Source organism: Leuciscus leuciscus (assembly GCF_965113295.1).
Source record: "Leuciscus leuciscus genome assembly, chromosome: 18".
In the NCBI taxonomy this organism is placed as follows: domain Eukaryota; kingdom Metazoa; phylum Chordata; class Actinopteri; order Cypriniformes; family Leuciscidae; genus Leuciscus; species Leuciscus leuciscus.
The window spans coordinates 4,342,538-4,414,626 of record NC_138742.1 but is presented as its reverse complement, the minus strand read 5'-3'; the positions used below and the strand labels follow the sequence as shown (position 1 = coordinate 4,414,626).

At 37.0% G+C, this 72,089-nt stretch overlaps 3 protein-coding genes across 7 annotated transcripts in view; 1 reads left to right on the top strand and 2 right to left on the bottom strand.

Annotated features, from left to right (window-relative positions):
- Nucleotides 1-1,167, bottom strand: part of LOC309480950 (uncharacterized protein) — a gene marked incomplete at its 5' end in the record, with an annotated part of 5,086 nt that extends 3,919 nt beyond the window's left edge. Inside the window, one exon of the mRNA XM_082145714.1 lies at nucleotides 1,149-1,167. Coding sequence (XP_082001840.1) covers nucleotides 1,149-1,167 — 19 coding nt within the window. The remainder of the gene's footprint in view (nucleotides 1-1,148) is intronic.
- Nucleotides 1,168-11,486: 10,319 nt separating this feature from the next.
- rs1b (retinoschisin 1b) lies at nucleotides 11,487-18,801 on the bottom strand (the record flags this gene model as incomplete). The annotated part of the gene is made up of 6 exons (XM_082144418.1): nucleotides 18,751-18,801; nucleotides 17,673-17,698; nucleotides 17,296-17,488; nucleotides 13,951-14,092; nucleotides 11,953-12,148; nucleotides 11,487-11,639 (listed from the first exon to the last, which is right to left on the bottom strand). Exons 1-6 carry the CDS (start codon nucleotides 18,794-18,796, stop codon nucleotides 11,487-11,489), a joined length of 756 nt encoding a protein of 251 aa, XP_082000544.1. The 5' UTR covers nucleotides 18,797-18,801.
- A 3,134-nt stretch (nucleotides 18,802-21,935) lies between these two features.
- On the top strand, nucleotides 21,936-62,644 carry LOC309480993 (AP-1 complex subunit sigma-2). 5 transcript variants are annotated; one of them, XR_014199818.1, is made up of 7 exons: nucleotides 21,936-22,059; nucleotides 23,673-23,851; nucleotides 41,063-41,171; nucleotides 41,257-41,394; nucleotides 46,263-46,344; nucleotides 49,445-49,520; nucleotides 50,886-54,131. XR_014199818.1 is itself a non-coding variant. In XM_082145775.1 (6 exons), the coding sequence occupies exons 2-6, from the start codon at nucleotides 23,673-23,675 to the stop codon at nucleotides 59,791-59,793; spliced, it is 483 nt and encodes a 160-aa protein (XP_082001901.1). In that variant the 5' UTR covers nucleotides 21,936-22,059; the 3' UTR covers nucleotides 59,794-62,644. The 5 variants fall into 5 exon arrangements, 3 of the variants coding, with proteins under 3 accessions (XP_082001901.1, XP_082001902.1, XP_082001903.1); XR_014199817.1 differs by lacking the exon at nucleotides 46,263-46,344; XM_082145775.1 differs by lacking the exons at nucleotides 46,263-46,344; nucleotides 49,445-49,520; nucleotides 50,886-54,131 and adding exons at nucleotides 58,154-58,162; nucleotides 59,746-62,644.
- The last annotated feature ends 9,445 nt before the right edge of the window (nucleotides 62,645-72,089 follow it).

Here is a 72,089-nt window from a genome sequence, read left to right as displayed (position 1 = left end):
AATCATGGAAAAGATTCTTTACTGTTGATTCTCAGAGGAGCTTCACAATGGCTCGTCAATAAAACACCTCGAGGGTACATCTAAAGTTTTATTCTCTCCAGAACATCAATCACTCCATAGGAGCATCAGACTGGCTTTGGTGAGAACAGAACTTTAGATGTTTCCTCGAGGTGTTTCAACTGACGGCCCATTGTGAAGCTCCTCTGAGAATCAACAAAGAATATTTTATACTTCATATTTATGTCATTTTGTATCTCCAGTAAATGCATCTTGATTTAAGAATCTTTAGACATTTTTATTTTTGCAGTGTTGGCAAGTTTTTTTGTTTTCCAAAAATGAATAAAAAAGTTATGGAAGCTTGTTTTCGCCACAGAATAAAAAATTAAAAAATCTGACAATTTCTTAATCTCACAATTCTTATTTTTTTTTCTGAATTGCATGATATAAACACAATCCTGACAAAAAAATTAGTATTCCCCCCTCAGAACTGGACTAGGCTATATAACTCACACGGAGAGAGAAAAAGGTCACAATCGCGAGTTATAAAGTCATAATTTGCCAGTTATAGAGTCAGAATTGCGTGATATAAACTCAAACCTGCGAGAAACTGTTTATATCACGCAATTCTCACTCAATTAACTTGCTATTCTTACTCTATAACTTGCAATTCCGACTTTATAACTCGCTATTTGAGGGGGAAAAACTCAGAAATGTGAGATAAAAAGTCGCAACAATATTTTAAATTGTTTTATTCCGTGGCAGAGCTTCCACAAAAAGTAGGCTAATGTAAAAATAGTTGTTTAAAGCCACGTTGGGTCAAATATGGACAAATCCAACCGTTGGTTTAAAAATGTTTTATTACATTTAGGTTGGGTTTGTCCATATTTGACCCAAACATGGGTTGAAACAACTCAGCATTTTTTTTAGAGTGTTGTAAATCGTACTTTACAAGACCGAAGAGTTGCTAATAGCGTTTCTCATTGTGTTTCTCCATAGACATGTACATCAGAGAACGTGATGTATTGAGTTCCCTTTAATTTATTCCGTCGGTTTCCTTTACTTGGTCTTAAAAGGGTCTTAAATGCACTTTCATGAAACCTGCATAAGCCCTGTTATCTAAAGAGATAGTACTTTTAAATCGTACTTACCATTAGCATTGCCTTCCATCTTGAGAGAGAGAGAGAGAGAGAGAGAGAGAGAGAGAGAGAGAGAGAGAGAGAGAGAGAGAGAGACAGAGACAGAGACAGAGAGAGAGATGCAACAATGAAGACCTTTACACAAACTGTGATGCCTCAGGCTGTCCCCATTGATGTGTGCTTATCATGTCTTTCTGATCACCATCATATCTTCAGAGAAAGAAGTTCCTTGACAATCGTTAATGTTTCAGGATATAGAGTGACAGACAAGATTTGCCTCTATGCATTATGTCCTAAAATGATTGTGTCTCCCCTGAATTTGCTTTTGTTTCGCATCTGAACTGTCTACGGGTGCAAAGCCTTTCTCACCAGGGATCAGTCATCATGTGTAAAGATGAAAACACTGATGCGCTAATGAAATTACTCCTGAGAAATCTCAGCGGTTTATAAATACACAATAGGTCTCTGTGCAGAAATAAATAAATAAATAAATAAATAAACAAACAAACAAATCATGTAATATAATTTCTAAGCTGTTTTGAACACACGCACACACACACACACACGCACGCACGCACGCACACACACACACACACACACACACACACACACACACACACAGACACAGTTGGCTCCATAAAATTAACTAATCTCTAATTAGCTCAAAAACGGTGCTTAGTCGTATTAGATATACAAAAGATGAAATCAGCACTTTTGTCCATCCACATGAAACATGTCGACAACGTTTGTCACAATGTTGTTTAAAGAAATCTGTGTGTTTAAAAAAAAAAGAAACTGGAAATATTTCATTTATTTGATAAAGATTCCAATCGTGAAGGTGTGTGTGTGTTTGACGGCGCACAGATGCAGCTCTCGCAGGGATGGTCAGATGAGGACTCCACATTCCTCTTATTCAGATGAAGTTGTATCATTTAGAAAATCTGCACACATTTCCAGGGACGAGATGTGCCTCTGTGGTCCATGACGCCGCATTAGTAAAGTTCGTCTTGAGCGAATATTTCATTTTACTCGTATTAATTCAAAGCCTGATCTTACTTTCTCTACGGTAGCTATGATCTATTGCACATATAAGGTGTATATCATTTTTACTTCTCTTGTATCTCTCGAACTATCCTTAATCAGTGTGGAAACACACGGGGTGAAACCCTTTACTGAGGATATACTAACGGTTATCTACTCAAAATATATGTAGAAGTTTAAAATGTTAGCATTGTGTGTGTGTGAGTATGTGTGTGTGAGTGCATGCGTGTGTGTGCGTGTGCAAATATTAGTGTGTGAGTGTTTGAGTGTGCGAGTCTATAGGTGTGAGTATGAGTGTGATCGTCTGTGTCTGAGTGTGTGTGTGTGTATGAATGTGTGTGTGTATATGTGTGTTTGAGATTGTGTGCAGGGTTCCCACACCTTGGTTAACTTCAAATTCAAGGAATTTCCAGGTCCAATACCCTCAAATTCAAGGACTTAATGTGGGGACACATTTGTTGTGTCCAACAACAAACGTTGAGGAATCGTAGTTTCATGCGCGTGAACGTCATGGCAACGTACAAAGTACCTCACGCGGGAACGCATAAATGCGCGTAACTAAATCAAGCAAGCTAGCGTGCATAGGCCATGAAGTGTTGGTGAAATAACACATTAGCGGACCTGAGGGAATATGGAATTTTTTCCAGAAAACTTCTTGCACAAAATACATTCAAGCACTTTCAAGGACCTGTATCTATGTGTGTTTATTTTCAAAAACTTTCCAGGGCCTTGAAATTTTTTTTTTCAGATTCACAAACTTTCAAGGATTTCAAGGACCCGTGGGAACCCTGTGTGTGTGTGTGTGTGTGTGTGTGTGTGTGTGTGTGTGTGTGTGTGTGTGTGTGTGTGTGTGTGAACAGGAATTGAGGGTGAAACAGGAATCACTACAGTGTTGGGGGTAACGAGTTACAAAGTAACGGATTACAGGAACGATATTACTTTTTTGGGTAACGAAATAAAGTAACGCATTACACTAAAAATATCGGTAACTACACTACTTTACTAGACTATAGGAACGCGCTTTCCTGCGTTACCCAAGTCGTGTTTGCCTGCGTGTAAAGCTCTGATCTGTTTGTGCTGCGTGCATGTCTGTCTGTGTGTGTGTGTGTGTGTGTGTGCGCGTGCGCGCGCTTGCACCGTTGTCATAGAGATCGATTTGAGTGACGTAGCTGCTGGTGCGAAGGGGAGCGGGAAATGGAGACGGAGACGGAGACAGGGGGGTTTCGGCCAGTGGCGATATTCACATTACTTTAAGTTTATTGCTCGAAAGGACAAAAATATTCGCGTGAAATGCACTTTATATGCTCAGGCAGCAAGTACTGGCCATCGGGACTACCGGGAGATTCCCAGTGGGCTGACGTGCCTTTTGGGTCGACATCTCAATTTTTTTTTTTCTGTTTTTTTGTTTGTTTTTACGGACCATAAAACTCGTACATCGGCGGCACATTCGTTTTGCTTAATTGGCGGCGTGGGTTAAGTAAGTGCGTGCCGGTGTAATGCATTAGTTAAAAAAGTCTTCGTCAGTTTTTTTTTTCCTGATAGCTGACCGGCCCATGAAACACCTTGGCCCATTGGATCTTTTCTTGATTGACACTGGGCTGGTCCAATCACATCTTTAAACACCTCCCCCTTTGGGCTTTGAGCGAGCGTGCAAGTGCGTCAGTGTGTATCTGTCAAAATAGTCTGAGAGATGGAGAAGAAACACAAGGAATGTGCAGAGAAAATTAGCGTGAAAAATAGACACAGCACAAATGCACTGAAAAATAAAGGAAACTTTCATAATTAGTTTTGTACTAATTATGAAAGTTTCCTTTATTTTTCAGTGCATTTGTTTTACAATAATATATGCATATTAGTGTGCTATTATTATTATGGCCAAAATGCCAGGGCCGATTTTTTTTTTGTCCCAGTTCAGCCCTGATTATGTGTCTACCACCGCAGACATTTGTCCTTTATCCTGTTGTTTGTGGATTTTACAGTGAGGCATATTTCTTTGTGCAGAGTCTGCAGACATGGATATTGTTCTTTCATATGGTTTTACATGCCATTTTGTATAGGCTACATTTATAAACACTATGCGGATAGGCTAAGTGATGATAGGGCTATGATTTTTGTCCGTATCTACAGGGTAAATTAAGAAATGGGAAAGTAAAGTAATAAGTAGTGAAGTTACTTTTCAAATGCAGTAACTAGTAAAGTAATCTCATTACAATTTACAGAAGTAACTAGTAACTAGTAACTAATTACTTTTTTTGAGTAACTACCCCAACACTGAATCACTATCAGCCGATGGTTCCTTAAAAACATAAAAAGTTAAAATCAAAATGTGAACGATGTGATACCATAGATTCTTACAACTGTTCACCAATCAGCCATAACAATAACAGGGCAGAGCTAAAACTACACCCTGCAAAGTGGCCAAATGGTGATTAATGGCTCTATTCAGATGCACTTACGGCACACTGTGGAAGATAATGTGTGTGAAACTAAGTTAATGGCTTGTGTTAACTTGTTAAGCTACTTTAACTGTTCATAAATCACCCGTAACAATAACACGGCATAGGTAAAACAATACCATGAAAATTAGTGAAATGTCTCTATTCAGATGCACTTATGGCACACCGTGGAAGATAATATGACAAATTAATTTATGAGCTTGTGTTAATATGTCGAGTTACTTGTATAGACCCATCTGAACAATCAGTGGCCACTTTAAAAAAAGGCAAAATGTTTCTTTTAATTCTGAAATTTAAAAAACATTCATTTGTATATTTACCCTGATAGATTTGAAGAGCTCTCCTTCCTTTTTAAGCAAAGTAAAATTTTGTAAGCATTATGCCTAGTTATTGTCAATTTCATGGCTATTTTTATGCCAACTAATGTTACTTTTTGCTCTACTGTTAACAGGACATATTCTAGATGCACATCATATTAATAACTGCCAAATTATTTTGGTACACACACACACAAAACCCTAACACATGTCGTTTTTGTTTTACTATGGACTATTGAAAAATAACAAACACGTTTTCTAAAGACCTCGATTGCCAAAAAGGAAATCTCTTACCTGATATGACAAGTTTATTTTCCATCTCACGCCACAGTAGACAATGTCCTTCTTGTGTTGATGTTGTATTGTAAAACACTCTTGCTGCTGTTGAGGTGTGTTACGGGACAGGTTCGGGACCGGTGAGGGTTAAGGTGTAAGTGAAGGTCAACAGTAATTACAAATGTCATTACATAAATTAAATTACAGCTGTAATTACATGCAGGTATTTTCTAAATATTAGTACAATGTAAAAAAACATGTATGTACACAATAAGTCCTCTGTATCAAATAATTAATTTAAATGTACATACTTAAAGCCACTTCATATAAAGTGGGACCGCCACTTCTATTTAAAATAATCACGTATCGGACTGAGAAATGCAAATGAGAAGAGCGTTCTGTGTGTTCTTCTTCGTTCACTTGCTTCGTCACCTCCGGGGTTTTACTCATGCACTGGTTTGCTAGCGTAACACAAACCGCTGGTGTGTTCTGGTGTGATGAAGAGATGAGTCCCAGTTTAGGACCCAAGCAATCCGATCGGAATTACTTTCAGCTTTTTTATTACACTTTTTTTTTTTTTTTTTTTTTTTTTACTTTAAACTTAAAACTACTTTACTTTAAACTTCTTCAAACTTTCTGGTCTGGCTTTCTCAAGCCAACTGAAAGTCTGTCTCGACTAACTTTTTTTTTTTAGCCCGGTGTGGTGAAGTGATGAGTCCCAGCTTGCTCACTGTGATTTTGACAAGTAAAACATGTTCCTGGATCAACAGATTTGGCTGATTCTGGAACAACATTTCAGTATAAAATGTAATCCTAACCCCTAAACCTAACATAACTCATAACTTATCCCTCAAATCAGAGGGAAATAATGGGTGAATAACACTGATGTAGAAGCACCTAACACTGGTTGTAAGTCTAAACTTGACATAAACTGTAAACTTGTCTCTCAAATTTGATTGGTTGTTTGGAATGTTGTTCCAGGATCAACAAAGATGTTGTACTTGATGAAATCACATTCACCGTCCCGGCTTAGGACCCCGGTAATATGCCTGATCTAAAGCTGTTCTCGCGATTCTTAATGCGATTTAATTCATGTAATAATCTTTTATTTTTATTCTGATAATTTATATAGCCATAAAACACCCTGAGATGGACTAAGAGACAAACATGTAACGATTGTCTTTAAAGATTATGTATTCCCTTGCAAGGAAAGGTCATATAGTGCCTGAGAGTGTGACATCCTTCCGTCTTTATAGTTATTCTTCCCCCAAGGCTGTTTCTCGAGGCTAAATTAAGATAACTAACACATTGTTTAGATCTGTCTATCATATTTTACCTTTGACTGGAGATCCTCGGTCTCGGTCATACACTTTACATACATTCATAAGGGTATGTATCGACACATACATTCATAAGGGTTAATAACAGTTCTTTGTTATATCAATGTGGCGGAGAATCATGGGACATCCACATCCAATCCTCGTGTCATTTTACTACCTTAATCTAATTAGGCTACTAAATTTCTTTGAATATAAGAAAATGCAAACATATAGACCACATTAAATTTCTTCCACAAAGCTCACTATTAATCAGATTGGTGGATCATATTTAGGCTACTACTGTTAGCAAAACATTCTTAGAGCATATTATGCATGTTAGCTGGGATGTAGAGCTGCACGATTCTGGATGAACTGAGAATCACCATTTTATGTTTCAAATCGAGATCCTGAACAGAATAACTAAACAAAATAACATTGTTTACTAGAGGTTCTGATTAAATGTTAATTGCTGCAGTCTATTTAAAAATGTTTAATTGGATTGAACGATTGAATGATTCAATGACTCACTCATAACGACTTCACTTGTTTCATTACTGGATGAATCAGCGTTTTTGAACGAATCTCTTGAGAGAATGATTCAATGACAAATAAATTTTTAACAGTCACTCGTCGCCACCTACTGGTGTAACGCTGTAATTGATACAATCTATTATCCACTAAGATCTGTGGGTGTTTGAACTGAAATCACGATCTTTTATCGATTAATCGTGCAGCTCTACTGGGATGTAGGGAATTAGATTATGGAGAATATTGATCATAAATCTGACTAATATCAGTCATTATACTACAGGGCCGTTGAATGCTTGAATCTGATTGGTTGACGAACGTTCTAAGGTGTGCATTATTTTCAGGGAAACGCACGGCTAAAGTAGTTCCAGGCAGGTCTTGACCGCATTACAGTTCCATATCATTTCGCGTAGTCAACTGTAATAACAATAGGATACAATTCATAACAAGAAAAAGCATTTCGCCCCATGCGCTTGATCTGCAATTTTCAATGTCTAGCTTCACAATCAATAGAAACATGCAGTTTAATTTGAATAAATAAACTATAAAGTCCTATCTATAATCAATAGAAAATTAAACTGAATATAGGCTAAATAAATGGATAGTCCTGCAGCACGGATTTTTATTGCAGATAATTTAACAAATAAATAATTATTGATAGGCCTACTTGTTAAAAGGGCTTTGGGTTTCATTTATTTGGCTATAGTCTACTGTCATCTGTCAATAATAGGAAAAAAAAGAATTAACGAATTAATTAAAACGAATTGAATTAATTAATAAATAATAATATTGACGCACATGCTTTTCTGTCTCATTATTGCAACATCTCTCTCTAATAACTGCATTAATAACTGCATAATGAATGTAATTTGATACTTATGACTGATCATGCCCAAACGCGTGTTCAGCGCGTTCAGTCTGAGTTCAAAGTCGATGTTTAAAATCTGCTGCAGTCGATGAAACCAGTCAGAGAATGTGTCAGCTAGTCGTGTGTCCCCAGCATTAGTCTGCTATCAGCGGCTCAAACCTCCGTTACTAACTCTACCTAACCCTAACCCTAACCCTAACTCAGCATTAGTCTGCTATCAGCGGCTCAAACCTCCGTTACTAACTCTACCTAACCCTAACCCTAACTCAGCATTAGTCTGCTATCAGCGGCTCTAACCTCCGTTACTAACTCTGAAATGACGTTTTGGAATTAGCAACGGAGGCATGGGATTAGATGCGTAAGAAATTAGTCCTACATACAAGAGCGTTTTAATGACAAAAACTTTACAAACGTCTTGAAATACATAATCTGAACAATGTTTCGAGGTGTGGTAACTGTAGTATAGCGGAATAATTGACGACAGGCCGTTGAATTATTAGAAAAATAATGCACACCCGAGGTGGTAATGCGGTCACGACGCGAAGCTTACGTATCCGCTGGTCCATCACTGTTGATTCATCCGTCTCTTCTACTGTCACACGCTTCATGATGGAAGGTGTTTTACTCTATAATCATGTGTTTCTTCGACTACAGACGAGTTCAGATGATGATCTCATTTAAATAAAGTCATGAATAAATAAAAGAAAAAACTAAATCAAACATGAACTGTCCTTTAGCACTTCTTGTTCTTTGGAAAAACACGTTTGATTGGAGATACAGGAGTGGAGAAGGAAACCAGGAGCGTAAATGCTAATTTTAGCATTGCAATATTGTTTTAATACAATCATCTACATGATAAATGTCAATTTCAACTGAGTTACTTCAGTAACAATAGCATGTATTAGATCCAGCAAACACAGTACCTTCCCGTATGGTTCCTGATTGGTTTGTTTGGGAACCAAATAAGAACGTTTGTGTAACCAAAAATTAATCTTTCCAAACTGTTGCAATTTTTGTTGTTATAATAACCTAAAGGAAACCTGGAAAGACTGTTCTTTAATTGTTATTTTTAACTTTTAACTTTTGTAACTTAAAATTAACTTTTGTTGAATGTTGCACTGAATGTTTTTGTGAAAACCTAAAGAGAACCTATAAAGAACATTCTGGGAACCAACATTTTTCAGCTGGACAGTCAGTCATTTTAAGACTGGATTTAGTCTTCAGTTGTGTGTTAAACCTGCTAAACTCAACACTGTCCATGGGTTGACGTCTCTAACCTGGAGTGAACACTTTTCAAAAAGACATGAATTCAGTGTGTGAGTTCTCTGGTTATCTTCAGAGCTATCTGTTGTTGTGTTGTGTTGAGTGAGAAACAGCTGGTTACAGGCTTCGGCTGGTTGTTCGTTCACAGTTTTGAAGAAGCCCAGTAGTTGTGCAAATGTTTAATGTTCACGTCTGTGATAAACTGTGACTCAATTAAGGAATTCATTTGAAATTTATTCAGTTGTCATTACAGAAAGACAAATAAAAAGACTATTCGTTTCAGATCAGTAAGTCGTTGATAACAATATCCCAGTCTCGCTCGTTTTAAGTTAAAAGTGGTTATTTGTTTAATTTTGTACATACAGAAGGTACGGTTATAAGGTAATATTTACCTACTGATCTGAGACCAGTTTCCAGTGTGTTTGACTTTAGTACTGTGGAACATAAAGCTGTTGGACTCAGTGGCGGCTCGTCAAAATGATATGTCTCAGAATGTGTATTTCTTGTTTGTAACTTCACCTCTGTAAGTGTAACCAGACTGTGCCGAATCTGCGAAACGCGAGTCTGAAGGAATAGAGAAAGGGAAGGGGAAGCAAATCCATAGCCGGTGACTTGTGCCTCCATTGGTAAAAAATAATAATTAGCCAATCACCAGTGAGTATTTCACTTTCAGTGATTAGGAGTGTTGAGAAAAGTAACATGGCAGACGAGGCTAGCCTTCCTTGGTATATCAACCAATAATCGACGAGACAAAAATGATGTGATGTTAGTTTGAACCGCTACCGCTCATAGACATGTATAGAAAGGCTAGATGGCTCAAGGCGGAGTCAGCTGTGTCGTCACTTGGCGGCCATCTTAGGTCAGGAGACTGCGCTGCTGCTCCCTGCTGCTGTGGACGGAAGGTGAGTGACATACGCCAACTAAAATACTCGTAACTTGCTGAATTCTTGACGGATTTACAAACGGTTTGGTTTATTACAAACCTTATTAACGTGGCTATGATTTGTGCTGATGCCGTTTGTGGCTATAATTTTTCACAAGTATGCAGTTAAATAGCCGCATCCCTGGCGTTTATGACACACCAAGCCTTTTGAAAATCGGTTGAAAATTGAGCAAAATATAGTTATTTCAGCACTACATGCACAATAGACTTTAATGTTATAACTGGACGAGCGGTCCTGTCCTAAGATGGCCGCCGTGTGACGTCGTCGGGTCCCATTGGCTCTCAGCGCCGGTAAGCTATCTAGCCTTTCTATACATGTCTATGCTACCGCTGATGTGACTAGCCAGCAAAACCCCAGTAAGCATTTTTTGCGTTTAAAAGACGTCTAATAGCCGCCCAAACACAACCCAGACGTCTCAAACAAGGAAACCACTTGTCTATTCTTGGGATATGGTTTAGACGTCTAATAAAATTTAAATTACATTTTGCCTGGTTTTAGACGTCTGGGCTGTGTTTGGACGGCTATTAGACGTCTTTTAAATGCAAAATTGCTTACTGGGTATGGAGAGTAGATATGTTGAATATTTGATCGCAAATAAATTTACTAAACTACCATTCAAACAAAAGCTACAAATCAAAAATAAAGTAAGACCCCATGCCTAAGTTGGATATAGGCTACAGCAGTCAGCCTCACTAAACGACTGAACGTGCTCTTTTAACACGGACATTTAAAAGGACAGGAGGAGGGATTTTTTGCTGCAAGTGACAGGCCAGGACTTGATGAGTGAACTTATATTTATATTGTCTTCACTGCAAAAAATGCTTTTCTTACTTAGTATTTTTGTCTTGTTTCCAGTCCAAATATCAAACATTTCTTAAATCAAGATGCATTTACTAAAGTACTAAATGACATAAGATATTAAGTCTTGTTTTCTGGGGAAATTAATCAAAGTGAGTTGATGCGTAAAACAAGCAAAATTATCTGCCAATGGGGTGAGAAAATTAATCTTGTAACCTTCTGACCCCATTGGCAGATCATTTAGCTTTTTTTTAAGCATTAACTCACTTAATTTTGATTAATATCTTATGTCATTTTCCTCATCTAGTAAATGCATCTTGATTTAAGAATTTTTAAATATTTGGACTGGAAACAAGACAAAAACACTAAGTCAGAGGATAATTTTTTGCAGTGTTGATGTCTGTGTCGTTTTCTATAAATATTCAGGTATATAAGTGATCAAAAAAGCCATTTTAAGGTGCTTAAAAACTCAGAGTGCTAAAATGTAGTGTGCCTCCTCTATTGTGCAGGCCAGCGGCCGCCACTGGAGTGCCTCCTGAATCACACACACTTGTTCATGCACATCAGCAGCTCCAGGCGGATGGCGATGCGTGTGTGCCATCCCAGAGGAAGGATCCGCAGGAACCGGGTCACGATGGGCGGGCGCAGCAGGTTCTGGACCGTGGAGGACCGGTCCGTGTTCCCGTAGAACACCTGATGGAGGAACACAAGCAGAGAACAAGATTATCAAACCGTGGGGGTTCAAACCGACGCTACTGAACAACACAACCTGGCAGATGTTTGTCATACAAAGCATTGTCAGATGGATAGAGAGAAAGATAGATAGATAGATGGATGATAGAAGGATAGATGGATGTATAGATAGATGATGGATGGATGGATAGATAGATAGATAGATAGATAGATGATGGATAGACGGATAGATGGATGGATGGATGGAGAGATAGATAGATAGATAGATAGATAGAAGAATCTCTATGTTTGTACTGGTGTATTCAGGCTTTACCCTGTTGTTCCCGGTCTGGTCTTTGTAGTAGACCCAGTTGAGGTGCTGGTGGGTCCGGTACTGCAGGCTGTATTTGGTGGTCCACTCGTCCGCATCACAGCGACCCTGAGTCATGATGCCGGAGACCACCTGAGTGTCCTGCAGGTCGATCTGGAGCCACTGACTCGCGTCCTGGGCTTTAGACAGCCAGGCACAGCTGAGACCGAGATGACACACACTTTACATGTTAAAGTCAAGTCATCTTCATTTATACAGCGCTTTTAACAATGTAGACGGTTTCAAAGCAGCTTTACAATGATAATAGGAAATTACAGTAACAGAGATTGTTTAGGCTTTACAGCAGCTCAAGAATAAAGTTACTGTCCAGCTAAAGTTAGTTTTGCTAGAAATGTTTTATTTAGATTTATAGGCCAATATATCGGTTATCGGCTTTCAAATATAAAGAATTATCGGTTATCGTATCGGCCAACATTTTCAAATCGGTGCATCCCTAATTATTAGAGATGCACCGATGTATTGGCCAACTATTGGCCAGATATTATTTTCGCTATCGACCGATTGTTTAAAAACAGCCGATAATCAGTGCCGATTATATCCTGTCAATCAAAAGGGTGAAAACTGAGTTTTATACAAACATTTCAGCTTTTAATTGAGTGTAAATATTATATAGCAGTTGAAAATAATAGCTCTGTTGTCCATTTTAACCTCTTTTATTATAGTGTACCAAATGAGAAGGTTCCCTGTATAGTGTGCAGCATTACTGTATTTGGGAGAGATTGTTTTCCTTAAGAAAAACGAACTAACTATCGGTATCGGCATCAGCCAATATCATTCTGAATAATCGGTTATAGGTATCGTTGGAGAAATTTAGTATCGGTGCATCTCTACTAATTATAATCAGAGGTGTAAAGTCCAGGGGTCAGAAAGTAAAAGTCCTGCCATATGTTTATTCCACCCATGAACTCCAGCTGATTTCACTAATTAGTTCTCCTGGCTGAAAAACTGCCAATTAGCAAATCCAGGTGATTGGAACAAAATACTGAGGAGGACTTTTACTTTCTGAACCTGGACTTTACACCTCTGATTTTAATCAAGTACTTTACTAGTGCTTTAGTCAACACGTCAAAATAAGTGTACTTCTTCAAAGCACGACCAAATAATTATTAAAAAACAATGATTTAAAATGTACTTAAAAGCAAAACTTTTCATTTGACATTACTTTTCTTAACTCTCTTTAAATTTTATTTCCTTATTATATTATCTGCAAGTAGAGTTTTTAAAAATATAGACTTTTAAAGGGGATATATCATGAAAATCTTACTTTTTCCATGTTTAAGTGCTATAAAACGTGAAAAGTGAATCCCAGTAACTTTGTTTTGGTGAGCCTTTCTCTGCAAGCATGTCAAAAAATAAACCGCTCAGATTTCGCTCCCCTTTTAATGTAGGAAGGGGATCTTATTATAATATTACCGGCCCTTAATCTGCATGTTTACACCCACGCGCCGCCATTTGGTTTCCACAAGCGACACCAGTGTAACCAGTTCTGACGCAATGGCAAAAGTTCGAGTAAAGCATATAAACTGTTCTGTCGTTGTTGCACAGACGAGCAAAACATGTCACAGCTGTCTTATAGAAACCTCAGGGAACTGTGTTAGCTTGTGTAAAAGTTAAGCATGACGGTTCATGCTAGTCGATGAGATGAATTAATGTAACTCCACAATAACTACATAAATGTCTCCACTAACCATTCAGAAACGTCCATGTGCGTCTAAAAGTTAACCTCTTCCTGAGTCTCTCCGTAAGGCTGCACTCGCTACTGGTTATTTCTGAGATTTTGGATGAGTGAGATTGGCCTGTCTTGTTATTGCCGGAGTATCCTAACCTTAACCCATGTAGTTACCTTATATTAACAGTGCTTTCTTAGGTACTGTAAAATAAAGTGCAAGCGAATTATGCGCACTTCTTTTTCACACGGGCAGGTTTTTCTGAGACACTTACCCAAACCCCTGACTGTTGAGTCTGGCTTTATTTGGGGTCCAGGAGGAGAACCAGCCGATGTACTGGTCCTGGTTTGAGCAGGTGAGCTGATCCGCCTTCACCGATCCAGCCTCGAATCCCAGCGGTTTGTGGTAGGGACACTCTGAGGAAAAGAGGAGCGGAAACGTCATCCTCAAAATGTGGCAGAAATCTCGAGAACATCATCCTGAATGTGATTTATATGATACAAGCAACATCCACCGGTTCCTGGAAGCCAAACTGAGGTTTGGGTTTCGGTCCCTCGACAAAAACCTGATAGGATTTTTCAGTGGTTTTTGGATTAATGCAGAAACCAGCATAAGTTTACGATACTTGCACGTTTTGTTCATCATGATAATCTTCTCAACAACTTTTTTAAGTCTAAATACAATCGGCAGAAGAAAAAGGCTAATCGTTGGCTATAAACAAACTGCACTAAAGTCGCTCGACTTGGGCCAAAATTGAAACAGTATCTCCTCCTAGAGTTTTCAAGCTACAACCACCAAACTCGGCTCAGACCTTCAGACTGCTCTGATTCTGTGCACTATATTTTTCCGAACTGATCTGACTTACGATTTTTGTTAAACGGACAATCAAAACAATGAAAAGTCATGCAAGCAAAATGCTAATTCATGCTAGCAAATTGTTAAATCATGCTAGCAATGTGTTAAATCAGGCTAGCAAAATGCTAATTCATGCTAACAATGTGTTAATCATGCTAGTAACATGCTATGAAAGTGTTAAGTCATGTTAACATGTTAAAACATGCTAATAATGTGGTAAATAATGCTAACAACATGTTAAAACATGCTAGCAATGTGTTAAATCATGTTAGCAACATGCTAATTATGTTAAACACATGCTAATCATGCTAGTAACATGCAAACAACTTGCTAAAACATGTTAGCGACATGTCAAATCATGCTAACAAATTTGCTAAAACATGCTAGTAAAATTTTTTTTGTGGCTTTCTCTGAGTAAAACCTTCAAACTTCATGCTGTTCAAAATTATTTTAAACTTTATAGACTTTAACTTTGTCAATCCAACCTCAACGTTTGTTATAAAACTTCACTCATCTAGTTGTAATTGAATGAGTCTTCTCCAGCCTGAATGAAGATCAGGAGTCCCGTTGGTTGGCACGAGTGGACCTCCAGCAGTTTGTGAGGGTGCAGGACTATTTCAGGCCCGGTAATCTGGGCATCACATTCATTAGTCATGAGATTATCCGCTGGCACTCTCTACTCTCTCTCAAAGTCACTGTTTTCTCGTTCTGATGGTGTCTCTGATGGCCAGCTCGTTTCTCATCGTCTCCTGCAGACCGTTCTTCTAGTTCTCTTGTTCCTTGTCTTTTAATATTTTGATTGTAATGTTCGCTACTCTGTCAAACTGAGGTCAGAGGGCGGTTCATGTGTCATCAGTTTTAGCTGATGCATCATGGATGATCGTTACTCATGTAATCACTCTAAAGCCTCTTGGCTTCATGCCCTGTATCAGTTAGTGTAAACTTCTAAAGGGAACAAGTTGGATCAAGTCGGTCCGCTGGTTAGTCCAGTTATGCCGTCTCGTCGTAAGTACATTTTTTTTGATGCGCATCGATGAATTTATTGGGTAAATGTGTTTCCAACATAGTTTATGCGGGTGTTTTCTTAAATGTATCCGACTCAATGTAGTTTATATGTTTTTTTATGCACGTTTTTTGAAATTATGTGCATCTTGGCGTTTCCATCCAGCATTTTTTGACTGAACTGGGAAAAAAGGCATTTAAATTTTCTGCACCTTCTGTCTGGAATAATCTTCAAAATAAGTTGAAACTCAGGGAGCTGGTTTCATTGGACATTTTTAAAGTGATTTTAAAAGACTTGGAGACAGAAACATCTGTTTGTACATGCTTTGCCGGATTTATTTATGTATTATAATCAGTGTAATCACCACGGGAAAATCTCAGAGTAAAACTGTGAAAAATATGATACACCGGTGTTTTGCCAGATCTTTTTTCTCTTTTAATTCCTTTTATAAACTTTCTGTGTAAAGCACTTTGAATTGCCATAGTGTATATATAAATAAACTTGCCTTGCCTTGCCTATTGATATTTGTTTTTCTTTTTTTGTTGTTTCTATGTATGTCTATGTATGGATGAATGTTATTTGTTAAACCCACGTGAGTTGTGTTGCTGATAATCTTGGCCAGGACGCTCTTGCAAAAAAGAGTTTTTAATCTCAATGTGCTTTTTTTCCCTGGTAAAATAAAGGTTACAAAAATAAGGTTTGAAATGAACTTTTTCACTCACCGGCCAATTTTGCCTACTAAATTTTTAAGTTACTGGCCATTCAGAACTTCTAGCCCAAAAAAATGTAAAAAATTAAAAATAAGAAGAAATTAACCAGATTAACTACGTCACAGCTTATAAATATAGGCTAATATATATATATATATATATATATATATATATATATATACAATTTGGATTTCATATACATTCATTTCTTATTCAAACAAAATCACGTCATCCAGCGTTCTCCTCCCTTCCTCTTTCATCCTTTTCACCAAAACTCTGTTTTAGGTGACAAATCAATTCAGTACAAAGAACTTCAAAACATGTAGGATGTTGGAAAATAACAATGCATTTTCTGTTAACCAAATGCTTTTTAATCTTCGCTATTGCTTCAATGCAAATGAACAAGCGCGCCATTATTTGTTGTGTAGTGACGTGTGTGTTCAAGTAAGCCAGATATGAGCAGATTCTGCTCAATACTCTGTATTTAATATATCATGATGACTCACGAGTTGAGTATTACCCAGCAAAGTGAGTAAATATAATAAGTAACACGCCAAATTGGCTAGTGATTTTACAGTGTTACCCGCCTCAGTTCATTTTTACACGCATTCGGCGGGTGTTAAAGCTGCTCTAAGTGATGCTGGGTGACGTCACTTCTTGTTGACGTTCGAAGTATTGTCAAACAAAACGGAGGCTAGCTCTCCCCTCCACTCCACTCCCCACACCCCCCTTCATGTGCACGCGCACTAACCCCCCAACCCCCACCCCCAAATCATTCTTGTCGGTTATTGGCTGGAACACTGTTTGTTGTGTTTCGTGGTCCAGGCTGGGCCAGTTTGTTTTTGTTGCAGTTTGTGGAGCCTGTGGTGTCTACAGAGACCGCGTCTCTTTACAGTGTGTTCAGGGGACAGGCAGCTAGCGGATAGTGAGGAGAGGTTTGCTGTATGTGACAAAAAATGTTTTGGACTAAAAAACGTGTGACATTGCTTAGAGCACCTTTAATTTCAAACCCTAATAATAATAATAATATGAGAGATGTGCGGCGACTGACCCGGCATGCAGTCCTGGTACGGGCCGGTCTGTGTGGCCGGTGTGGTGCTGATGGAGGTCCAGGTCGCAGGAGTCCCGGTGGGTCGAACCCGATCCTGACAGTCACAGCTGCAGCCCGTCGGCGTCTGGTTCTCCGTCACTTCCTTCACATTCTCCTCCTCCTCTTCCTCATCAGGCCATGGCATCTCCAACTCCTGACACACACACGTGCACATGCAGGAGTCACACACACTATCACATGTACACACACACACACACACACACACACACACACACACACACACACACACACACACACACACACACACACACACACACACACACACACACACACACACACACACACACACACACACACACACACACACTTATACTCACCCCTTGTGTGTTAATGCCAATGAAAGCTGTGAGAGATCAGAGATACAGGTAATTATTGAAGAAATATCTATCTATCTATTTATCTATCTATTTATCTATCTATCTATCTATCTATCTATCTATCTATCTATCTATCTATCTATCTATCTATCTATCTATCTATCTATCATCTGTCTATCTATCTGTCTATCTATCTATCTATCTATCTATCTATCTATCTATCTATCTATCTATCTATCTATCTATCTATCTATCTATCTATCTATCTATCTATCTATATATCTGTCTGTCTGTCTGTCTGTCTGTCTGTCTGTCTATCTATCTTTTTTGAAGGATCAAAATCAGTAAGGTAAAGTGCTTAAATTTCATTCCCCATAAATCAATAATTCTGCACACTTTATTTCATTCATTCAAACTTGTTTCTTATATCTTCATCCACAGGTAAAACCCTTGGTGATTGTGTCCTAATTGTTAAAATCACAAAAAAACTGCTATAGTCCAAATACATATCAGTGAAGTTCCAGGAAACAGAGACGGGACAGGAACACGCAGACTGTGAAGCTGACAGGGAATTATCTCAGAACTTCAGCTGACGTTCTGTCAAGGTTCTCTGAATGTTATTAACAAACGTTCTTCCAGTAACATTAATACAACGTTGGTTCAAAGTTATCTGGCCTTTAATAATGTTCTCAAAAAATTAGCAACAAACATCAAGTTTTCTCATTATTTATCATCCATGGAATGTTTAAAAAAATACAAATAAAAAAAATTGGTAGTTGTAAAATTTTTTAAATGTTACTTCTTGTTTTAGAATATTCAGAGAAACATTCAAAAGTAACATTCGATAATGTTTGAAGAATGTTTAAATAGAATGTTCTCTTATTCGCACAACCAAGAAAAAACATTTAAAAAACTGGACATTCAGGAACATTCAGAAATAATGTTTCATAACTTAATGGGAACATTAGCTCAATGTTCTTAGAACACATTTTTGTTGAGTCTGTTATTAACACACACACACACACACACACACACACAAACACACACACTCACTCACGGTCACACAAACACTTCGTACCTTGAGTGACCAGCAGCAGAAACACAGTGAGGATCCTCGTGTCCATCTTGATGATCAGATCTGTGTAGTGAGCACTACATGAGCAGCAGTGTTTAGTGTGCTCTGGATTACTGTAATCCACACATCCAATAATAGTCCTGATCTGTCTGTGCGTGACGGATTCTCTCTCTCCATCCCGGAGGAAGATTCAATGCTCACACTTTATTGAGTTCTCAGTGGTTTCCTTGAAGTATATATCCACTTTGTCTCGTGTTGAAATCAAACAGTCTCCCGGTTTCACAGACAAGGCTTAAACTAGGAGTAAAATACATGTTTTTTTTAGCTGTTTTAACTGAAAGCATTTCTTAAAATATGTTTTTTTCTAAGGCACATTTATAAAAGCTACTTAAATGTCGTAATTGAACTAAGGCTTAATCCTGGCTTAATCTAATCCTTGTCTGTGAAACCGGGCCTAAATCTCTTAAACTGTGTGTTTGTCTTCACACGATTACAACAATGAGTCCATATAGAAACATCACAAGTTTATTTATCAAATGCACATCCAATTGCACAACTAATGCATCTGACATGAATCTTGGGGAAAAAGAGCAACTATATGAATAATAATTAAGCCTTTTATAGTTCAATCAAATTACACATATATCAAATTAATTCCCACACCTTGCACACTCTAAATAAATAGTTAATTTCAAATCTAAATTAACTGGTTTTATTCAAGTCAAAAATATTATTTATTGTATTATAGACAGAATCAACTTTAATATATTCATTTACTAACAAAATTATGATTTACTATCGCAATGGCATTTGATTGAATGTCTTAATTAGGGAAAGAAGATTTAATTAAGACTGAAATGTTTCACCTGTGCTGAGACGAGCAGAGACGCAATAAATGGTCCCGGCGATCAACAGCGTCACTTCCGGTTCTGTGAATGCGGCTTGAACAGCATCAATCATGAAAACATCATCTGACAAGAGTTTGAAATCCTTGAAGAAGTCCATTAAAACAGGCAGGACACGCAAACAAAGCATCAGGAAATATTCTGCCTACATCTACAAGATTGAGAAGGTGTGTTAAAGAAAAACATATATATTTTTAGTTAATAGTAAATAGTATTTTTTTTTTTCGTCATAAAATTAACGGTAACACTTTACAATAAGGTGAATGTATTTACTAACACGAACTAACAACGAGCAATACATTTGTGACAGTATGTAGGCCTATATTATTCTTTGTTAATGTTCGTTAATAAAAATACAACTTCATTATTTGTTCATGTTAGTTCACAGCGCATTAACTAATGTTAACAAAAGGCAACAACCTTTGATTTTAATGACGTATTAGTAAATTTTGACATTAATAACTAAGATTAATAAATGCTGAAGTAGCCTATTCAATCTTAATTCATGCTAACTAAGGTAGCCTAGTTTACTAATGAACCTAAAGTGTTACCAAATTAACATTTATCTTTTTCATTATTATTTTAATAATTAATACAACACAGCCTAAATTTGTATTTTTTTGGACAGTTTTAAAGTGACAAAGTTTTTATTTTTTAGGAGCTGTCCGTTGGCGTGAGTGACGCCATCTCTCTGATGGGACGCCGTTCAGATGTGCACGCGCAGGTCGGCACCGAGGCCGCGCGCCTCTCCAAGTTCAACCGGAGGCGCGTGATCACGCAGCGAGAGATCCACACCGCCGTGCACGCGCACCGGGGCAAACCGTCTAAGTGACCGCTGGAGATCAATTATAAACTTTTAGACTTATAAATTAATAAAGAGGCTTTGTTTTTTAAAAACCTTTGTCTTTACACTGTGGCATTTTGTGTTGTTGCACTACACTTTCACTTTTAGGCTACTTAATGCCTTTATCCTTAATTTACTCCTTGGTGGGAATAAAGAACTGTTTTATTGGTGCAAACAGTCCCTGTTGAATGGCCAATCCATTTATTTATATTTCAGCACAATTTTTATTCTATTAACACTACATTACGGAGAGTTGCACAAGGTCAAACTTGCTTTGAGAGCGGAAAAGTTGCATTTTAGTAAAGCAACAGTAAAATGTGAAGTACACAATGCTTCCAACCTTTTATTATCAAGTCAATTTTAGTGTTTATTTAGAACGAAGGATATGAATTTTCACATGTAATTGAGCACTTGTTATTCCTGCTTTCCTCATTTTCTCTAATGGCAAAAGAAAGACAAATCTGTAAAAAGGTTCCATGGCGACAATCGTCACTTGGTGGCGCTGTAACATCAGTGATGACGTCATATAGACACTGTTTGGTGATTTAAATGATTAATTAACTGGTACTAGCCTAAAGGGAAAGCGCCCTGTTCATGTCCAAATCGTTTAGGCCAACAGCCAATTTATAAATAAATTATAATAATAATTTGCATACTTTAATAACATTTTGAAACACATGTGACTTGCCCCACCCTGACCTATCAGAAAGAGCTTTATTGCCAAGTGTGCTTTTATTTCATATTTTATTTATAAATATATATTTTTAATGAAAATAGGCTACTCTTGCTCTGACAACATGGTTTAACCTTTCAGATAAAATAACAGTAAAAAGAAGAGGTGTTTGTATCCGCAAATGAACCCGTTTGTGTGATTGGCCTTTTGACTCTAATCAGATCAAATTAAAATCAGATCAAATTAGTCAAATTGAAGTCTTGGTTACATGTTTCACAGCAATACAATGACAACAGATTATTATAGGCTACCTATACGTGTATATAAAGACACGATATTTACAGTAGGCCTATAGAAGAATGCACAGAATTATACATTAATAGAGTAACCTACATTTTGTGTTTAAGTGCATTATCAGTCTCAACTGAGAGCCTATGTGTCGTCTAGCCAGAGTGCCAATAAAAAGACATGTGAATGACAAAAAGCAATTAGGCTTTAATAGCCTGAATGTTTTTTTACCAGGTACAGGCTGAACAAACGCTTTAATGTGATCCTCTGTTCATTCCCTTTTTTTAGAAACCCGACCACCTTTTAAACCGTTTGACAATCACCCTTCCAACAACACTGAGAGGAGGTGTGGCTCAAGCGTTGACTGGCGCACGTATCAACCAATCAAATGCCTGCGCTCCTGACTGGGCGGGAATAACGGTCTTTTTCTCACCAATGAAAACGCCCCGAGCGAAGCCTCCGTCCAATGAGAAGCTGGCAGTCAGCTGACGCCGTCTCGCATCTCTTGTACACAAGCCTCGAGCTGAGACAGACGCGAATCACTGTGAATCCAGAACTCATGTGAATTCATCCCTCATTTACTAACGGACCTCTTCTCAAAGGTATGTCGTGTGCTATTTGATCATTTCCCTTCTGAAAAAGGTTGTAAACGCCTCGCGTGACTCAAAAGTGTAAACACCAGCTGCGCATTGGAGATCACATGCATTAGTTAATATGCGTTAATTAGCTTTGCAATCAAATCTCTTGAACGCATAAGTTATGTGCATTTGGTCTTTTAATTCATTTATATCTCATATATAAATGAACTGGCACAGTAATACTGCCGATCAAGGAGTTTGGTTAGAATGACAAAATCATTAAATTATCCGCATGACATGCATTCTTTACAATATAATAATAATAACAACAATAGTAATGTATGCTATTATAAAAATAGTAAAATGTGAAAAAATATATATCTTTGTGCCTTTTTTTACGCGTTTTTTAAATGCAGAATAGATGCATTGAGTTTATGTTGTAATTGATTTCATGTTATATTAAAAGTATAACGTTAGTTCATTTAAAAATGAAATGTTGTAATTAATTTCTCGCCCTCATGACGTTTCAAACCCGTAAGTCATTTGTTCCTCTTTGCCAGCTAGAGACTGCTCTTGCGTCAACACAACACGCATGTGCCCGTTAGAGATACATTTAGTAAATAAAGTGGTAAAGGATGTGTTTTTGCGCCAACAAAGCACTCACGTCACTTCATAAAATTGAGGTTAAATCACTGGAGTCACATGGATTACTCTAATGATGTCTTTACTTGCTTTCTGTGAAGACAACTTAAACAGTTGGCAGTACATTAGATCTGTGCATTTCTTCTTAAAGGGGCAGCAGCCTAATAAACGGTTGCCATCCGTTTCATTAATGTTAATTTTAAAAAATCACACTGCTTTTGACTGAATCACTTTTTTGTATCTGTTTTTATGAATCAATTTTTAATTTATACAGTGAAGACTATATTGTGTTTTATTTTTTTATTATTCAGTTTTTGTAGTTTTTCTTAAGACATGTAAATCAAACTAGGCTACTGTACCTGAGAAACTTAGTAGTTTGATGATTTTCATTTTATTTACCAGTTTTATATTTGCAAAAGTGTTATTTTTTTGTATCAAGAAATTTTATTTATGTGCTTAGTAGTTTTTCTCTTAGTCTCAGGCTTGCGTTGGTTCGTTATAGACGACTGACAGTCGCGTACGCGTGTTATGATTGTAGTCAGCTTAAAGGGCATTTGTTTTATAATATTGGGCAGAAAAACAAAATAATTTTGAAGGGTTACAATTAACTCTTTTAAAAAAAAAAGAAAAAAAGTTCCCCGTATACACATATTGAACTATCTAATACAGTCAAATATGAAAAGTAACACAACACGGTAAACTACAATCAAATCTATGCATCAAATCGAAATTTGATTCAAAATCGAGATTTGATGTTTAATCGAATCCTGACCTCAAGAATCGAATCATGAGATGCCAAAAGTTTCCCATCCCTAGTAATAATGACAGAATGTTCATTTTTGGGGGAACTATCCCTTTAATTTGCATGATTCTGTGCCAATCCTGAGTGGCTTATTATTTAAATGACAGTTATTATGCTCTTGTTTTCCATGGGACTGAATGCGTCCGGTCTCCTGTTCTCCTGATCTCACCTCACTCCTCTCTCTTCCCCACAGATGCAGTTCATGCTGTTGTTCAGCAGACAGGGGAAGCTCCGTCTGCAGAAATGGTACGTTCCTCTGTCGGATAAGGAGAAGAAGAAGATCACTCGAGAGCTGGTGCAGACGGTTCTGGCCCGCAAGCCCAAGATGTGCAGCTTCCTGGAGTGGAGAGACCTGAAGATCGTGTATAAGAGGTCAGTGGAGCTCAGTGCTGGCTGTGTTTTATACTTATGAAACAACAACCTGTTTAATCGAGGATCCACTGTAATCTTTTTCACAACATTCTATCCCATGATTCACTGCACTCGAATTCACCTTCATTACCGTTGTGCCAAATAAAGTTACAGTAGTTTCTGTAGACATAAAGTAGTTTCAGAAACATTGCAAAATAATCATCAGCTAGACACCAGTCGCTGAATCAAACGTGCAGCGTAATAAACGGGTCATGTGACTATTCAGCATATTACTGTTTGAAACGTTTATTTGAGAAATGTTTCAGACAGTAATATGATGGGTATCTTCTGTACCTTTTATGACTTCTTTATGAATATTTTGAATGTTTTAAATGTTATTTTTAGTGAAAGTTTTACTAATTTTGTATTTTTGTAAATTTTATTAGTTTTTGCTAAATAGGTCTAGAGTTTGTATTATTTTTTTATATTTTATATTTGTAGTTTTATATTTATTTTAGTGCTGTCAAACCGATTAATCGCATGTAATTTAAAAGTTTGTAAATATATATGTATGGATGGATGTATATATGTAGATAGATGCATCCATCCATATATATTGGTATATATACCAATATTGTGTGTATGTGTGTATGTATATATACATCCATACATCCAGTATATATTTACAAACTTTTAAATTACATGCGATTAATGAATTTGACAGCACTATTTTATTCATTTTAGTACTTCAACTTAAACTAAATGAAAATAGATGTTACTAGCTTTTTTAAAATACGTTTACTTTTGTGTATTTTATTTCAGTTAACGTTTACGGTAACACTATAATAAGGCATTAGTTAAGATGAAGTAACAATGAAAAAAACGTCTAAAGCATTGGTTAATCTTAATTATTGTTAAATTGAACATTTACTGGGTGAACTATCATAGTGATCCAACGCTGCATACTCTTAAAGGTTACGTCCGTGGATCACGGCTGAACGCGTCTTCTCCACACTCATTTACAAACCAATTTTTTTTTTTTTTTTTTTTTGCCTATCGTGCGTCTACTCTACACCCCTACCACTAAAAAAAAAACGGATTATATCCAAGACTTCAGTCATAAATTAGTATTAATATTGATAGCATCACTGGTAGCTTCGTTGCTAACTCACTGTCCATCTGTTAAAATGGCGAATATATCAGATGTAAGTAGTCTACCTTTTGGTGCAGGTGAGGACACATTTGAGCTGCACACACTGCAGTCTGAGCTGGAAGCTGTTGAGAAACAGATCCACAACCTTTTATTGAGACAGGCCGAGCTGAGAGACCGGTGTTTGGCTCTTGAAACATCACGCGCCGATGCACACAAATCAGTGTTTAACGTTACTAACCCGCTGACTCCGACCGCGTCTACTCCGTGCGTTCCTCAGCATCGGTCGCAATCAGCCATGGTCTCGTTCACTCCGGCTCCAACACGCCACCACGAAGCCTGGGTGGTTCCGCAGCGGAAGACGTGAGTCAGGTTTAGACCAAGACTTTCTCCGACCCTCCCGGTTTTCGAGTTATCCACACAAAACCGCTTCTCCCCTCTACGCGAAACAGAACGCGATGCTGTGATCATCGGCGATTCCATCGTTCGGCACGTACACGCTACGTTAGGTAAAAGTAAGGTGCAAAGTCACTGCTTTCCTGGTGCTCGTGTTTCTGAAATCGCTGCTTGCGTTCCCGAGATCCTGAACGGTGACGAGCGCGTCGGAACTGTGGTCCTGCACGCGGGAGTGAACGACATCAGGCTGCGCCAGACGGAGGTTCTGAAGAAAGACTTCAGGAATCTATTCGATACGGTACGCAGCACATCGCCTGAAACAACGATCATTGTGTCAGGACCGCTTCCCACGTACCGACAAGGGCATGAAAAGTTCAGCAGATTATTTGCGCTAAATGAATGGTTAATGTCATGGTGCAATGAGCAGAAACTGCTCTTTGTAAATAATTGGAATCTGTTTTGGGAGCGTCCTAGGCTTTTCCGTGCTGATGGCTTACACCCAAGCAGATTCGGAGCGGATCTTCTTTCGGATAACATCTCCAAAATGTTAAATACCCTTTGACTAGTAACCAAAAGTCCAAATCATAGTCTCTGCTGCACCAATTCAACTGATATAAATACTAGTGTAGAACATTGCATAGAAACCGTGTCTATTCCTCGTTTAGTGAGATCAAATAATAAATCTACTGCAGGATCTAGGAAAAATCTAATTGTTATTAAAACAGAAAATGTTGCTATTAGTAAACAAAAACTATTTCTAAAGCTAGGTCTTCTAAACATTAGATCACTCACACCTAAGGCAGTTATTGTAAATGAAATAGTCACAGATAATAGCTTCGATGTACTTTGCCTTACTGAAACCTGGCTTAAACCAAATGATTATTTCGGTATTAATGAGTCTACTCCTCCTGGATACTGTTATAAGCATGAGCCCCGTCTGATTGGTCGTGGCGGAGGTGTTGCAACCATTTATAGAGATATTCTAAATGTTACTCAGAAAACGGGTTATAAGTTTATTTCATTTGAAGTACTTGTACTAAATGTTACGCTCTTAGATGTTAGAAAAACATCCCTATTATCTCTAGCCTTGGCTACCGTATATAGACCGCCAGGGCCTTACGCTGATTTCCTAAAAGAGTTTGCAGATTTTCTCTCAGACCTATTAGTCAATGTCGATAAAGCATTAATTGTTGGAGATTTTAACATACACGTAGATAATCCAAATGATGCGTTAGGAGCTGCGTTTACAGATTTATTAAATTCATTTGGGGTCAAGCAAAACGTCACCGGACCAACACATCGTCTTAATCATACACTCGATTTAATTATATCACATGGAACCGATCCAACCGATATAGATATCATTCCACAAAGTGATGATGTCACTGATCACTACATGGTAACTTGCATATTACGTACTGCTGTAATATGTCATGCAGCGCCGCGTTATCGACCAGGCAGAACAATCCTTCCATCCACCATAGATAATTTCTCAAATTGCTTATCTAATTTGTCTCAGCTGCTGCCTGAACCCAAACAAACAGATGAACTAGAAGAACTAACTAGCACTATGAGCACCATTCTCTCTAGAACATTGGATGTGGTTGCACCTATTAAATTAAAAAAGGTCAGAGAGAAAAATAAAGCACCATGGTATAACAATACTACGCATGTTTTAAAGAGAGAAACCCGTATTTTAGAGCGTAAATGGAAACAAACTAATTTAGAGGTCTTTAGAATCGCGTGGAAAGACAGTATGTCACGTAATAAAAAGGCCCTAAAAGCGGCCAGGGCTGAGCACCTCCGCAAACTAATAGAACACAACCAAAACAATACAAGGTTTTTATTTAACACCGTGGCTAGACTAAGAAATAAACAGACGTCACCCGAACAAAATATCCCGTTACAGTTCAGTAGTAATGATTTCATGAACTTCTTCACTGAGAAAATAGAAAGCATCAGAACCACAATTGTAAACGTTCAGTCTTCAATTGCGCCTTATAATTCAGCTTCAATTATCACCCCGAAAGAACAATTACAGTGCTTTACAACTATAGAACAAAAAGAGTTAAATAAACTTATCACTTCATCTAAAACAACAACATGTTTATTAGATCCTATACCAACTAAACTACTGAAAGAAGTGTTACCTGTAGTGGAAGAGCCTCTCCTCAATATTATTAACTCGTCTTTATCTCTAGGTCATGTTCCAAGAACATTTAAACTGGCAGTTATAAAACCTCTCATTAAAGGTAGGGTAGGTAATCATTTTTCTAAAAAAAAAACATTCCAAATTTGTTTAAACTGTCTTTATATACCAATACATAATTAAAATGTAAGTACTCTGAAAAAGAAAATATAAAAATCGAGTGACTGTAGACCTTTTAATCTGCAATAAACACAGCTCATTATTTCCATTCACTCCACCACCTCCCTTCTGAGCTCCTTCCAAAGCCACGCCCCCAAAACACATGAACGCGCGACGCCAAACGCTCAGGCTGGAACAAGACGCATTTATTACCTGAGACGAGTGGAGAGGAAGGAGCGCAGTACATACAGTGACATCATGTCAGAATCACATGTAATAAAATACCTAACTTTATCACTATGAATAGAAACAAATAAGATTTCTTTTAGTACTCACTATCAAGCTAGCATATCGATAATGGTAAAGTTTCATTCGGTAACGAGCTATATTTATAAGGCAAAACTAAAAACAGGTTGCATTGATACACGTTTTTCCATTACCATCAGTTACACTGTGATGAAGATGAATTTCGTGTAAGATTCATAACATATACGGTGTTTTGCATGTAAGAGTTTCCATGATGAAAACATTGTTGACTCTAATGAAGACTAACGTACACTCCGAGTCCGGAGACAAGTACCGCATCGTCGGTTCGAGGACAGGTCCGGGGTTGAGGGCGAAGCAGAGGAGGTCGTTCAAGAGCGCGGGCAGGGTCCGAGGAAGTAGTTTTTGCCTTGTTTGCCTTCGCTGACTGCATATGCAGGTGCTTTGAGCTGAATATTTCCGGGAACGGTGACATGTGATGAGTGCACGCCGGGCAGCGCGCGCAGTGGGGCTCGGGGCTCGGGCACGAGACATGAAGGCATCTGATTGGTTCTTTACATTCGCACCGAATGGCAGTGATTGGTCAGAGTTTTTACTGTCCTGCAGCTGCTACAGAGGTCTGATTTTTTTCATTCCTTTTTCTAAACACATAATGTATTGACTACTATCAGGATGGAAGGACCATTTCACCCAGTATAAAAAAAAGTGTTTCTGAACAGGATTACCTACCCTACCTTTAAGAAACCACAATTAGATCATAATAATCTAGCAAATTATAGACCCATTTCAAATCTTCCATTTATGTCTAAAATATTAGAAAAAGTGGTGTCCGCTCAACTGGGCTCTTTCTTGCAACAAAATGATATCTATGAAAAGTTTCAGTCTGGATTCAGGCCGCATCATAGCACTGAAACTGCGCTCGTTAAAATCACAAATGATTTACTTTTAGCTTCTGACCAAGGCTGTATCTCAATACTAGTTTTACTTGATCTTAGTGCTGCGTTCGATACTATAGATCATACATTACCCTTAGATCGACTACAAAATTATACTGGTGTTCAAGGACAAGCACTAAGCTGGTTCAAATCATACTTATCTGACCGCTACCATTTTGTCTATTTAAATGGAGAAAAATCGATCATAACTCCAGTAAACTATGGAGTGCCGCAGGGATCTGTGTTAGGCCCTCTGTTATTCTCAATATATATGATGCCACTTGGAAATATTATAAGGAAACATGGAATTAGTTTCCATTGTTATGCTGATGACACTCAAATATATATTTCATCACGGCCGGATGAAAACGCAAAATTTTCCAAATTGACAGAGTGTGTTAAAGATATAAAAGATTGGATGACGCGTAATTTTCTTTTATTAAATCCAGACAAGACAGAGGTAATACTTATCGGTTAAAAAAACCGCCCACAAAACCTCGCACAATACAACTTTAACATCATAGGATGTCCTGTTACTTTATCCTCTACAGTAAAAGACCTGGGTGTTATACTCGATTGCAACCTGTCTTTTGAAAATCATATTTCATATGTTACAAAAACCGCCTTTTTCCACCTTAGAAACATTGCTAAGCTACGTAATATGCTATCAGTTTCTGATGCAGAAAAGTTAGTTCATGCATTCATGACCTTGAGACTGGATTACTGTAATGCCTTATTAGCTGGTTGTCCTGCATCCTCAATAAACAAGCTACAGTTAGTCCAAAATGCCGCCGCTAGAGTTCTTACGAGATCAAGAAAATATGATCATATAACACCGATTTTATCATCACTGCATTGGTTACCTATAAAGTTCTGTATTAATTACAAGGTATTGCTACTGACTTATAAAGCCCTAAACGGCTTAGCTCCAGTCTATTTAACGGATCTTCTTTCGCCCTATAATCCATCGCGCTCTTTAAGATCACTAAATTCAAGGCTTTTGGTCATACCTAGGATATCCAGAACCACCAAAGGAGGGAGAGCATTTTCACATTTGGCTCCAAAACTCTGGAATAGTCTTCCTGATACTGTTCGTTGCTCAGACTCGCTCTCCCAGTTTAAAACTAGATTAAAGTCGCATCTCTTCAGCCAGGCATTCATATAATCCTACAGTTCAAACTACAATCCGGCCTCTTGCTCATAAATGCCAGAGGAGAACTGGCCCCCGACTGAGCCTGGGTTCTCCCAAGGTTTTTTTCTCCATTAGGTCACTTGATGGAGTTTTTCGGTTCCTTGCCACTGTTGCCTTTGGCTTGCTCAGTTGGGGATATTTTGGGGATATTTAATTTAATTTTATCAATCAATAAATTCCTCTTGAAACAAACTTTGTTGTATTATTTTAATTTAATACTGTGAAGCTGCTTTGATACAATCTGTATTGTGAAAAGCGCTATACAAATAAACTTGACTTGACTTGACTTGATTTACTAATACATTATTAAAATCTGTTGCTAATATTAATGGCCCTGAGCTGACATGAACTCACAATGTTATATTTTTATTAACTAATGTTAACAAAGATGAATAACAAAAGTATTGCTCATTGTTAGTTAATTTTAGTTAATGCATTAATGTTCACTAGTGGGACCTTGTTGTAAAGTCTTACCATGATTATTTTATTTCAAGTAACAAAGTTTAAATTTTTTATGGTTTTAGTGTCAGTTTTAGTTAGTCAGTTGAGTGCGTATTGAGCGAGTTTGAGGTTAAAAGTCTTCATCTGTTTTATCAGTGTGTTTTCTGGGTTTGGAATGATGCATAGTGTGTGTGTGTGTGTGTGTGTGTGTAACTACTTTGAAAGAAGTTAATGAAGAAACTTCTTGGCTACTAATTGAACCATGCTGTGGGAAAAAAACCCTTCCTGAATGTCTTTAAACATTAGCTCAGGTTTTGCTTCAGTTCAAGTCGAGCTTCTCGTCACGTGATTGGTGGGATTTGCTCATGATGAGTGTTTTCAGTATGAAAGTCAACTTGAAGTTGCATTTTCAGCCCATTTTTAATGTTCAGAGTACAATTTTATATGCAATGAGAAAAACATGGATTTGAATTATTATTATTATTTTTATTTATTTATTTTTTTGGAAGTACATGCACAGACGAAATGTTCACAGTAAGAGAGGGAAAGTAAGTAAGGAGAATTTTGATATCAAGTTATTAAAATATGCACATACACAGAGCTTGTTTACAGGCACACAATAAGGATGGTAATTCGTTTATGGATCTGATATTTCCCGTCTCTGGAACGCCGTTCTTCATGTAGTTTGAGTTACTGTATCCTGCACACTATCACATGTTCTCCTCAGGATGAAAGCCATCTTCCTTGAGATGAGGGTGTTTCCATGGCAGCGGGAATGGGGGGGTACATAGACACTGACCTGAGAACTCACACACACTCACACACACTCACTCTCTCACACACACTGACACACACACACACACACACTCAGGGAATTGGACCCCCAAACATCCCACCTGTACCGGCACTGCAGTGTTTGATATTGATATAATATTTAATTTAATTGTAATCACCAGAATAACAGTGATACTGCTAGATTTGTGTAGACTGGGTAAACCCAGACGATTTGAGTCCGCCCTGCAGCTCAGGCTGGACACCTGTACGTTCTTCTATCCTGCTTCCGTTACAAATTTGCGGGGACCAATCACAGACCGGCTTATCCACCTGGCGCGCTATTGGCGGGTTTAATCCAATCCAATTCCTTTTAACCTCTCGATGCTGCTCAATGGCTTCTTTAGTTTAGCAAACGAATCGCTCGAGTGGCTGTAAATGGGTAGTTGACAAATGGCCAAGAAAAAGTACTTTTTTTGGAAAACATAACTTTTTAAGAAAAAATACATATATTTATGGAGTATGAAAACTGCAGTTTCAGAAAATAGTAGTGGTCACTCATTTTGTCAATGACTTCACGTATTTTTTTCACGTTTTCACTCAACAGTACTGTAAATGTGTCCTATGGTGTGACATTTAAAAAGTACTAAGAAATTATATTAAATAACATAAAAAATACTTGAGACAGAATTGTTAACATTATTAAAACATTATTTTCTTAAAGTGATATTTATTTTACATGAAAGTACTAAGTAGAATCATTTTCACCATGGATAGATGAACCTGATAAACTTTTCCCTACGAATGTCAATAAAACTTGGCAAAACTTTTTTGCCAACCTTACAAAACTGTTTGAAATTGTACCCAATACCCATTTAAGAGGAGATATTATTGTAACTCCCCTAATGCCAAACTTGACTCTTTTTAAAAAAAAGATATTTTAAAATAAGTATATTTTTCTGTTGTTTTATGTTTGTCACACCATAGGACAAAACGTCACACTAAAGGACAAAGATAGTCATTGCATAAAAAGAGTCAGAATATATAGTGTTTATTGTAACAATAATAAAGGAGGACATAGTTTTTTTTGTTGAAACTTTATATATTCGTCTTAAAAGCTTCTTAAGGAGGTCTTGTCCTATGGTGTGACATCTGTGTCCTATGGTGTGACAGGCCAAAGTGTTACACCAAAGGACATTTCCAGTGACATTTTCTGTCACACCAAAGGACATTTGAGCTTTTGTGGCAGTTAATAACCATGCTAATACTAGCTGAACTGTTATTAGCAATTGGCATGATACATTTGCATAATATTACATAGTCTTGCTGTTAAAAATACAAATTTTTATTAAAAAATTATATTTAGGAGTGTCACACTAAAGGACAAAAAAACTTAACAATTTCAGTGGTCTGAAAACATAGTTAAATATTTGAACAATTCTGAGAGAAATACTTGCCATGTGCACTGCTCATGGGCTTCATAGGGGTCTTCAGTCACATGACCTTGAATGGGGCCTTTCAACTAAATTTAGTTGTCCATGATATTGCCCAACTTAATATCAGGTTATTGCATAACACCAAAGGACATTTTTTTCTGTGACAAACTTTATTAAATTCTTACACTTTTAGAAATGTATGTATAGGAAAAGTGATGGCCACTTAGTGAAATAGACACTTGCACAATTATGCCAGGAGTGTTCATTAAGATGTTTAAACATTATTTTCTTTATTTATAAAAGTTAATATTTATGAAATAATGTTGTCTACCATCACACCATAGGACGATTTTGAGATTTGGCTCAAAGTTGTAAAAATAAATAAAATAACTCTGGTATTTAAACAACAAATTCATGTAAAACAAGAAAATGTTTAACCATTTATAGTATTCTAAATGATGAAAATGTGAAATAAATTATTTTTTATCTTCTGTGACGGTGAAAAAGCCACGTCACGTCAACTACCCAAATACCACTCACTTTCATGTTTTTTTTGCACAACCTGCATACATCGCTGGATGCCATTGGTGTTCTGCAAACTGCTGATCAATGCTGCAAACCAACACGTTTGATGACACGTTTCCTGCCTGGAGCTTTCGCTGCAAAGTACGTCACCTGGATCGTTGGTCTGATTGGTTGAAGGACTATCCAGTTGCGTACAGAGTCATTTGAACTACGCCCGTTGATCACGCAATCTTAAAAGACTGAGCTTGTTCTGGTGATAGCCAGACTAAGATTTTTGCCTTTCCTATTCATGGGTTTCATCAGGTCCCTTTCCACAGGTGTATAAAATCAAGCACCTAGATTATGAATGCAGACTGCATTGTGCTTGATTAATACACCTGTGGAAAGGGACCTGATGAAATCCATGAATAGAAAATGTGAATGTTTTCCCATGTAAAACTTCCCACTACATGCCATAGGCCCCGATCACACCGAGCGCGTTTTTCAGGTTGGAACACATGAGGCGCACAGCACTGCCTTTCTTGGCCCCGATCACTTTTTTATGTTGCTAGGCAACCACCGAAACCGCTGTCCTGTCAGTCAAGTAAACGTCATATTAGCCTTTTATTAACTTTATTTACTACAGTCTCTCTGCTAACATTCTGGCAGTTACGGTTCGTGAAGTCGTTAAAGGGACGGTTCGGAGTGAAATCAGCCTAGAGTCCTTTGCACCACGACCTCGAGCCAAACACCCAGAAAAGCACGTAAAAGTCCTGGCAGAAAGCGATGCATAAGGATGTGGTGTAACGACAAATCATGGTGTTAACTAATAATTGTTGCAAACTGGTACTACCAACACAATATTAGTGCATTCCTGGAACTGGGCGTTGTTACACTACATACTTGTGCATCGCTTTCTGCCAGGACTTTTACAGGCTTTTCCCAAATCACTGAAGTGACGTCGACGTCCGGATTAGCGGTAGCATTAGCCGTCAGGCAAGTGTTATTTAAATAAACTCCTGATGTACTTACAAACTTTCCAATGCCTCGGTTTATGAGTACAGAACCTATTTGTACGACTGTAGAAGTTTGGTATTATTCTGGGCATTATTAGTGGAGTAATTTACGAGATGCATCCTTGGATCTATTAGCGCCTGCACTAACCCATCCGGCTGATATCTCTAAATAAGCTCTAACTATAATAATGTTCATCCAAGGGAAAAAGGCTTCTGGGGGGAGTTTGGCTCGAGGTCATGGTGCAAAGGACCCTAGGTTGATTTTACTCCAACCATCCCTTTAAAGGACAAGTTCGGTATTTTACACTTAAAGCCCTGTTTACAGATCGTATCTGATGAAATAGAACGGTTAAGATTAAAATTTGGACACATGCTGCTGTCCCGAGAATTTTAGGTTTATTTCGCTTCCCCCCACCACCCCCACAATGGTTGTCTATATGCACTGGAAGATTCCGTCCTAAAAACACATTAAACTTTCGTTTACAAAGACGTGAAACTCACCGAGTGGTCAGGGGGTGTTCACTGATATGTTCCATCAAAAATCGCTGAAAAAGATGCTTTCCAACAGGTTTTATCGTAGTTTTTGTCCAACTCCATTGACTTAATAGGACGTGCTGTGAGACCGCAGCACCTTTACGATATTACTCCGCCGCTTCTTCTTCTGCTTCTTCTGTGTATTCTATGAAATGCCCGTGGTTTGCTTGCAATTGGCAAAGGTGCATTATCACCACCAACTGGGCTGGAGTGTCTATTATTCAAGCTCTCAACGGAAGAATCACGGGTGTGACGCGTTTGGCAAAATAGGTCCACAAAAGCGAAATAAACCTAAAATTCTCGGGACAGGAGCATGTGTCCAAATTTTAATCTTAACCGTTCTATTTCATCAGATACGATCTGTAAACAGGGCTTTAAGTGTAAAATACCGAACTTGTCCTTTAAGCTCCTGGTAACCCGCGAGAGCACCACAAGTTTATCCTCCATCATTGCAGTGCAATCTGGACGTTCAAAGCAACTGTAGCTTTCGTCACTACAGCAGAAGGCCCGCCTCTCCATTCATTCGATTGGACGCGATAACGTCGGATGCTTTTTCCGCTTTTTTCCGTGAATTTTGGATAATAGGTCACCTTTAATACTTGGGGCCCTATCTTGCACCCAGCGCAATTGACTTTGTACAGCGACGCATGTTTCATTCCTATTTTGCACCCACGCAGAGCAGACTTTTCCCTCCATAGACGCACGTCAGTCAATTAGGAAATGAACTTGTGCTCCCGGGGGCGGTTCAGCGAAAAGAGGAGGCGTGTTCCGGCGCAAACGTTCCCTGGTGCTATTTTGCAGGTTTAGAAAACAAGTCCACCACAGACCAGGAGAAACCTAGTCTAAAGTCAGTGGCGCGTTGCTCATGTTATTCAGATGCTATTTCAAGGGCGCATGCTTGGCCATAATGTAGCGTGTGCACAAGACGCATACACTTTGCTTCTCTCATCTACACACAGACGCAGCAGTTCTCATTTTTAGAAAACCATACATTATTACAAGGAAAAATATTACCACACGAGGGAAATCATTGTTGTGTCCATGAAGATGTGAATAATAGGCATAAATCTAGCTTACACATTTACCCAAATTATCATACGCCTGTTTAACCGAAGCTAATTTGGGTGTTTCTCCATCCCCAACATCACTTCTCTGTGTTTTACGGCCCTGACGAGAACGTCGGTCTCCTCGGCTGTGAACCGCTCCTGGCGTGCGTCTGGCAAATCCGCCGTTATAATAGCAAACCGCCATGGAACAAGCGCGCCTGCTCTTAAAGGGAATGTGAGATGTCGCTCTGATTGGTTTATTTCACGTTACGCCCAAACCACACCTATGAGTAATGAAGCTACTTCAGACCAACCCATTTTAGATTTGCGTTGGGGTCAAGAGTCATCCGAGATCTGCCCACAAAGTTACTTGCGTTTTGCGCTTGATACTTGCGTTTCAGATCGTTAAAATAGGGCCCTTGGTGTTTCATCACATTATTCTGTGTGTGTTTGCACTGGATTGTGTGTGTATGAGTGTTTCAGCTTCTGAAAGCAAGAGGAATACAAATATGAACTTCGACAAAATTGATTTATCGGCGTATGATGTTGATGTTGTGTTTTATGGTGAATCTGAAATGAGTGTCCGTGTTTCATTTGTATTCAGTAGCATGAGTGAATCTAAAATATGCGGCCACACGTTTGGTGTATTCCTCGCTGTGTCTTTGTGTCAGTGTCCTGATTTCTTCTGTTCACGATCACACATGATCCACAGGAGGACATAAACCGAAGTCTTTCTTTGTATTATTGTTCCATAAATCTAATTATAATGAATACAGATCAACACAAACCCAAAGGCTGTTTCCTTAAAGAAAGTGCTTTGCATTTTTCAAGGGAATGATTTTTACATTGAAGGTCGTCCCTGTATATACAGATAATAAACACACATGCATCAGAACGATTAACAAATGCTGAATCATTCCTTAAAAAAGAGCGACTGAGCACTTTTATTTAATATTTTGCTAGCGATGGAAAGGTCATGGGTTCAGTTCCCAGACGACACGTAAACCTTGAATACAATTTAAGTTGCTTTAGATGAAAACATCTGCAAAATGCATAAATTTTTTTTTTATGTAAAGTCTTATTTTTTGTTACTACTTCACTCGATTTGCATATATTTGTTACTACTTCACTTGATTTGCATTTTTTGTTACTACTTCACTCGATTTGCATTTTTTGTTACTACTTCACTCGATTTGCATATATTTGTTACTACTTCACTCGATTTGCATTTTTTGTTACTACTTCACTCGATTTGCATTTTTTTGTTACTACTTCACTCGATTTGCATATATTTGTTACTACTTCACTCGATTTGCATTTTTTGTTACTACTTCACTCGATTTGCATTTTTTTGTTACTACTTCACTCGATTTGAATTTTTTTGTTACTACTTCACTCGATTTGCATATTTGTTGCTACTTCACCCGATTTGCATTTTTTTTGTTACTACTTCACTCGATTTGCATTTTTTGTTACTACACTCGATTTGCATTTTTTTGTTACTACTTCACTCGATTAGCATTTTTTGTTACTACACTCGATTTGCATTTTTTTGTTACTACTTCACTCGATTTGCATATATTTGTTGCTACTTCACTCGATTTGCATTTTTTTGTTACTACTTCACTCGATTTGCATTTTTTGTTACTACTTCACTCGATTTGCATCTTTTTGTTACTACTTCACTCGATTTGCATTTTTTTGTTACTACACTCGATTTGCATATATTTGTTGCTACTTCACTCGATTTGCATTTTTTTGTTACTACTTCACTCGATTTGCATTTTTTGTTACTACACTCGATTTGCATTTTTTTGTTGCTACTTCACTCGATTTGCATTTTTTTGTTGCTACTTCACTCGATTGGCATATATTTGTATTGTATTTGAATGCATTCACCTCATTTGCATATTTGTTATTTTATTACTTCTCTCCATGTGCATTTTTCTACATTCACTACTTTTTAATTTGTATTTATTTATTACTTTGTTTTTTTGCAACTTGCTCTTTCCCATTGGCATGTTTTATTAATTAAGCATTCTATTTGCATATTTTATTTTATTAATTAAGCAAATAATTTGCAGATTGTTTTATTTTATTACGCAAGCAGCATATTTGCATATTTTTATTTGATCTTATTCTAATTACTGCATTTGCATATTTCTATACATGTGAATTTCTTTGCTTCTCATTTGCACATTTGTTATTTTATTACTTTCACTCATTTTGTCCATTTAACTTTATTTTATTCACTCCATTTGCATATTTTGATTTAGTTTTTTAACTTAAAATTTAAGTTCTTTTCTTTTTGTTACTTGTTCAATGATTTTGCATGTTTTATTGTATTTGATTTAATTTTATTACTTGTTCACTCCATTTGTATTTTTTTATTTAATTCAAATGTAAAAGTTCTTTTTGTTACTTGTTCAACTGATTTGCATGTTTTTATTGTATTTTATGTGATTTACATTCACTACTTTTGCTTTTTTAAATTATATTAATTGTGCATATTATTATTTTTATTTGGTTTTATTTTTTATACATTTATTCTCACAATTTGCATATGTTTTATTTAATTGTTTATGCTCTTTTTTTATTGTATATTACCCATTATTTTGCCAGTGTTTGCAGCAGCTGAACACAGTTGTGCTGTTGGCGAATCAGATGCAGTTATTTGTTGAAAGAACGAGGTCTAGACGGATGAGCAGTAATAATGAACATGACCTTGTGTCTACATAAGTTCCTCTGGTTCTGCTCAGTGTGATCGGGCTTTGGTTCGGTTCCAGATTCATTCCCTCACAGCTCGCCCTGTCTGACCTCTGACCCCAACCGCCCGCTCAACAGCCTGATTATCTGTCTACAGATCTCATCCAAACTGAGCATTAGCATTGCTAAGCTGTGTGTGTGTGTGTGTGTGTGTGTAAATGAAATGCCAGTACAAGCTTATTCTTCATGTTGTTCTGTATACCAAAAGGACACTTGCACTCTTAAAATGACATGTTCCTTCCTGATTGGCTGGTTTTTGATTTTCAGTCAGTTTTTATATTAGTTTGTATGGAAACAAAGTTGTGTTTGCAGGTACTAATGATGATTTGAGGAGTAACTAGATGGAGATGCACGACATATCGGCCGATACCGATATGGTGGCCGATATATGTTCATGTTTAATGTTATCGGCCTGATAAGAAAAATTGTCCAATATGTTAAAGCCGATAAGTAATGTATTATTTTCTTCATCTGAGACACTTCAGATACACACTCTTCACCATGATGGTTTTGAATTGCTTGAAATATGATTGGAATCACAAGGAAAATACAGTAAAGTGCAACATGTCTGTCATATCGGCTACATAAAACTATAATGAGAACCTCATAATTGTGTGTTTGAGACATGGGTTTTAATGGTGAGACACTTGTTCTTGTAATCAGGCTCTTAAAAATTATATAAAAATTTGGATTTATATTTATCGGCCAATATATCGGTTATTGGCTTTTAAATATCAAGAATTATCGGTTATCGGAATCAGCCAAAAAGTTCATATCGGTGCATCCCAATAACTAAATGTACACTGGTGTTGACAAACGTTCATGAGATTTGAGGCTTCGAATCTTGTAAAAATGTTTGTGGTACTTCAACTAAAACAGAAAACGTAATGCATTCATTTACACAACAATGAGGTTTCGAGGGCCTGAAAACTGGTTTCAAAGTGTACGTTTTTGAAAAAGATACAGTCATCGTCTCTGTGTAAACTGCAAAAACACGAATTTGTGTAAACTGTGAGGTCAAGCGCTTGCGTATTATGTGTTCGCATGGTTTTTCTTTACGATATGACATCGCCAACTACTGGCATGGCAGCAGAATGCAGCGTTTTTAGTCGTTTACGCGGATCCGTGTGAGCGGGACCTCAGTCATCTGTATGCAAAACTTTTCAAAAACACTACCCTAAGTAGCAAGTAACCATTACTTGTCTGCATTTGCATATTTTTATTTTGTTTTATTACTTGTTGGCTTCATTTAAATATATTTTATTTTACATTTATACCCCATTTGCATATTTTGTATTTTAATTAGTCAGCCTATTTGCATTTATTTAATTGTTCACACGATTTTAATATTTAATTTAATTTACTCAATTACTTCATATTTTTGCTTTTTATTTGTCACCTCATTTGCATATTAGTTTATTTACTTGCATTCACTCATTTTAATTTATATTTTTATTGTATTTTATTACTTGTCCACTCATATTTTGTTTACATTTTATTACTACTAAACTCCATTTAATTTTTTTTATTGTTTTATTTTATTCACCCTATTTGAAGTTTTTTATTTTATTTTATTACATTCACTTCATATTTTTTATTGCGTTTTATTACTTGTTCGCTCATTTGAATATTACATTATTTTATTTTATTTGCCCCATTATTTTGCACTGTTGTGTTCAGCTAGGCTGGAATCCTGAAAGCTACTAGTGAGTGAACCCGATGTTAGATATGCATATTCATAACAGCATTTAGAACAATAGTTGTGTGTAGAAGATGTGATTTCATCTTCATTCTCTCTGCGTCTCGCACACACACACAGTGAAGAGAGGCTGTCCAGAATGACCAGTCCCGTCTGCTGATGACAGCGCTACATTATCACATTAACACACTCGCTCAGCAGCTCTGGCCAGCCGGAGAGCCTCCGCATGTGGAGAGAAATCAAGTGTCAGCTGAAAGAAAGATATATTATTATTGTTATTGAAACAGACACACACACACACACACACACACACTCTGTTTACTAGCATGCCGTTTTATGGAGCAAAAGAAAGTAGACTGTCAAATCCCTTTTTTAACATGTAAATTTTTGCTTGGTTTTGTCTAAAGCAGTGTTTATTTTAAGCTTTAACAAAGATTAATTATATTTAATCTATACAGTGAACACTATGCAGTGTTATTTTACATTTCATTATTCAATTTCTGTACCTGAATACTGTTAGACTTACCTGGAAAAACATAAAGGACTTTTTACAAGCATATTGTATTTACCTATGATCGTAATTTGTTTTAATAATTTTTTTATGCAGATTCACTTCCTTACAAAATCACCTCAATCTTTCTAGAATGAGTAATTCTTTCCAAATAGAGCTATTCAAGTCATCTGGTGAAATGGTTTTCATATCAGCAGAAAAACTAAATATCAGTTGTTGTTTTTTTGTGACTAAAACTAACCCTGATGTTGTTTATGTTGCAGATACGCCAGTCTGTATTTCTGCTGTGCCATCGAGGACCAGGACAACGAGCTGATCACGCTGGAGATCATCCACCGCTACGTCGAGCTGCTCGACAAATACTTCGGCAGTGTAAGTCAAACTTGACGTGACTTCTTGCTTCCCCCCCCCCCCCAAAAAAGAACCGAATTACAGTGATTGTTCCTCCCAATCTCAGGTCTGCGAGCTGGACATCATCTTTAACTTCGAGAAGGCGTATTTCATCCTGGACGAGTTCCTGCTGGGAGGCGAAGCTCAGGAGACGTCGAAGAAGAACGTCCTGAAGGCCATCGAGCAGGCGGATCTCCTGCAGGAGGTGAGGGGCATGTACTGGCACAACTTTGCTAAACCGGTTAGCTAAAAATTATCGGTCTGTTGAGATGTTAATATCTCGCTTCCATCAGGGTTTGAAATTAACACTCGCCAAATGCGGGAAAAATCAAGTCAAATCACTGGCCAATTTGGCGTGTAACTTATTATATTTACTTATTATATTATAAACTTTTATATATAATTATATTATAAATGTATTATATCTACTCACTTTGCTGGGGAAGTTCATTCAAACCAAATCTGCGCAGATTTAGCGCAAATACTCGTGAGTCATCATGATGAATTAAATGCAGCATATTCATTTGCAATAAAGCAATAGCGAGGATTATAAAGCATTTGGTTAACAGAAAAGACAGGGTTTTCCCCCCAACATCCTACTTTTTTTTTTTATCAGTCCACCTAAAACACATTTTTGGTGAAAAGGATGAGGAGTTGACAGGATTTTGTTTGAATAAGAAATGAATGTATGAAATCCAAATGTTATAATGTGTGTGTGCATATATATATATATTTGTGTATATGTACATACATGTATATATGCTAAACTGTGACGTAGTTAATCTGTTTTTTTTCTTCTTCTTTTCTTTTTTGGGCTAGTAGAAGTTCTGAATGGCTGGTAACTTAAAAAAGTTGAAAAAGTTAATTTCAAACCCTGGCTACCATAGAATACCACCATTTAATGGGTCTCTTGCCGCCTTGAGTACTGAGGTTTATTACCGCCACAGTAAAGCAAACAGGATCGTTTGCGTATTTCATAGTGTTTCTGACCTTCGCACCGCCGTTCTGCTTCTCTCTCGCTCCGACTATTGAATTTGAAAGGTAGAAATCCCTCAGGAGCTACAGGTTCACAGTGACTGCTCTCGTGTGTGTGTGTGTGTGTTACCCAGCTTCCCCGGCGCTTGCAGAACAAAACACTCCTTTGTTCGTTACAGTGCAGAGGAACTGAGCTTTCACACACAATCTCTTCATCTTCATGGAGTCTCGCTCTAGCGTACAGATGCACAGATCTGCAGGATGTCCTGATGCTGGGCTTTCAGATTAAAGCTGAAGTGTATCTGTTTTGAAATTGAAATGCTTTCTCATATCCATTTATTTTTTATTTTTTTATATGCAAGTCTGATCTGAAGAACCCTAGCAACACCATAGGAAACACCCAGAGCATTATAGCAACCACATACTGTAGCAACACACTAAAAACACACCTTGGCAACTACTTAGCAACACCTTGGAAACCACCCAGGACACTATTGCAACACATTAAAAAAAACTCAGAACTCCTTGGCAACTGCATAGCAATGCCACAGTAACCATTCAGAGCACTCTAACAACTTCCTCAGAACCGCATAGCAACACCCTGGCAACCATTCAAAATATTATAGCAACCATATACTGTAGCAACACACTAAAAACACACCTTGGGAACTACTTAGCAACACCTTGGAAACCACCCAGGACATTATTGCAAACTCAGAACTCCTTGGCAACTGCGTAGCAATGCCACAGTAACCATTCAGTGCACTCTAACAACTTCCTCAGAACCGCATAGCAACATCCTGGCAACCATTCAAAATATTATAGCAACCATATACTGTAGCAACACAATAAAAACACCTTGGCAACCATCCAGAACATTATAGCAACACACACACACACACAAAAAAACTCAGAATACCTTGTCAATTGCACAGCAATGTCACAGTAACCCCTAACAGTTGCCTCAGAACTGCATAGCAACACCCTGGCAACCATTCAGAGCATTATAGCAACCACATACTGTAGCAACACACTCACTCAAAAAACACATTGAAACACTAACACATTAAAAAAATACTCAAAACACCAACAGCTTAGCAACACCTTGGCAACCATCCAAAACATTAGATCAGCACACCAAAAAACACTCAGAACCCATTGGCAACCACTTAGCAACACCTTGGTAACCATCCAGAACATTATATACACACACACTAAAAACACTCAACTGCATAGCAATGCAACTGTAACCACTCAGAGCACTCTAACAACTTCCTCAGAACCGCATAGCAACACCTTGGCAACTATTCAGGGCTGTGTTTCCCTGAAGAATCGTAAGCCTAAGTAGATTGTTGAACCATTGCCACCAATGGTCTCTACCATCAACTTGGCTCACGATGCTTTTGGGAAACGCAGCCCAGAACATTATAGCAACCGCATACTATAGCAACACACAAAAAAACATTCAGGACATACACAGTCAGAACACCCTAGCAACACCCTAGCAACCACCAAGAACATCTAGGCAATCACATAGCAAGCTGCTATGAACACAACCATCCAGAATCATTTGGCTACGATCCAACAGCTGCATAAGAACATGTGAAAAAACTACTCCAGACGATAGCAACTTCATAGCAACGCCTTGACAACCATATGATGGATAGATGCACTTTTATGATGGATAGATGCACTTTTATCATGGATAGATGCACTTATGACTTCAAAACAGAAACATCCATTCACTGCCATTATAAAATTTGGAAGAGTCAGGACATTTTTTAATATAACTCAGATTGTATTCGTCTGAAAGAAGAATGTCATATACACCTAGGATGACTTGAGAGTGAGTAAATCATGGGCTAATTTAAATTTTTGGGTGAACTATCCCTTTAAGAGCAAAATATGAGACAAGACTGTAGATATAACAGAGATAACCGCATTGCATTCAATATTTTTGTTGCAGAAATGACACACTTCAGCTTTAATCCAGGTGTGCTGATGCCAGGCCGGCTGTAGATAAATCAACTTGCTTCATGAGTTTGACGTCTCTCTTCTCTCTCTTGCTCTCTGTATTCTTCCTCCTTTTGCCCGACCCAACTGTTTTGATTTACAGAATCTAGATTTTCAGATCCGTCTGCTTCCAGGTATGATTTATGGATCATTGATTAGCGTCTGTAGCCATCAGTCTCCCTGTAGCTCTAGTCATTAATCTGATCCCAGTGGAGCGGGACTGTGTTCTGCATGCCGTGAACTTCTGGATACAGGAAGTTGATGACATGCTGAGTTTTTCCTGAATAAAGAGATTAGAGAAAGTAGTTACTATAGTTTAATTGAGTGAATCTCGCTAAAAAAATGGGTCACATTTCACCCCAAAATCAAAAGAAAAAGAAAGCGAAATAAGGAAATTGATTGTCACATTTAAAAATCTTAATTTTGTTTAAAAAAAATCTAACTTTTTCAAACTTCTTAGAACAATGTGAATGTGAATAGCATTTTGACCAATACATTTCCACTCCATCCATTTTTGTCTCACTAAATCTATAGATATCAGCAGTTTTACACATTGCATCCCAAAATCAAAAGAAAAAGAATGAAAACTTTTCATAATTTTTTTCATTACTTATTTTAAGCAAATTTTAATCCTTTTTTTTTTGCATTGACCATTAAAGTTTTTTTCCATTGCAATTGTTATTAGTTTCCTAATTTTCTTTATGTAAAATGCTATTTTCTTTCTTTCTTTCTTTCTTTCTTTCTTTCTTTCTTTCTTTCTTTCTTTCTTTCTTTCTTTCTTTTTTCTTTTTTCTTTCTTTCTTTCGATTTTTGGGGTTGAATACATTCTCGACAGGTTTTGTGAGATTGACCCAATTAGTTACTAATAAAACGAAGTAGTTTAGTTTCCTGTATAATTTCTTCTCGTTTTCTCCCAGTGAAAAGGGTTTTTGACTGAATGAATGTATGAATGATGTGATTGGATGATTCTTCCCACATTAAGGTTGGTTTAGGCACTAGTCACAGCCTAGATGAAGTAGAAATGTTCAATCAGCATCGGTAACTCGGAGCCGAACAGAGCTGTGCTTTATCATCTCCGACTGCCATCCCGACAGACTTTGTCCCGAGGGCCAAATTACAGGCAGACAAAAGAGGAAAAAAGAGAACAAAGACTTGCTGTCCACGCTTTAGGAGCGAGACATGACCTATATGTGCAGTTCACCGACTGAGCACGAAAACACCAGCAGTGCCGAGACATTTCAACCAGCTTTGCATCTTTATCCACGTCATGGTTCAAGTAATCATGCGAATATGCATTTATGTGAGAAATAAACGAAGTAATATACAAATAAAAGCATTATCAGCGAGAGCATGCGGTTTGAGCCTCCGGGGCTGCCGTAGTCTCGACTGGGGCTTGGCCTTTATCTGCTGATTTGAGGTCAGATCTGTGTTTGATGTTTTAATGAATCTGGTTTGGTTTAATGAGTTTGAGCTGCTGCTCCGTTTCTGCAGTTTGTGACTATTGTTCATACATTTAGCAGGGATTTATGAAAAATCATCTGTATGGCCTGGATTTCCAAACATTAAACTAGTCAGATTGCCTAATTAATGGTGATTAACAACTATTTTAGCACTTTTTATATCAGTAATGTATAGCATGAATTTCTGCTCAAGCCCATTTTTTTCCCTCTAAAATGTTATTATTTACAAATATGTGTGAATTAATAAGTTATTGCATCAAAAATATTACCTTACACCAAAAAACTTAAGTTATTCAGGCTAGTTTAATCAGTCAGTTGTTGGGCAGTTTTAAGAGATGTTTGTGGAAATCACATTTTCCCATGATTCTACACATTAGCCATAGATCGTGTATTATTTCTTCACTCGATGTTCATTTCTGTGGCCACCAGCTGCATAAACACAATCATGATGATCATTTATATCATGTTGGCTGGATCGTGTCTCTGAACCACTTCAGTCTGAGGTTGAACACATTCTCATTCCCAATCTTAATCCAATTCCGAGAGTTCCCGGCCTTCTGTGAATGAGATTTGCCGTGATTTGGCAGAACGGGGCTGTTTGATTGGCTGGTGTTTCTGTCCGTAGAGCCAGACTGAAGACTGGGGAGGTTTGGCCAATGAGGAGATCTTATAGGGGCCGGAGCCCCGCCCACGCTGTCAGCCGATTGGTAAATGGTGTGATTTTGCCTGAGCCGATTGCTGATTGGGCATGATGAAGCTCTCGCTCGCTCTGATTGGAGGAGACGTGGTGACGTGACGCGGGGGGGCGTTTAAACTTCTTAATTCTTGACCTTTGACCTGGTAAAAATGTGGTCACAAGATTTCTAGCAAAAGGATAATCAGTCTTAAGTTCGAGCAAAATAGCATTTAGAAAAATTAATTATGTAAGAATTAAGAATTAGCATACAACCCTATTTAGTTTATCGTTGCATATTATGATGTAAGAATGGATTATTAGCATGCTAGTTATAGCAAACTCAGCGGTATATGAAGCCATGCATTTAAAAACTGCATATTTTACTTATAAAGAAAAGATCTGAAGGCGAATCCTAATCTGGCGCACTGTATCTGATGAATAATATGCAGATTGTGTCTTAAAGGGCCAGTGATAGTAATTCACGTCATGTCTTCAGTTATCGGTTCGCATTTAATTATCATATTGGCATATTCAGCAAACGACTGAACACATTCTGTGAATGCATGCATGTAATATGAATGTGTTGTGTTTAAAGACACACACCCCGTCTCCACGATCAGACGCTGTGAATGTGTGTGTCGGTCTCTGACACGATGATGCCTGATGGGAACTAACTCACACTGGATGACAACTAATGCTTTAACTGCATTTTTATGCACTCTGTAAATTGTGCCTGCATAAAGATGTGCATTACTCCCTCAGCTCAGGACGGGCGTCTCGGCTGTGTGTGTGTGTGTGTGTGTGTGTGTGTGTGTGTGGGGATGAGAGATGAGTGTGTCCCTTTTCATTTTGGGGCTTTGCCACTGCATAAATATCCCACTGCATCAGAATAAATCACATTATGCGGCGAGGGGTTTGTGTCTCTCTCTCTCTGTCTCTCTCTCTCTGTCTCTCTCTCTCTCTCTCTCTCTCTGTCTCTCTCTCTCTCTGTCTCTCTCTCTCTCTCTCTCTCTCTCTCTCTCTCTCTCTCTCTCTCTCTCTCTCTCTCTCTGTCTCTCTCTCTCTCTGTCTGTCTGTTCTTAAAATAATTGAATTTAGTTAATTAGTTGAGCAAATTCGATTAAAATTCGAAATGAAGCATTTTAGTACCTGTGTGTAAAGTATATAGGCTACAGAGAGATCTACACACATACAATTAATTCATTTTTGTGAAAAAAAAAAAATAAAAAAAAAATAAATATATATATATAATTTTTTTTTTGTATATATATTTTTTAGTTATTATTATTTTTTCAGTTATACAATATTTCTTCTTTCAGGAATGTTCTGGAGTTACTTTTATCAGGTGGATGATTGACAAACCACTGGGAAAAAAAATATTAATATTTTAATATTATACATTTTTGGAAGGGAATGAATATATATATATATATATATATATATATATATATATATATATATATATATATATATATATATATATATATATTATATTTATACTTTTATATTATATTTTATGTATTTATATATTTATATATAGCAAATAATGTATATTAAAAAAATTATATATATATATATATATATAATTTTTATTTTATTTTTTATATACATTATTTGCTAAATATATTCTCTTATTTTATTTGGGTGAAATATGTCCTGGATATTGTTCATTTTATGAGGTATTTTTTTATTTATTCTCAGCATGTCTTTTTGTATTTTTGATCGTATTTATTCAACCTTGTCCTGTTTTTGTTTAGTCCAGTTTTAGTCGACTAAATGTCTGGCCATTTTAGTCTAGTTTTCGTCACTGATATTTCATGTTGATATAGTCACAGTTATCGTCTAATGGCCTTATTGTCGTCTCATCTCCAACATTTTTCGTCATAGTTTTCGTTGATAATGAACAGTTCTGGACATGTTGTTGTGGAGGGCTATATTCTCCCAGACTGATTTCATATTACTCAGTCAGTTTGAATAATCTGATTACCATTCTTTACATTCTCGTTGGTATTATATGGGTTTAATTTTGTGTGGCTTTACTTTTTTTTCAAATAACTTTTATAATAAACCAATTTGAAGCTTTGGTGTTGAACTTCAATCAAACGCCTGCCTCTGTTTGCTGAGGTGTTTTTAATTAAAAGCACACGGTTCTCCGTCAGCTTAGCTAATGAAACCTGGGAAAGTCAATCCGGAACATTCCTGAAAGAACAGAAGAAATCCCACACAGACTCGGAGCTCAAAGGCCCTCCGGCTGATCCGACTTAATTAGAGGACAGAGACGCAGAAATCGAGCCTGAAGCTCAGTTATATCCGTGTCTGATGAGAATCCTGCGGGAGCCGCGGCACTGTGGAAATGAGGAAACCCGTTGCCTTAAAATTATTAAGTAAATAAACGCAAATTAATATATTTTTTGTACGTCAGAACGGAGGCTCACTATTGGCCAGCATCACACGCATCACACACGACCAGCGTCGGCCAATTGTGAGCCTCCGTTCTGACGTACAAAAAATATATTAATTTGTGTTCCAAAGATGAACGAAGGTCTTACGGGGCTGGAACAACATGAGGGCGAGTAATTACTGACAGAATTTTCATTTTTGGGTGAACTAAACCTTTAATTGAAAAAATTAAGTTATGTGAACTTGACAATTCCACATTACTAAGTTTTTTAGTTTATTTACTTAATAATTTTAAGGCAACGGGTTTCCTCAGTTTTTTTAAGTTAAGTCAACTGATCACTTTTTACAGGCTTCGCTGTGAGACAGGACAGTCCACGGCTGACCCCGAAATCGCCCCCTATACCCTCAAATCGGCCGTTATTTGAGGGGACGTCCATTTGTAGTGGTGTCCGAAACCATAGTAGACCTTATCGAGTGCACTCATTCAATCCCACAATGCACTGCAATAACGAGTGTACAACCGATGAACGCTCAACGGCTGTCCGAATTCACTCACTCGTTTTCATTCACTCCTTCATGTGGACAGTATTAGGGGACTTGCGTAGGGAATGAGGGTTTAGGGGGCGATTTCGGATTCAGCCCATGTGTGTGTCTGTGGATCGATTGGATGCTGAGGTGGCTGTAAATCACGTGTGTGTGTGTGTGTGTGTGTGTGTGTGAATGTCCTGCAGGTGTTCTGAGTCCGAACATGTCCTGCGAGTCCTCCGTTCTCTTCCAGAGTTAGCCGGCTCGAGGCGAAGGCTTCAGGTGTGGCTCTCCTTCAGTCGTAGAGTCGTGTCTGTTAGTGTCGTCGTGCCTCTAGATGACCAGTTTAACACAGATATCATGAGCTGTTCGTGTTTATATGTGTGTGTGTGTGTGTGTGTGTGTGTGTGTGTGTGTGTGTGTGTGTGTGTGTAATGCCGTCCAGTCATTATGTTTTCGTGTTTCTCACTGTCCTCTTCCCTCACAGAGTTTATGGTTCATGTCATCGTTAATAGAAAACCAATGCTGTACTTTACAGCGGCAGTTCTCAACTGGTTTTGTTTCGGAACTAACTATTATATATTAACATGTTATATTAATAATATTTAATACTTAATATAAATATATAAAATGACATTTATTTATATAGAAATATAATATTGTGTGTATATATGTGTGTGTGTGTGTATATGTATATATAAATTATTTATTTATTTATTTATTAATAAATACAATACTTAAATATAAAAAATATATATATATATTTAATAGCCTACCAAGGCTGCATTTATTTGATCAAAAATAGAGTAAAATCTTTTTTAAATATTATTATTGTTTAAAAAACTGTTTTCTATGTGAATACACACTGCCGTTCAAAAGTTTTGGATCGGTTATATTTTTTATTTAATTTTAATTTTAAAAGGAGTCTCTTAATGCTGCATTTATTTGATAAAAAAAAAAAAAAATTCTGTTTTCTATTTTAATATATTTTAAAGTGATGAATTGATGAATAGAAAGTTCAAAAGAACAGCATTTATTTGAAATAGAATCTTTTGTAACATTATTCATTTAATTTAATTTATTTACTGTCACTTTTGTTCAATTTTTAATGCATCCTTGCTGAAAAAAGTATTAATTTCCTTTAAAAAAAAAATCCTCCTGACCGCAAACTTTGGAACAATAGAGTATATTATTCCCTTCAGAATTTCATAATAATTACGTTTACAGCAGAATAGATCTTGAGATTAATTGCAGTTATTTTAATCTCTTGACAGGATTAGTTCATAAATAATCCTATTGTATAGAGTCTGGGCAGAATGTGTATCGAGTGCATTTAGATGTACAGTAAAATGCAGATTACTGTTGGAAATCTTTCGAGGTATGAGTATAAGACGACTGAATGTTACTCTGGGAATATTTACATGCGACATGAAAGCGAGGTAATGCACAAACATCTGTCCGTTTAGATGAAACTGTTTTTACCAATAATCTGTGTGAGACTGCGCATGTAAACACACTTGAGTTTAATGTGTTCACTGCATGTCGTCCTGCACGTGTCTGTCTGCATCTCTCACGGTTGTGTTTGTCTGCACCATTTTCAGTGTGTGTGTGTGTGTGTGTGTGTGTGTGTGTGTGTCTCTCCTTCAGCCCCGACATGAGTACTTTAACGTGCCTGTGTACTGATTGGCTGCTGCATGCTGAGCCACTCCCCCTGCACGCCTGACTCCGCCTCTGTCTCAGCACCGTCCAATCAGAGAGCTGCATCTTGGACCCAGTTTCACCTGCAATTAGTGGATTTTGTCAGAAGTTTGTGTGTTTAACTTGATGCTGGTCCCTCATCTGAATTGATTTTATTCCTGTATCTTGTTCAGGCGACGCTCGTTCATGTAGTTTCAGGAAATCAAAACTTCGTCCAGCTTGAATAACTCTTATTGGTGGACGTCACTGGTTCTTCACTCTTACAAATGGACATTATTTAAAATACAGGGAGAAATTCATGAGAGTCCGTCTGTGTAATCATATGGACTTTTCAGTCTTTGTTTCAAAACAAAAATCTTCTTCTTCATCAGTGTCTTCATCTTGTTTTACAATTGAAAACAACAGTGAATGACATAGACTTAAGATAGAAAACGGGTTAGTAATATTTAATGCTGTTTTGATTCCCACGTAAGGATATTTTAAGATGTTTTAGGAAAATTAATTTTGCTTTAATGAACAAAAAATGATGTTCTTCCTCACTATTTTTGTCCTGTTTTCCATTTTCCAGCACAAATATCTAAAAACATTCTTAAATCAAGATGCATTTACTTGAGAAGCAAAATTACTTAAGATATTAAGTTATGTTTTCAGAAAAATTGGTAAAAAAATGAAGTGACACAATAAAAAAAATCTGCAAATAAGGGGTCAGAAAAGATTTTTTACATTAATTATATTATATTCGGATGCACCGATATGGAAATTTTGGCCGATACGGATAACCGATTATTCTTTATATTTGAAAGCCGATAACCGATATATTGGCCGATAAATCTAAATCCAAATTTTAATATCATTTTTCAGAGCCAAAAAAAGTCTCACCATTAAAATCCACGTCCCAAACACACAAATCATAATGTTCTCATAATTTAATGTAGCCGATATGACAGACTTGTTGAACTTTACTGTATTTTCCTTTTTTAAAGTGATTCAAATTCTAATTCAATGTTGAACAGTGTGTATCTGAAGTGTCTCAGCTGGAGGAAATAATACATTATTTATCGGCTTTAATATATCGGGCAATGTTCCTTATCAGGCCGATAATGATATTTAAAGCTACACTGTGTAGGATTTTCTCCCATCTAGTGGTGAAATTGTATATGACTACCAACTGAATATTACTTTCTAGCCCCTCCCATTCCGAGGGTGTTTTAACTCCTACGGTGGCCGTATTATTTCAAATCTGCCGGCAGTCGTGAGTAATCTCCCCCTCGCATTCGTCACGGTGCCACTGAGTGTAAAAACACGAAAGGCGAAGCTTGAATTTCCAGGTATGTCCCTCTTTGGCTAATGTATTTTCAAGATGGAGGCGCAACATGGCTGCCGCCATTCCAGCGACTCGCTCGTATGTATTATAAATGGCAGGTTCTATGCTTACGAGAATACTTGATTAGTTGGTGGAAGTAATTACACATTAATGAGCACATAGCATTTTGAAAGAACAAAGTGTTTTTTGGTAAGAATCAACTTAAAAAATTACAGTGTAGCTTTAAAATTGAACATACATCGGCCGATATCGATATAGAGGCCGATATATCGTGCATCCCTATTATATTATATTATATTGTATTATTTTATATTATAAATCCCTTTAAATTTCATTTTTCTGACCCCACTGGCCTTTTTTTTTTAATGTTAAGAATAAACTCACTTAATTTTGATTATTTTTCTCAGAAAAGGCTTAATATCTTAAGTATTTTCACTTCTGTATGTATCACAATGTATCTTGATTTAAGAATGTTTAAATATTTGGAAAACAAAACAAAAATAGTGAGGAAGAACATAATTTTTTGCAGTGTTCAGTTTCTCTGAGACGAACCCATCATCAGAATAGTAAATGTAGGAATTTATAAATTGTGAGTTTGTTTGCAAGTGCGATGGCAACTTTAGTTTAGAAAGCCTAGTGAAAAATAAATATACTAAAATGTATTTAAAAAACATTTATTTTATGCTAAGTATACGACAAGTACATTTACATGTTTATGTACTTAATATAAATACCCTGCAATTGCACTTTTAGTATACTAAATTGATATACTTACAATCTGCTAAACTGGAACAGCTAATTCTGTACTTGATGTACTTTAGTTATCCGGAAATAATGCTGAAGTTCAACTAAATATATATAAGTGTATTTGTGCTAAAGTGGAACTATTGCAAGTAAACTTTAGGAACACTTTAAATATCTTGCATTTAAAGATGAATGTTATACAGAGATCATACTATCCTCAATAATAGTGATATTAAACACAATTTAGGCTAAATATGAAGAAATGTGCATTGTGCAATAAATAAGTACTCCTCATAAAGTTTAATTATAATATTTATATCATTAAGTCTCAAACGATATGCCAGTAAATATGTTAATGTGTTTGTTGTACACTTAGTATGAAACAAATGTATTTTAAATACATTTTGGTATAGGTTTTTATTACTAGCGAAGTTATATTAAATTATTAGTTATTTTTAATGTACACACACACACACACACACACACACACACACACACACACACACACACACACACACACACACACACACACAGATTGCTTGTATAACATATAGAAATGTTTGAATGTCTGCATTAAATAATACAATATCAAAACAAGTGTCATTTATTAACCCTGTAAAGACTAACATGAAATAGTCAGAAAAGTCTAATATTTTGGACGTTTATTGAAGCTTTAAAAAAAAATCTGAAAGGAAAAGTTTTATGTTGAGTATCATATTTGATACATCAGGCTTTTATGGCTCATACAGTCTGTAATAGTGAGAAATATGGAGAAAAAAACACCTCAGTTTTATTGAGCAAAAATATGCAATTTGATGCAGATGCTGATATTTATATGTATTCAAAAATGATAAAGAAAAGTGAAGTTCTGCGATGTTTGTAAGCGTGACTGAACCGCTGTATTCCTGCTGTCACTGTATACGTTTTACACCCACAAACACTTTTGCACTTCAGTGTTCGAGACAATCTATGAGTGTGTTTTGGTGAATATTTCTAGAGTTAGATATGTAAACAGATTCATGTTTGGAAGTCCAGTTTGTTTCACTGTGAGTGTTTAGAAGCGCTGAGAATATGAGTGGATGTATATTTGTGTAACGCTGTAGAAATAAACAAATGAAATGTGAGAATTTCAAGAAGCGTGTGCTTGTGTTTATAGTATTGTAGAGCACATGAAACCTGTCCTGATAATATTTCACATGAAATTTTTTTTTATAACAATTAAACATTTAGCACCCAACTTTTCTTTACCACACACACACACACACACACACACACACACACACACACACACACACACACACACACACACACACACACACAATATTATGCAAAAGAATCTTAATGCCCTTTTCTTTTATTCACAATGCATATGGGATAAACCTGATACTGATATTGAAACCTTGATATTTTATATTAGTTGACCATCACTGACTAAATATGTTAAATAACACAAATATACTTTATGTATTTAATCTCACTTTATTAACCAATGTCTTTCCTGCTGACCTTCGATGATCCAATTCAGCCAAACTAACCAAAATGCCTTTAGATAAATGTCACATTTGTGTTTAATTTTTTTGTTTTTATTGTTGAAGAGCGCTGAACTTCCTCGTTTGAGCGGCGCCCCCTACTGTACAGGAGTGAACATGCATTTCCTTCAGCCTGAGGCTTATTCACTTCACATATGTTATGGTGTGAAAGGGCCTTTACATTTGCCAGAAACAGAATAAACTTTTTAGTTATTAAAAAACAAACAAGCCCAGTCCAGATGAGAAAAAGTAGCGCAAAAATAATGAAACGTATTACTTTCCATCATAAAGTAACTAAGTAACGCAATGTTACGTTTTTAAGGAGTAACACAATATTGTAATGCATTACTTTTAAAAGTAACTTTCCCCAACACTGTGCGCATGCTTATTGTGTTCAGTCGACAGTGTTTCTTTGCAAAGTGACATCGCCACCTACTGGCCTGGCTGAAGAATACAGCGCTTTTAATCGTTTTCTCAGATCCGTGACGACATTGTCAACTGCGCACGACAAACAAGTATATAGTTGTCGTGTAAACGTACCCTAAATAGCACTACGACCAGACTCAGAAAGTCATTTCAAAAGTGGAGCAGGTTTGATGAAAGATAACATGAATTTACAAAAGCAAATAGTCCATTTTGATTTGATGTTGTCTTTTGAAAAAAAAAAAAAAAGATTTTTGCTGCTTGTTCAAATTGCTTCATTAAAATGAGCTTAAGCAACACAATTGCTATACATTTTGTCCTAACTTAATTTAATTGTGTTCAATCTGCTTAAATATATGTAAAATGTAAGTTTACTTAATCCGTTTGTGTTGGATTACATGAATGATTTGTTGCATTTACTGAAACTGGGCGGAGCTTGTTAGTTCCCAGCATGCTTTGCATATGATTGAATTAAGAGAGAATAAATGTTACAATTAAGTGTTATTTTATGTGTTTTTTTGAGAAAATGAGAAAAGGGGAAGACTTGATAGTGTGTAATTGTGTTTAAAGTCGGCATGAAACGGAAGTTGAGATTGTCATTTTTTTCCTTGTTGTGACGTATATCCGAGTGAAACAGCTTCTGAAATTAGAGAAAAATGTAGGGCGGGGCTTGATTTCGTTCTTCGGGAATTGATTGGATCGTTGGAGGTTGGGCGTTGCAAACAAAATGGAGGCAGATTTGAATGCCAGTTTACATTCAGTTGTGGAGGATTTCTCTCCACCGGACTCCCCACCGTTACCCTCCCATGAAGTATTTTTTATTGAGGAGCCCGGCGACGAGGACGAGCAGCTAAATTTTCAGGCAGGAATCCGCCCATATTTATATAAGCCTCCCGCGAACCAAGATGAGTCAAGTCAAGTTATCAATCAAGTTCACCATCGAGAGCATCTCGACGTGTCCGATAAGTAAATAACTAGATTTAGATAGGATAGATAGCCTACCATTCGGACTCTTCGAGATGCTCTCGAGGGTGAACTTGACTGACAACTTGACTTGACTCAAAACGAGACCGACACCGATAGCCGCACCCTCATCGGCTCTGGCCGCACCCTTTCGCCATGGCACGTGACCGAAAGAGAAGAGAGGTCGTTTCGAGGGGGGAGGGAAGGGTAATGTATTTGATTAAAGATTATAAGGGTAAATTAATTTTTAAAAAATAATGACGTGCACAGATAAATCATTTATAATAAACACTACAATATTACATATAAAAAGAAGATGTGTCAAATTTGATTTCATGCCGACTTTAATGTTCAATTACACTGGAATTATTAGAACCATTTAAATGACAGTGGGTTACCATCGTGGAGAAGAGTGGAGCGTTCGGTTTATTTATGAGCATCTAAATTGCTAATATGCGCTACTGCTAGCAAATAGCTAGCTATTGTCTATCAATTCAATTGTGTGTCACTAAAATAAATGAAATCTTAATGGATGAATGAATATTTAAATATGAATACCTGGATCATGTCAGAGAGCCTTTTATAAATTCACTTTGAGACTACTTAAGTGGGTCGCTTAAAATGACTTCATTCCATGATGTTGAAGTTACATGAACAAATGATGTTTGTTTAACGCAACCCAGTCGTGTGGAAGCTGTTGACATAATGAAGTTAATTAAAGCCTATATATCAGTGTTTTGAGTTGATGTGTGTTCCTGTTGGCCGTCGGTGTAAACTCCTCCTCCGTCACCACAGGGTTGAGGGATCATTGGGTTTTAATTGCGACGGGAATCTTTTCAGCTCAGAAATCATGAATGATTCAAGACTCCCGCAGAGAAGCGAACGCTAACGATCCGCTGGGATGCTCCTGTCTTTACCCGGCGTTTAAAAGACCGGAGTACTGGGATGAACTCACATTCAGTCAATCTGAGGAACTAATACAGCTTGCCTTGAGAACAAAAGCGTTTAAATAAATGTTATATTTAATGTTGAATTTACACTGTAAAACGTGGTAACATGCAATTGTTACACTGTAAAAAAATTGTTTATTTAAAAAAATGTCGTGGCAATATGATTTTACATTACTTTACCTCATCAAAATAATTTAAGCAATTTCAACTTTTTCAATGTTAATAGAGATTCAGCTCTATTTTAAGTCCGTTTAATATAGTTTATAATTGAAATGACTTGCTAATTTGATTATACTTAAAAAAATTTAAGACAGCGACTGAACTGAAGTTTTTAAGTTAAATAAGTGGGGATTTTTTACAGTGTACAAAAAAAATTTGCCGTACAAACACTTTTCAAACTGAAATTTATTATAAATTTCACAAACAATTACAGAGAAATGAGAAAAGTGTAACATTGAATTAAATGTGAAAAAAACAACAACAAAAAAACACAAAATAGTATTTTCTTGTAAAACATACGCCAATAATTACTTCGAAAAATGTATTTCTACCTGATTCAACCCATAAACTTTGTTTTGTTGGTGTTATTTAATGTATGCGTGTTGATTCATGTTAATGAATTTATTTTTTTATTTTTTTTTATTTTTTTTTTAACTCAAAATTCCCAAAAGATTTGTCGGTGTGATTTTGGACGATTCAGTGACGCTAAATAAATTTTTTTTTAATTTAAATTCACTCAAAATTCCTAAACGTTTTGTTGGTGTAATTTAATGTAATGATTTAGAGATGCACACTTTTTTATTTATTTTTTTACTTTTTTTTATTATTTCATACTCTAAATTCCAAAGGGTTTTGTTGGTCTAATTTTATGTAATCAGTGGTTAATTTTGAATTATGAAAATGATTTCTCTATCCTAGGACTAAAAGAATAAAACCACTTAATTAAATGTAAACTTAATTAAACATTTAGTTCAATCTGCACCTTTAAAAATCAACACTATCTGTAATACTTTATTACAGTCCATGTTATTTCAAACACAACTTTTTAACCTTTCATCAACTTGCTCCACCTTTGTCGTGTAGGTTGAGTAATGTTTACTAATGTATTGATGATATACCAGTTCTTTCTAGTACTTAAAAAGGTTTTGGTGTCACACAACACTTTATAAACCTTTTTGGGAACTTTTAAGTTTGCAAAAAACAGGCTGAATTAATGTATGCACTTTTTAAACCCTGATTTTCTCCCCTTTTTTTTTTTTTTTTTTTTGGCCCACTGATGTTCAGGATGCCAAAGTAAGTTGAGATTGTTCGTGTGTGTGTGTGTGTGTGTGTCTGCTTTGCCTCAGTGTGTTGTAAATGTATTTGTGTCATCAGTGAGTCATGGCAGCCCACATGCTGATTATTCTCAGATCTCAGAGGATATATTTAGCTCAGCTCATCTCCATGTGCTTCATAATATATAATATATAAACCTGCTGAGCCCAGAGGGACGGCACCGAGCAACACGCCAGCGCAAAGGCTTCAAAATAATTGCAAAATGTATATTCGGCACATAGTTTTCACATCATAAAGACTGATATTTCATATAAAACATTTACATCAGGATGTTTGCATGGGCAAAAGTTGTTCTTGGCCAGCGAACAAAAGCCATAAAACACGAAGTTCATGCGCTGTCGTGTGTGTGTGTGTGTGTGTGTGTGTGTGTGTGTGTGTGTGTGTGTGTGTGTGTGTGTGTGTGGACTGTGCCTGTGATATCAGTGTTATATCTTCTGAAAGGTGCTTTGCCTTTCAAAAGTTTACATTAAATAATCTCTGTTGGCTGTGTTCATGAAAATAAAATGGTTGTTTTTGAGTAAATTATTCATAGTTGTTCAATACATTCAGACATACGGGAGAGAAAAACTTATTGGAAAATTAAAAAAGTTAAAATCTAAGATTTTAAAATCAAAGTATAAGAGTTGCTCATCATAGTTCAGAACAAAGCCAACATTTGAATATTTAGTGTTTGTTCAGTAATTATTTTTTTTTTTTAAATAACAAATAATCCACATTTGAATATTTAGTGTCTGTTGTTTTTGTTGTAAAACACAAATATTTACCAAACAAACACTAAATATTCAAATGTTGACCTTTTTTTGTTATAAAACAAAAATATTTACCAAACTAACACTAATTATATTAGAATTTTGACTTTATTTTGGTAAATATTTGTGTTTTGTAACAAAAATAAACAGAAAATATTCTAAATGTTGACTGTTTTTGTTATAAAACAAATTTTCCCCAAACAAACTGTAAATATTCAAATGTTAACGTTTTTGTTATAAAAAACACAAATATTTACCAAAAATACTAAATAATTCAAATGTTATCTTTTAAAACATTTACAAAACCAACTACAACATAATATTTGAAACATATTTATTCATACATTTGAATTATATTTTAAATATTTCTTTTTTCATCATAAAAAAAGGCAACATTTTGGATGATTGAAGTTTGTTTTGTTATAAAACAAATATTTATCAAACAAGCACTTGTTTGAAAATTCAAATATTGACCGTTTTTGTTATAAAAAAATATATATTTACCAAAAACACAAAAAAATTCAAATGTTATCTTTAATTTTTTTTTTTTTTTACAAAACCAACTACAACATAATATTTGAAACATATTTATTCATACATTTGAAATATAGTCATTCATTTGAATTATATTTGAAATATATATGTTATTTTATAATAAAAAAGCCAGCATTTGTATGATTGAGTGGAGTATATCCGGTGTTTGAGTGTGTGCATGTGTTTGCCTGTTGTGTGGTTTTGCTGGTTTTATCAGTGAGTGTGTGATCAGGGAAAGTGTTGCTGTTCCTCCCACAGGAAGCAGAGACTCCCCGCAGCGTCCTCGAGGAGATCGGGCTCACATAAACCACACACACACACACTGAGCGCCTGACCTCCTAAAGATGTAGCAAACACACACACACACACACACACACACACACACACACACACACACACACACACACACTTCACCATGTTTCCGTGTTGATCATGTGCTTGGTTTGTGAGCTCAGAAGAACTACAAATGTTGTCAGCGCAGGACGACACATCCTACTTTACATCTGCTGTGAAGAACACACACACACACACACACACACACACACACACACACACACACACACACACACACACACACACACACACACACACACACACACACACACACACACACACACACACACACACACACCATGTGTCTCTCATCGTCTGCAGTCACCACACACTACATCTACTGGCTTTACACTGTAAACCAGCGTTTGGAAAAGTGGTCACACTTCACAATAAGGTTCATTAGTAAACATTTGTTAATGTATTTACTAACATGAACTAACAAAGCAATACATTTGTTACAGTATTTGTTAATCTGTGTTAGTGTTAGTTAATAAAAATACAACTGTGTATTGTTAGTTCATGTTAGTTCACAGTGCATTAACTAATGTTAACAAATACAACCTTTGATTTTAATAACGTATTAGTAAATGTTGAAATTATTTTTTAACTAAAATTAATAAATACGGACGAATTATTCATAATGTTAACTAAACTAATGTTAACTAATGAACCTTATTGTAAAGTGTTACCGGAAAAGTATTATGTGACGCAGGGCCATTATATTATTTAGAAAATAGAGAAAAAGTAAAAAAAAAAAAAGGATTCATTCACAAAACCAAAGAGTGCTTTCTTGTGTGTTAGGTTGTAGTTTATAGTGGTAAACATCAGCACAAAGACCTGAGACGTACTCAAACACTTCTACACTCTAGCCTGAATTTAAGATTTATGTATTTATACTGCATATAATGTTCCATTCATATGGATTACACCGTTTTAAAGCGGTTATATGTAGAATTCAGAAACCCTTGTTATTAGCGACACCGGTGGCCGTTAGTGGAACTGCAGCAGAAACGAGTTCGCACACGGAAACGTGATTCAATGCCATGATGTTCTCTCTCGTTCTTCTCTCAGAAGTAACAAGAAGTTGACAAATACCAAAATAAACACAGCGGTGAGAAAGCATCAGTTGAGAAACATCTGATCATGTGACGTGGATGTTTGCTCTGAGATTCACCGTCGACCGCTCAGTAAAATCACAGTTATGATAGTTTGATTATGAAGTATACTTGAGACTATATAGATCTCACTATGTGAGACTATAGTTTGAATGAATCATTGGCATTACAGCACAGAACGGCTCTATTCCTGAACATTGTATAAGCATTAGTTTCATGTGAACGGAAGAGAGAGACTCTCGGGAGCGCAAACTTTTCATGCTTTTCATTTTCCCGGGAAAAACGAGTCCTTCATATAAACATCAGTCTACAGGCTTTCATAAATTGTCTCGTTTTTTAAGTTTCGTTATAATCTGTTCACACACATTGGCAATTAAATCGATCAAAACACGGATATTCATATAGCCTCTTAAACATGAACTATTATACTTAATGTGATGCATGTCAGTCGTAAATTAAACGGGTCAGTTTTCGGCACTCAAAAAAATTATAATCACGGAATCAGGCATGAAAACTCCTCACCTTTCGCGGAAATTCGCCGTTTTAAAACCAAAATGGGTCGTGAGAAAATCTTTTCAATGAAAATCTCAAATGAAGATCGCGAAACTCCAGCTTACTTACTTCAGAAGTGTAGGAAGCGCGCGCGTGCGTATGGTTGCCAGATACTATTGAAAAGACCGGGTAGAAAAACGTGCTCTTTTAATTCGGTTGTTAAGTCGTGACGTAACCACTCTCCGATAATACTCTTTCCGGGTCCAAAGTCCAGGTCCTCTCTACCTACCTGCCGCTTTCGCTAGTGTTTTGGTTATTATTGAGTGTTTTTACAATGCCGCAGTGCTGTGTCCCGTGTCCCGAGCTAACTCACTTCAACCTCGTAAATCTTCTTTTTCATTGATGCCTGGACTCTACCCTTAATTATGCCACCTGAGTGATGAGCTACACTAACCACTCTGGTGGTGTTAAAGGAATTGAAACCCTTTTTGACCGCCAAGGGTGCCTCACTAAGAAGGACGTGATCGTAAATAAATGTACAGGTTCCACCATTGTTATTTCTGGACGAGAGGAGCGCTTGGACCCGGAAAAGGCTAAACGTCACGCGTGACGTCAGACTTAACAATCGGATAGAAAAGATCCGACTGGGATTTAAATGATTGAAATCTGGCAACCGTAAGCATGAACGCTCTTAAAAACAGTCTGTAATGTGTTTGTCTCCTCCTTTATTCGACAAAAATAAGTGGTTTTGGTCTTTTTTTTTTTTTTTTTTTTTACATTTCAGCCTTGTCTTTTTTTGTCAACGATATTACATGTTAATATAGTCACAGTTGTCGTTTAAGGACGTGGGTGTCGTCTCTCATCGCCTTGTCTTGGTCAGGGGAAAAAAGGTCATCAACGTAAATTTTTTCGTTAACGAAATTAACACTGGTGACAATAAAATATTTAATTTTTAATTTTTTTGACAAAATTTGAGACTCCCTTCAAATTTTGCTTTTGAGGCTTTCAGGGGGTCGAGCCCCACCGGACAATTGATTGAAACAAATTGATAAATTTAGGTTATTGTGTCTTTTAAAAAAACGCATTCAGTTTATTATTATTATTATTATTATTACAGAAATCTGAGCTGTTTTATTTAAGTAAGACTGACACATTTAAATCACATTAAAGTGATAAGTTTGTTAAAACTGTGTGATTCAGATGAATGGAAATTCATTGGATAAATTTTTTTTTTATAATAAAAACAAATCCAACATTTGAATTATTTGTGTATTTAAAATGCATTCAGTTTATTAGTGCAATTACAGAAATATGACCTGTTTTATGATGGACCACTTTAAAGTGAATCTGAATATTTACAGGAATCTGAGCTGTTTTATTTACAGTATGACCGACACATTTACATCACATTAAAGTGATAAGTTTGTTGAAACTGTGTGATCCAGATTAAGGGGAATTTGATGTGCGATTCTAATGCATATTACGTACATTTTTATAATAAAAAAGCCAACATTTGAATTATTTGTGTATTTAAAATGCATTATGATTACAGAAATCTGAGCTGTTTTATGACGGACTAAATGCATCACTGTAAGTTTATGAGTTGCATATCTTAAATCTGGAATATTACTGTGAGTGCATCATTGTGCCATAGCAGGCGTTTGTGTAAGCTGTTGTAGTGTGTGTGTGTGTGTTTGTCTTTGACTCGTTTCTCTAACCTGAAGAACCTCACTGTGTGAACACACACTCCTGATCACTGTTATTCACTGTATTCCTGCGGTTTACTGACACACACACGCTTGTTTTGAGTGTGTGTGTGTGTGTGATGACTCACAGCACATGTGTGTACAGTGTTCAGACGTCACTCACACACACCTCGAGCTCCCCGTGTCCTTCTCGCTCTGAGAGACGCTGTGTGTCGTTGTCAGAGTGAAATCAAACGTGTTTATTGTTGAAGATATGGAATAAATTTGTCTACAGACGTTTATAAGCGCTTCGTCTGTGTGTTTGTTCTGGTGTCGAGTGTGTTTTACTACTGGACAGTTTCACATGTAAAGAAATGCATTTGTCAGATGTGTTTAGATGAGATTAAGCTCTTAGAAAATCATTTTCTGCTGCAAACATATCAAACGTATCAGGGATGCATTATAATCTCCATGTTGGCGATATGATTTTAATTTTTTTAACTTTTAGTTAACTTAATTTACTTAAGTATTTGATATTTAAGACTATATTTATTCATTGAATTCATTACATTTTTATCAATATTCACAGAAATGTCACATTTTGGGAATTAAAATAAAATAAAATCTATTAGCAGATATTTCCTATTTCAGGCAAGATTAAAATTAAAATTTAATTTAAAAATGTTTTTTTTTGTTGTTGTATATTTAATGTTTTGGGCAATACTATTTATTTATTTTTATTTTATCAGCGAGGCAGATATTTGCATTTTTGGGCATCATTTATTTTTTTATTTTTTTATTTTAATCAGTATTGGCAGACATTTTATATTTTGGGCTTTTCTAAAATCACATTGGCAGATATTTCATATTCCAAGCAATATATATATATATATATATATATATATATTTATTTTTATATTTATTTGATTCTGTACATTTCATGTTTTTTTGGCCAATATTTATTAATTTATATTTATTTTCATTTGTGGTGGCAGATATTTGCTATTTCTTGCAATAATTAATTAATTTATTTATTTACAGACATTTGATATTTTGTCCAATATTTTTTATGTATTTATTTAAATGCATTTTATTAGTATTGGCAGATTTAAATTATTTTTCTAAATTATTTACAATATTTATTTATTTACAGATATTTTACATGTTGTGGGGTATTCTCCGCCTGTTCTAAGATATAGATTATCATCTAACATCCATATTTTGTTCTGATGTCGATACACTATACATGTATCTTTTCCTTTTTAAAATAGTTTTACACCTGAAGAACTGAATAATACTATTATTATTATTATTATTATTATTATTATTATTTGAAATGATCTCCAATCACATGAGTCATATTTCTAAAACAGCTCTTTTACTGGAAAATACCAATGACATCATCCTGCCTTACACAGATTTCTGTCCAATCAGAAGCTTAGAATGAGAATGTACTTCCTCTCTAAGCTGATAAACAGTAGCAATTAGCATTTTCTGAGTCATGTGACTATAAAATCTTTTTACTACTCAAAAAAATGTCAGTGTTCATAGTGTCTCCTAGAGTTTAATCACTACGGTGAATTAAAGCATGCGGCACTGTGTTTTCAGACTGAGTGTTTTCAGCAGTTCCTCATGTAAATGACCATCTGTGTGTGTTGATGTGAACACACACTCTTCTCTCTCAGATCTGAGACGTGTTCCTCTGAATCCGCACTATAGCTGTGTGTGTTGATGTGAACACACACTCTTCTCTCTCAGATCTGAGACGTGTTCCTCTGAATGCGCACTATATCTGTGTGTGTTGATGTGAACACACACTCTCCTCTCTCAGATCTGAGACGTGTTCCTCTGAATGCGCACTATATCTGTGTGTGTTGATGTGAACACACACTCTCCTCTCTCAGATCTGAGACGTGTTCCTCTGAATCCGCACTATAGCTGTGTGTGTTGATGTGAACACACACTCTTCTCTCTCAGATCTGAGACGTGTTCCTCTGAATCCGCACTATATCTGTGTGTGTTGATGTGAACACACACTCTTCTCTCTCAGATCTGAGACGTGTTCCTCTGAATCCGCACTATATCTGTGTGTGTTGATGTGAACACACACTCTTCTCTCTCAGATCTGAGACGAGTTCCTCTGAATCCGCACTATATCTGTGTGTGTTGATGTGAACACACTCTTCTCTCTCAGATCTGAGACGTGTTCCTCTGAATGCGCACTATATCTGTGTGTGTTGATGTGAACACACACTCTTCTCTCTCAGATCTGAGACGAGTTCCTCTGAATCCGCACTATATCTGTGTGTGTTGATGTGAACACACACTCTTCTCTCTCAGATCTGAGACGTGTTCCTCTGAATCCGCACTATATCTGTGTGTGTTGATGTGAACACACACACTCTTCTCTCTCAGATCTGAGACGTGTTCCTCTGAATCCGCACTATATCTGTGTGTTGATGTGAACACACACACTCTTCTCTCTCAGATCTGAGACGTGTTCCTCTGAATCCGCACTATATCTGTGTGTGTTGATGTGAACACACACTCTTCTCTCTCAGATCTGAGACGTGTTCCTCTGAATCCGCACTATAGCTGTGTGTGTTGATGTGAACACACACTCTTCTCTGTCAGATCTGAGACGTGTTCCTCTGAATCCGCACTATATCTGTGTGTGTTCATGTGAACACACACACTCTTCTCTCTCAGATCTGAGACGTGTTCCTCTGAATGCGCACTATATCTGTGTGTGTTGATGTGAACACACACACTCTTCTCTCTCAGATCTGAGACGTGTTCCTCTGAATCCGCACTATAGCTGTGTGTGTTCATGTGAACACACACACTCTTCTCTCTCAGATCTGAGACGTGTTCCTCTGAATGCGCACTATATCTGTGTGTGATGATGTGAACACACACTCTTCTCTCTCAGATCTGAGACGAGTTCCTCTGAATGCGCACTATAGCTGTGTGTGTTGATGTGAACACACACACTCTTCTCTCTCAGATCTGAGACGTGTTCCTCTGAATGCGCACTATATCTGTGTGTGTTGATGTGAACACACACACTCTTCTCTCTCAGATCTGAGACGTGTTCCTCTGAATGCGCACTATATCTGTGTGTGATGATGTGAACACACACTCTCTTCTCTCTCAGATCTGAGACGTGTTCCTCTGAATGCGCACTATATCTGTGTGTGATGATGTGAACACACACTCTTCTCTCTCAGATCTGAGACGAGTTCCTCTGAATGCGCACTATAGCTGTGTGTGTTGATGTGAACACACACACTCTTCTCTCTCAGATCTGAGACGTGTTCCTCTGAATGCGCACTATATCTGTGTGTGTTGATGTGAACACACACACTCTTCTCTCTCAGATCTGAGACGTGTTCCTCTGAATGCGCACTATATCTGTGTGTGTTGATGTGAACACACACACTCTTCTCTCTCAGATCTGAGACGTGTTCCTCTGAATCCGCACTATATCTGTGTGTTGATGTGAACACACACTCTTCTCTCTCAGATCTGAGACGTGTTCCTCTGAATCCGCACTATATCTGTGTGTGTTGATGTGAACACACACTCTTCTCTCTCAGATCTGAGACGTGTTCCTCTGAATCCGCACTATAGCTGTGTGTGTTGATGTGAACACACACACTCTTCTCTCTCAGATCTGAGACGTGTTCCTCTGAATCCGCACTATATCTGTGTGTGTTGATGTGAACACACACTCTTCTCTCTCAGATCTGAGACGTGTTCCTCTGAATGCGCACTATATCTGTGTGTGTTTGATGTGAACACACACTCTTCTCTGTCAGATCTGAGACGTGTTCCTCTGAATGCGCACTATATCTGTGTGTGTTGATGTGAACACACACACTCTTCTCTCTCAGATCTGAGACGTGTTCCTCTGAATCCGCACTATATCTGTGTGTGTTGATGTGAACACACACTCTCCTCTCTCAGATCTGAGACGTGTTCCTCTGAATGCGCACTATATCTGTGTGTGTTGATGTGAACACACACTCTTCTCTCTCAGATCTGAGACGTGTTCCTCTGAATGCGCACTATATCTGTGTGTGTTGATGTGAACACACACTCTTCTCTCTCAGATCTGAGACGTGTTCCTCTGAATCCGCACTATATCTGTGTGTGTTGATGTGAACACACACTCTTCTCTGTCAGATCTGAGACGTGTTCCTCTGAATGCGCACTATATCTGTGTGTGTTGATGTGAACACACACACTCTTCTCTCTCAGATCTGAGACGTGTTCCTCTGAATCCGCACTATATCTGTGTGTGTTGATGTGAACACACACTCTCCTCTCTCAGATCTGAGACGAGTTCCTCTGAATGCGCACTATATCTGTGTGTGTTGATGTGAACACACACTCTTCTCTCTCAGATCTGAGACGAGTTCCTCTGAATGCGCACTATATCTGTGTGTGTTGATGTGAACACACACTCTTCTCTCTCAGATCTGAGACGTGTTCCTCTGAATCCGCACTATATCTGTGTGTGTTGATGTGAACACACACACTCTTCTCTCTCAGATCTGAGACGTGTTCCTCTGAATCCGCACTATATCTGTGTGTGTTGATGTGAACACACACACTCTTCTCTCTCAGATCTGAGACGTGTTCCTCTGAATGCGCACTATATCTGTGTGTGTTGATGTGAACACACACTCTTCTCTCTCAGATCTGAGACGTGTTCCTCTGAATCCGCACTATAGCTGTGTGTGTTGATGTGAACACACACTCTTCTCTCTCAGATCTGAGACGTGTTCCTCTGAATCCGCACTATATCTGTGTGTGTTGATGTGAACACACACTCTTCTCCCTCAGATCTGAGACGTGTTCCTCTGAATGCGCACTATATCTGTGTGTGTTGATGTGAACACACACTCTTCTCTGTCAGATCTGAGACGTGTTCCTCTGAATCCGCACTATATCTGTGTGTGTTGATGTGAACACACACTCTTCTCTCTCAGATCTGAGACGAGTTCCTCTGAATGCGCACTATATCTGTGTGTGTTGATGTGAACACACACTCTTCTCTCTCAGATCTGAGACGAGTTCCTCTGAATCCGCACTATATCTGTGTGTGTTGATGTGAACACACACTCTTCTCTCTCAGATCTGAGACGTGTTCCTCTGAATCCGCACTATATCTGTGTGTGTTGATGTGAACACACACACTCTTCTCTCTCAGATCTGAGACGTGTTCCTCTGAATCCGCACTATATCTGTGTGTGTTGATGTGAACACACACTCTTCTCTCTCAGATCTGAGACGTGTTCCTCTGAATCCGCACTATATCTGTGTGTGTTGATGTGAACACACACTCTCCTCTCTCAGATCTGAGACGTGTTCCTCTGAATGCGCACTATATCTGTGTGTGTTGATGTGAACACACACTCTTCTCTCTCAGATCTGAGACGTTCCTCTGAATGCGCACTATATCTGTGTGTGTTGATGTGAACACACACTCTCCTCTCTCAGATCTGAGACGTGTTCCTCTGAATGCGCACTATATCTGTGTGTGTTGATGTGAACACACACTCTTCTCTCTCAGATCTGAGACGTTCCTCTGAATGCGCACTATATCTGTGTGTGTTGATGTGAACACACACTCTCCTCTCTCAGATCTGAGACGTGTTCCTCTGAATGCGCACTATATCTGTGTGTGTTGATGTGAACACACACTCTTCTCTCTCAGATCTGAGACGTTCCTCTGAATGCGCACTATATCTGTATGTTGATGTGAACACACACTCTTCTCTCTCAGATCTGAGACGTGTTCCTCTGAATGCGCACTATATCTGTGTGTTGATGTGAACACACACTCTCCTCTCTCAGATCTGAGACGTGTTCCTCTGAATCCGCACTATATCTGTGTGTGTTGATGTGAACACACACTCTTCTCTGTCAGATCTGAGACGTGTTCCTCTGAATGCGCACTATATCTGTGTGTGTTGATGTGAGAACACACTCTTCTCTCTCAGATCTGAGACGTGTTCCTCTGAATGCGCACTATATCTGTGTGTGTTGATGTGAGAACACACTCTTCTCTCTCAGATCTGAGACGTGTTCCTCTGAATGCGCACTATATCTGTGTGTTGATGTGAACACACTCTTCTCTCTCAGATCTGAGACGTGTTCCTCTGAATCCGCACTATATCTGCACTGTAAATGATTTCTGTTGTTTTCACAGTATTATTGCTGTATTTTCAGTGAAAGTTTACTGTAGAAACAGTTTACAGTAAGTTGCTGTCAATTTTATAGCTTTTACATTATTTTTGCTGTATTTCCAGCTTTGTCACCGTATAACTATTTACAGGAAAGTTGCTGTCAATTTATGCTTTTCTTTGGTGGGGGGAAGAAAATAATTACAGTAATTCTTATACTCCTGTTAAATTGATGACAGTATATTCCAACAGACAAGCCCGACAGAGGACATTTTTTGGTTTATTGAGGTTATTTCAGCTTAGGAATTTTATAATACATCGTTTCATAAGGTAACCCATATATTAAGGCATTTAGAATATAGTTAAAAAAAAGTTTAAGTTTGCTTGAGTGTTTTTTCTTCTTTTTTTTCTTTATGGTTGCCAGATTTTGTCACAAACCCAACTAATCTCAAAGGTTATTATAGCCTAAAATGTTTGAATGGGAGATGTAGTCCCATCCAGTGATCAATAATATAGGCAAAATAAAATAGATAGAAATCGATTTCCATGATTTACTATTATTATTATTATTATTTTGCTTTAGATTTACACACTTAATTACATAAAGAGCGAATCGCACGGGATATACACCTGGCAACCAATCATCTAACCGTCAGCCGTCAAACTCGAATTTTCCATTTCATCCTGACTGACTTCGAGGACGGAGCACGCAGAACCAGCAAGAACTAGCCAGGTAAGATGTACAATTGTATTCAAAATCTTAAAAATGTGTATTTCTAAATGTTCCACCACTACAAATGTGAAGATATTCGTTTTACCATTAACTGTAAGTATCCTAATCGTGGTGAGTTTGAAAGGTAAAGTTAAGGTAACGTTAGCTTTTTAACGCGAACATTCTAACGTTAGCCAGTTAACGTTAGCCAAATACTAGTTATCACAAGGTTTGATGTTAATGTCAGTTATTATTTTCAAGTTTAGAACAAAGTAATCGAAATGTTCTTGTTTCTGAACACTTGTGTGTAACTTAACGTTAACGTTACTGCTACACCGTGTGTGTGTTGCCTGTCGCGATCGAGGCCTCATACAACATGTTAACATATAGCCTAACGTTATAACATAACCCTACCGGTAAGTTATGTTCTACACTAATTGAATGGACAACCACAGTGTTATTAGTCATATTATACATTTTATAACGTCAGTACGATGCACATTTAAAGTGAATACACAGGCAGAGAAAGTCCCGCCGAATGAATTCTCGCGTCTCGGCATTTCAGTTATTGAATAAGGCACTAAAATTCATAAAAGTAATCTCTCTTATGTACGTCTATGCAGTGTTGAATATGTTTTTCATTTCTTTCAGCATGTACAGTTGTTCGAGATTGCAGTGTGCTTAGGATGAGTTTTACTCCTTCATTAAAAACAGAGGTAAGTCATTTTCAGTTATTGAATAAGGCACTAAAATTCATAAGTAATCTCTCTGTGTACGTCTATGCAGTGTTGAATATGTTTTTCATTTCTTTCAGCATGTACAGTTGTTCGAGATTGCAGTGTGCTGAGGATGAGTTTTACTCCTTCATTAAAAACAGAGGTAAGTCATTTTCAGTTATTGAATAATGCACTAAAATTCATAAGTAATCTCTCTGTGTACGTCTATGCAGTGTTGAATATGTTTTTCATTTCTTTCAGCATGTACAGTTGTTCGAGATTGCAGTGTGCTGAGGATGAGTTTTACTCCTTCATTAAAAACAGAGGTAAGTCATTTTCAGTTATTGAATAAGGCACTAAAATTCATAAGTAATCTCTCTGTGTACGTCTGTGCAGTGTTGAATATGTTTTTCATTTCTTTCAGCATGTACAGTTGTTCGAGATTGCAGTGTGCTGAGGATGAGTTTTACTCCTTCATTAAAAACAGAGGTAAGTCATTTTCAGTTATTGAATAAGGCACTAAAATTCATAAGTAATCTCTCTGTGTACGTCTATGCAGTGTTGAATATGTTTTTCATTTCTTTCAGCATGTACAGTTGTTCGAGATTGCAGTGTGCTGAGGATGAGTTTTACTCCTTCATTAAAAACAGAGGTAAGTCATTTTCAGTTATTGAATAATGCACTAAAATTCATAAAAGTAATCTCTCTGTGTACGTCTATGCAGTGTTGAATATGTTTTTCATTTCTTTCAGCATGTACAGTTGTTCGAGATTGCAGTGTGCTGAGGATGAGTTTTACTCCTTCATTAAAAACAGAGGTAAGTCATTTTCAGTTATTGAATAATGCACTAAAATTCATAAAAGTAATCTCTCTGTGTACGTCTGTGCAGTGTTGAATATGTTTTTCATTTCTTTCAGCATGTACAGTTGTTCGAGATTGCAGTGTGCTGAGGATGAGTTTTACTCCTTCATTAAAAACAGAGGTAAGTCATTTTCAGTTATTGAATAATGCACTAAAATTCATAAAAGTAATCTCTCTGTGTCACGTCTGTGCAGTGTTGAAAATGTTGTTCATTTCTTTCAGTGTGTACAGTTCGAGATTGCAGTGTGCTGAGGATGAGTTTTGCTCTTTGCTTGGCCCTGCCAAGTCTGAAGGGTTTCTAGTTTAATGAATTAAATTTTAATAAAGAATTTTAAACTGACTTCTGTGTGTTGTCATAATTGACGTAACATCTAAAAATCAGTAATGTAACTGTGTGAAATATTTTTTGCATACACAACTTTAGCTTTCATTCTTTTTTTAAGTGTGTAACAGATTGTAGTTGGTTATATGTTGTGTATATAAAAATACCATAA

Excerpts from the sequence above, each read along its gene's own strand:
- LOC309480993 (XM_082145775.1), top strand. The coding sequence starts at position 23,673 with ATGCAGTTCATGCTGTTGTTCAGCAGACAGGGGAAGCTCCGTCTGCAG. Across the intron at positions 23,852-41,062 it reads CTGAAGATCGTGTATAAGAG|ATACGCCAGTCTGTATTTCT; the intron begins GTCAGTGGAGCT and ends TTTATGTTGCAG. Across the intron at positions 41,172-41,256 it reads TCGACAAATACTTCGGCAGT|GTCTGCGAGCTGGACATCAT; the intron begins GTAAGTCAAACT and ends TCCCAATCTCAG.